Below are 56,328 nucleotides of genomic sequence, written 5' to 3'. Positions count from 1 at the left end.
CTGAGCACAGAGAATCCTCAGAGAACAGCCAGAACCAGAGAGCCAGGAGGCCACCACCCAGACACAGTTTGACCCAGTCTTATGTGCACTGGTCAAAATGCGGACCAGGTAGAGGCTCCAGCAGCGGCTGCAATGGCCCCACTATGGGGACAGCTGCAGTAGCAGCCATCTCTGGCTTTGCAAGCTTAGAACCATGTGTCTCCACGAGGCGATCGAGGGAGTAGAGAGGTTGAGTGCCAGGGAGATGCTACCCAGATTCATGTCATGACTTTGTCACTTACCTGCCATGTGCCTTGGGCAAGTTACTTAACCACTTTGTGCCTCAGTTTCTCCATCAATAAAATGGAGATAGCAAGAATTACCACATGCAGTTGTGAGGATTAAAGGAGTTAATATCTGTAAGATATTCAGACAGGCTCCTGAGACAGAGTATGCTCGCTGATATGTTTGCTGTTGTTGCATTCTTCTATCCTTTAAAAAAAAAAAAACCCTCTCCTGCCCTTTTCTACATATCAGACAGTACAGGCTGTACACATGGCCAACCAAGTAACCGTCCACATAACTGCTAGATGTGATAGGCAGTTCCCTTAATGCCCTTAAATGGAGTTTTTCAGGTTTGGGGCTCTTGCTCTTTATTTCTATCGCTCTGGCTACTAAAACCCTCACAGTAAATCTAGAAACCAAGTCTTGGGGCAGGAAGGCTTAGGTGGACTGATCCCTGCAGATCCTGCTGTCTCCAGCAGAGGGCGGCCAGCACCACCCTTTGTTAGGCATTGAGCATTGTCCGGCCCCACCCAGGCCTGGGAACAATTCTGTTTTCCAGTTCTATTGCCCTGAGGCCTCTGGTGAATCTGTGGGCACTGCTTCCAAGACCCCTGATTTTCCTGGTTCCCATCTGCCCTGCTTCCTGGAGGAGCCTCATGCTACTTGGCCTCAGCTTCCCAGTCTGTAAAATAGGTTGTCATCTTTGCCTCCTTCCCTGAGGTTTCCCACAAGCGAATTCCTAGCAGGAAGGACAGGACTGGCATGGGAGGCTCCAGGCCCAGCCCACAAGCACAGCTAGGGAAAGCCATTTCCTTAAGTAGCAACACCAAACAATGGGAGAGCCGTTCCAAACCAGGAGCAGGCAGCCCTGGGCCAGCTGCCGATCCTCCTGCGCCTCAGTGTACCAAACTGTCCCAAATCTTGGGTGGCTTCCCTTCAATCTTTTCACCAACAAGGGGTTTCCACGCCCAAGTTGAGGTCTTCCCCAGCCCCTGCAGACCCAAGCTGCACAAACGAGAGGCCAGGGGAAAAAAAAATCATGTCTTTATTGTTTGATTAATAAACTGGCTTGAAAAGGCAAGAGTGGAATGGGGGAAACACCCAGCTTTGATTAGTCGGAAACTCCTGTTAACTGTGTACAAAACGAATGTTACAAAAATCACGTAAAAAATGGTCAGCAAAGCAGCAGCCCTGGGGAGGGCTCAAGGCACCCGAGAGGCTGAGAAACTGGCCCAGCCTAGCCTCAGGGGTGAGGCCGAGGGACCCGGGACCTGGGCTGCACCCCTCTGCTCCTTTACCATGGAGCACACAGGCTCTCCTCCCTCCTCGATTACAAATCACTACAAAACTGCACTAAAGGGGCACAAATACCAAGGCCAAGGCACTACTAGAAATGAAACGGGCCCAGAGCCCAGGGCCGAGCTCCCCCTTCCCCAGCGGCCTGAGCCTAGAGAAGGGACGCCGTTCCCCACGCCCAGCAGGGTGGGCAGGCACAGAATCCCGCAGCTGGGAGGGGCCCCACCCCGCAGACAGGAGGTCTGAGCAAACACAGCCAGGGCTTTGGTCAGTGCCGAATGTAGGGAGGAGGGCCACAGTCCTGTCCGGCCCCCACAATGCGGCCTGAGCGGAGCTGTCCTGTCAGTCCTTCTGGAACCGTCGCCCCAGGCCACGGCCCTAAATGGGGTAGCACATGCAGCACCCGGTGCCTGCTGCCTCCACGCTGCCAGGCCCCAGGAGCCCGTCGGTGACAGAAGTGCTCCATGATGATGTCCTCCACCCGGGTGATGTACAGGAATGTCAGCAGCACCCCCAGAAACTGAAGAGAAGGTGACAGCCTGCTGGGGATCTGGGTGGCCAGCTCTGGCAATCCCCAGCCCCCAGCCTGGGCCCTCCTCTGCCCCTCCCAGGAAACCCCACAGACCCTCCCTGTGCCCCATCAGCACAGGCCCCTCCATTCTGGGATTCCCGTCTCTACCCCAGCTAGGTCACTCACTATCTGGGCCATTCACCCTCTGTTTGCAGCCCCCAGCCCTCCCAGGGTGAGCTCAGGCTGCGGGTACACGAGCCCTCTTCACCCCAGCCTTTCTTCCCTTCTCGGCACCCTGTAATCACCAAGCCACACATGACCTAAACCCCCGGCCTGCCCACCCCACCCCCACCTCTAGCGCTCCTCCCTGGTGCGGGGGGACCAGCCCACCTGGGGGAGCAGGATGCCCAGCAGGAGGCCGGCCATGATGGTGTAGTTGTCCATGAACCAGATGAGCACAGCATTGGTGCAGCCCCGCACGTAGATGATATTCTGCACGGTGAGGCGCTGCATGAGGAGAAGGCTGGCTGAGCACTCGCCTGGGAGCCCTGGTCCCAACTCTGCCACTCGCTCCAGGTCCAGGCGAGTCCCTCAACCTCTCTAAGGCCTCAGTTTCTCACATGCACCATGAGATGGTGGCTCTTGACCCCTGGGTCTTAACAGGCAGTACTGTTTCCTAGAGCACTGAGGACATCATGATGGCACTTCTGGTTGTCATAGTGATTGGGTTGGGGCTGATGTCCCCCAGGGCATCTGGATGGGTGAAAACCCATTCATAATTATCTGAGCCCAAAGCCTAACTCCAGGGACATATAAAAACCAAAGTGTTTTCTGCATGATTTTACTTTACACTGAATTCTGCAGAAATACTACTATATAAATTTAGGAATGATTATACTTTATTTTGTTCAGAACTTCAACAAGAACTGTTTACCATTTTTAAAAGCCATGCCAACAGCAAAAATATACCCACGGTATGCAAGTTGCCCACACAACACCCCTCCCAGGTGTCAGCTGCCCCTGGTAGTACAAACACCCCACCACTTCACTGGGTCTTCTGTATTTATCTAGTGCCTGAGTATGTATGTGTTAAAATATGGTATATGGTTATAAATTATTTTATTTCTCCTTTTATCTCAGATCATTAGGTTTTGAAATTAGGTGTGTAAGTAGGTTATATTATCTTAATTTCATTTTGGGATAATAAATAGGGCATTCCCAAGTGTTTATTATAAAAATTGATCATCAGGTCTGATGGCTGGAGAACCACTGCTGGTCTATGGCTCTGCATCTTAAATGTGTGTCAGAATCACCCACTGGCCCCGCCCCAAGAATGTGCATTTCTAACAAGTTCCTGGGGTGGGGCTGCTGTTGCTGCAGGTCCAGGGACCTCACTTTGAGAACCACTACTCAGAGGCATCTCAAGTCACCGTTAGTTTTAGCTCCCTTCTCAGCACCACCCCAGCTTCTCTCCTTGTCCAGGGGACATGCCCAGGAAGCTGACCCAGGAGGGACCCTCCCAAGGCTCTCTCTCACCGGAGACTCCTGGGTCCCAGGCTAAGGGAGCCAGTGTGAGCTGTCTGCAAATTGGCAGCTCTGAGGGCAGAGGTAGGCTGGTGCTGAGAGCGGCCGGGCACATGAACATGCCAGGGACACTGACAAGGGCACAGAGGCCTCACACAGCAGGTGCCTAGCAAACCCCGCAGCCGGCCTCTCCCTGCCTGGGGGGATTCTCGGCTCCCCGAGTCCCTCTGTGTCTGGGTAGGGGTGGAAAACCCTGGTGACCCTGCCTCCTGTTCACAGCGGAGAATGTTGGGAAATAGCAGCAGCCAAAAGCCCCACCCCTGGAAACCCCTCCGATCACCCTGGGGATGGGACAGGAAGAGCAACCTTTCTGGAGGAAAGAGATTTCAAAGACATTACCTCCTTGTCAATAGTTTTGTAGCCACACATGGTGTTCACAACATCTGTCTGAAAGAGAAATGTGTATTAGCTAATACTTACATAGTGCTGACTGTAGAAGACACTTACACCACCCCACCCCCATTTTATGGATGAAAGAACTGAGGCACAGAGTTGCACTGTCCAGTGTGGATGGAGCTGAGATTCCAGCCCAGGCAGCCTGACTCAAGTCTGCATCTTAACCTCCCACCTCCAAGAAATGCCCAGGGAAGAAAGGTGGGAAGGCCAGTCTCACAGCACTTGGGTGGGAGGACCCCTGCTTCACCAGCAGCAGCCTTGGGACTGAGGAAAGGGCACCGCCACAGAGTCCCTGCTGCAACCGCCCGGGAGCCCTGGCTTTGCAGATATGGTTATGCACTGTCTGAAGTCAGGGCTGGGCTGCTCCCCCTCCTCTGGCTCTTATGAAGGAAAACCCAGACCACAGCCAGGCTCCTGGCCAGCTGGGGTTTACCTGAGGGCAAGGCCAGGCCACTTCCCTGCCCCTGCAGACCGCCACCCCACCAGGAAGTTCTGTACAAGCCCCTTCCTGGGAAGAGAGCTGCTCTCAGGAATTCCCAGCTGCTGGCTCACCTAGGTGCAGGGGAAGCTGTGGTAGGCCCTAGACCCATCAAATCTCTTCCCAGCAGACCTAAGTCACAGGGCGGGCAGGGGCACTCCCCATCACTGCCTGAGCCCTTGTGCAGTCTCCTTTTCCTTCTAGAAGGTGAGAGAAAGCTCAATGTCCTGTCCCATCCCTCTACATCTCAGTGAAAGCTGCTGTGGGCTCAGGGTACCACCAGTGCCAGCAGTGATGCAGGAGTGCAGCAGTGGTCATGTCAGTGTGGCCTCTGGTATCACACTGTCTGGTTCAGGTCCTGCTCTGCCACTTAGGAGCTCTGTAGTCAATCTTAGGTGGGCTGCTGAGGGACCAGCACATGGAGGCACTCACTACGGATTTTCTCAGTGAATGAACAGCTTCCTTGGTCTCTTCTATAAAGCAAAGGTGATCCAAGAATGCACCTAGTGGGGCTGTTTTGAACATAAAGTGGGATACACATGTAAAGTGCTTATCCCAGGGTCAGGCACGTGGCAGAACACAGGCACACTGGCTGGAGTGACTTTGGACATGATCCTGGCCCCTGGAAGGCAAGCAGGGCTGTCTACTCTCTTTCCAAAAAAGTGGGCTGAACCTCAGACATCATCCAGATCAGTCTAAATGTCAGGGCCTGGTGTGTGGGCAAAATAATCTCCCTCAGTCTAGACTATCCCCCAGGTGCCCTCAGACCCCAAAACACCCAGCATCCACATCACATCGGTCAGTATTTGTCGTCCCCTTGCCCCAATACGGGACAACCCTGAAGGATCATCCCAGCTCAACCCTGTAGATTCAGCTGAGACCCCACATTGAGACCCAATTCCTTGTTACTCAAGAAAACCAAAGTCCTAACCATTGCCTTCAGGGTACCCATGGCCTCCCTGACTTCTGCCACTATCCTCCCCCACATGCTCACTCCGCTCCAGCCATACAGGTCTCTGCTGTTTCTCAAACTCACCAGGGCAATTCCTACCTCAGGGCTTTTGCACTTGCTGTTCTCTTTGCCAGGAATGCCTGTCCCCAGATACACATGGCTGACTCCCTCACTTCCTTCAGGGTTTTAGAGAACCTACCTTTTCAGTTTCTGAAATTACAATCCTGCATGCCCCTTTATTTTTCTCCTTAGCATTTATCACCTTCTAGCACACTATCTCTTTTACTTTTTGACTTTGTTTGTCAGTTTTCCCCACTAAATGTAAACTCCACATGAGCAGGGAGTGCTGTGTGTTTTCTATATCCCCAGAACCTAGAACCACATCTGGCAGGTCCTCAATAAATATTTTTTTTTTTGAATGAATGAATACAAGTTGGGCTTCCACATCTCAACTTGGACATTCAGGTGCCACTGCCCTGGGTGATGAAGTTCAGGATCACCCCCCACAGGCCCCTCTGAAAACCCTGGGTACGTCCCCAGCACTCCCCCTGCACAGAGAGCTACCCTAAAATGGCAGCTACAATTTCCAAACAAACCTCCCCTCCTGGACCCAGCCTTTTTAGGGCTAGTGCACTTGGCACTGGCTCCCTGGCTCATGGGTGAGGCCCCCACCCCTACCAACAGCTGCTTGGTTTACAGAATCCAGCAGTGGGCACAGAATGGTGGAGGCGTCAGAAGAGAAATTTTCCATGACTCTTCAGGGCATGAGTAATTGCAAAGCTCCCTGCTTCATTCCAATCCAGAAACCAGGCAGTCTGGGGATACATTAGTCAAACATAGAGGATTGACCAAGCTTCTCATTTATAAGCATTGACAGTACAAAAACAGTCTCCCAAGTGGCCAAGGAGGCGACAGAGCTGAGAGGACCAGTTAGGGAGAGGCAGAGGCTGCTGTTTACATCACCAGACCCCTTCCAAGTGCCCTGTGGCTGATGCTCCCCAGGAGGTCAAACCCATGGCCCACCAGTAACGCCCAAAGTGCAGGCCCTGCTCTGGCCCTCCGGCCACAGTCGCCGAGCCAGCCACCCTGCTAAGCAGAGCCAGCCTGGACCCCCTTCTGCTGCTTCCCTGGCTTGCACAGTAGTCCAGGGCACAGCTTTGATGATGGCTGCCTGCATTTCATCCCAGCACCAACAACCTTGGGCAAGACATCTAACCTTTTGGTGCCTCAATTTCCTCATCTGTACCAGGAGTAAAACAACAGTTCCTAACTCACAGGGTTGCTGAAAGGATTAAATGAATTAATACAACTAAAGAACCTAGAACAGGCTGGCACATAGTAAGTGCTCGATAGATGTTAACGACCACTACTAATGAGACAAGCCTTCCCCACCTCCACCCCCAGGTTCACCCCCTTCAGTAGCCCCTGAGGCTCGGGAAGCATTGGCAATGACCACCACCTGCTGCCTACCCCACCAACCCACCCACACCACCCCAGTCCTGAAAGGTGAGAGAAGTATTTGACCAGCTGGGAGGCCCCAGGAGCAGTGGGTACCGTGTTCCTGAAGCAGCAGGTGTAGGGCACCCCGCAGGCCAGGGGTCCTGGGGCGCTGCAGTCGTGGTACTGGTTTTTGCTCCAGTCTCGGTAGTCTTCCCCGCCACAGCACTTAAACTGAGAGAGGAAGCAAGCAAGGAAGGGAGCTGCCATCAGCACCAGGGCCCCCGGGCAGACAGCAGGGAGGGTCCCTGCCAGGAGACAATGTGATTTGTGGTGTGGGTCACCCTGGTCAGGAGAGCTACGGGGAGCACACGAGGCATCCACTGTCAGGTCAGAGCTGTCCAAAAGCAGGTTGGCTGCCCAGGAGGTAGTGAGCACCCTGGTCACTAGAGAGGCATGCAAGCCAAGGCTGGGCAGCCTCTTGGTGGGATTTCAGGGTGGTGACTAAATACTGGAAGAAAAGTCCTTCCTGGACAAGTAGACTCCATCTTCACGTCCCCAGTGCAGGTCCTCAAGCCGAGAAGCTGGCCTTTAATGTCCCACAGATGAGGATTCTAAGGAAGCCCCACAACCCAGTGGCCTCTGAAGCACACGACCTTCTCCTCACGCGCCCCAGCTCTGCCTGCCCTGCCTTAGCAAACCTCACATCCTGGCCTGGGCTCAGGATTGAAGCAATGGCAAGGCTGGCATCGTTTTCCCCTTAGCTTAGCCCCTGCCTGCATCTCCCCCTGCACTGGTGCCAATGCCTGGGAGAAGCAGGTACTATACTGAGGTGCTGGTGTGTGCCGGGCATCGTTCCGTGTGCTGGATAGACAAGGGTGAGCAAAAGCACCATCACCCTGCCCATGTGGGACACATCTGTAGAGGGAGACAGAGAGGAATCACTGCGTGAAGGGCAGTGAGGTAGTGCTGGGCACCAGGGATACAGCAAACAGGGGAAGGAACAGCGGAGGTCGGAAAATGCTGCTCTGAGGAGGCACCATTTAATCTGAAACACGAACAATAGGAAAAAGCCAGTCAGACATGCAAAGACCCCACGGAGAGATGAGCTAGTTCTATTTCAGAGGCACACATGGAGGTGGTGTGTCTAGAGCGGGGAGAGAGAGAGTGGAGGGGATGAGGCCAAACCATGCAAAGCCTTGTCAGCTAGGAATAAGCAGGGAGCTGGGATGGTATTCTGAGTGATAGGAAGTCACTGGCGGGTTTAACCAGGGGAGTGATATGGTCAGAGGTCCTAGTAGAAACACAAAGCAGACCCCCTTCCAGAGTCCCCACAGAGCCTTTGGGGCTATCGGTTTGGGGGCCTGGAAGTGCCTCTGTGGGGTGCAGTGCAAAGGGCATTTGCTTTGCCGTCAGATAGACCAGAGTTCAAATCCTCACACCACCACTCCAGGCTGTGTGACTCTGGGCAAGTCACTCAGCCTCTCTAGGCCTCAGATCCTCATCTATAAAGCAGGATGAACAACACCAGCTTTGCACAGCTGAGCTGAGAATTACAAAGAGAAGCCATGCATGAAGCACTCAGCACAGAGCCTGGCACCAAGCAGGTGCTCAGTGAGCATGAATCACCCTGCCATTCCACCCTGGAAGAAATGAATTCTCCAAGCCAGCTGAAGGCTAGTTCCAATAAAAACATCTTGCTCCACCAGATGACCCGAGCTGGCAGGCACATCCTTGGCAGAGAAGGGCCTCCCAGAGGCTGCACCTGTTATGACTGCAGCAGAGGCCTGAGCCAAGGGAGTGGCCACTACGGGTGGCCCTGGGTGTGGTGAGATGTTGGTCCCCACAGAGGGCTAGCACAGGGGACCAGGCCAGCTGATACCCTGAGGTCATGTCCCAGGAAGCACTGCCAGAGCTGAGTGGGCCCTCGGCCCTCGAACTCTGCTTGTCCTCACCTAGGAGGACATGAGGATGATGATCACCACAGCTGATACTGACTTAAGTCTCATCACGTGCCCAGCACCTCTGAAATAAGTCAAGGCACTCTCAACAATGCCAAGAGGAAGGGCCCATGAGTATCCCCCTAACGCAGCTGAGCCTGAGGCTCAGGACTAAGTGAGATTCATGTGTAGAAGCCCCTGAGGGCAGCGGCTAGCCTTGCAACTGCTATTAGTATCACAGCCACAGACCTGGGTGGACCCTGGGCAAGGTGGACGACATCTCAAAATGACCATCATCACATTCAAAGAAGTGTCGTGGAGGAAGAGACGTCTTGTTCTGTTCCCCAATGGAGGGAGAAATGGGATCGGGGAAGAGCTCTCTCCCCATCAGGGCTGTCCTTGACTTGGCAAGGGACGAAGGCTCCCCGCCATTGAAGGGACTTGACAGAGGGGACTCTGAAGAGGCTTGGAGGTCACTGCCACCTCAAAGAAAGAGGATTTTTGCCCACTGGAGAAGGGCACCCACCCTGAGACACTGTAAGGTGGCTTGCAGCTACACCTGACCGTGTTCTTTTTTTGAGGGAGGGTCTGTGTAACTGGAGAGGGACGGGTAGGACAGGAATATCCTGGGCCAGGCACATGTGCAGAGAACGGGGAGATTTGACAAGGTCAGACCCTGGCACCCCTATTCTTGGCCCACACTTGCCTCCCAACCTGGCCAGCTACCTGCTTTATGAATGGATGAGCCACCTGACTCCTCACCCCACCCTCTTGAGTACAGTCCTAAATGGGGGGCAAAGGGCATGGGAGGCAGATCTCTGACCCAAAGCTCCTGGCTCACCTCCTTCTGAACAAAGTCCATGATGTTTTTGAAGTCCAGATCGTCATAGTAGTTCTCGATTCCTCTCCGAATGTTGTCATTCAGAAAGTCGATGGTCTATTTAGACAAAAATTACAGATGAAGAGGACCACACAACCCTAGAGTCCAACCCAAGATTTCCCGGAAGTCAAGACTGAACCAGAATGAGTGCTCATGTGCCCAGGTAGCCCCGCCCCTACCTGCACGGAGCACTGCCTCCATCCCCATCCACAACCTCCCTGCCTACGCACCCTAGGGCCCATCTGAGGCAGGAATGATTCACCCCATTTCCTTTACAGATTAGACAACCCAGACCCTGAGAGGGTGAGGCCTTGCCTGGGGTTCACTGTCCCAAAGCAGCTAGCCCAGGGCTGGAACTCAGCTGTGCAGGTTCCTGGCCTGGTAGCTCCTTCTACTGCCAAAGACAGACCTGTGCTGGAAGCCTCTTTTTGCCCTCCAGACCTCCTCTCCATCTTCTCTCCTATCCAAGCTGTTGTTTTACAGATAGAGGCCCAGAGAGGGAGCTTGACTCTCCCTGGGTCACTGAGCAGGTGTCAGCTCTGGTTAGGGTTCCAGCCAGAACTGGAAACCAGGTCCCTTGACTTCCTGCTGGGCCTCTCTCCATCACTGCAGTGCCCTTGCCCAGACGACAGGGCCACCTCCCTCTCAGGCTGGGACAATTCCCACCGGGAAGAGCGCTGGCATGCTGCCCTCTCCCAGTCACGCTGGGCCTTCTGGATCAACAGCCCGGCTGTTGTGCTGAGATCCAGGAGCACAAAAGGCCCCACAGGGGGAAGGGATGGGGCGGGAGTGTGGGCAGCCCAGCTCCACGCTCATGGTGACAATCGGGGCTTTCAGAGCAGGGAGGCCCGTGTATCATCAGAGATTGTGCTGGCACAAAGGGTGCATTCTGGGCTCTGGAGCCAGACGATCCCCGGGGGAGGCACCCTCGGGGTACACAGGGACAACGGGGCCCTGGGTTCCAGGCCCCACCCTGCCACTGCAGGCCCCATCACAGCTACTCCCCATCTCTGGGACTCAGTTTCCCACTTGTGAACCAACCCTGTAGGCCTATCTTTAAAAACATCTTCAAGCTCCGAAAATCAAAAACTAGGCTGAGAGAGGCTGTCAAGCCTCATGGTCAAGAACAGTCCCCAATGCCACACGGGCCTCCAGAACTTCACTAAACTTCCAGGCCCCCATTTCCTCCCCTGCAGAATGGGGACAATAATCCTCTGCCTTGGAGGGTTTGAGAGTCAAACAAACTAAAACTACAGAAGTGTTTAGCAAGACGCCAGGCACACAGTAATATCTGGTATCATTCTTACAGATCTTTCTTTCTCCTAGGAGACACATACCTTACAGTACTATTTCATACCTATCATGTCATCAGTGGAAAATGGCTAATCCCAAGGGAAATCAAGGCCCAAGTCTTGACCAAGAGTCAGCTCCAGGCCTGATACCTAGTACAAACACCCTGCAGCCCAAAGAGGTGACGTGACTTGTCCAAGATTACCTCACTGATCACTAGCAGAGAGATGCTGGGACCAAGGTGTCAAACTCCCGGCCTGATACACTCTACAAAGCCAAGATAAGAACCCAAGGTTCAGTGTGGGGTCATCTCCCCAAACCATCTCCAATATCAGGAAGAGAGGAACAAAGGATGGGACAGCCACCTCCTTCCTGACATTAACACACTGCTCAGAGCCAAGGTGATGAGAGACTGGCTCAGGGAAACCTGCCTCTGGGGCCAGAAGGAAAACCCTCTGCTGACAATAATCAGTGCTCCGGAGCAGACCTGGGAGATGAGCACGATCTCACACAGCCTCAGGAGACACCAGGCCAGCCCCCTTCCCATGTGAGACAGCCCTCAGCCCTGCCCGGGTCCAGCACTGGATCCTGGCAACAGGGGCTCAGAGGAAGAGCTGCTTGCTGGCCACATGACCTGGAAGAGCAAGGACCCACCTGGCTTCAGGCCCACCCTTCCCAGAAGTCCCCAGGTCCTGCAGCCTTTCCAGCCTTGGGTGCCTGCGCCTCTGGGTGATCAAGGGCAGGCCGGCCAGGTGAGCATGGTTGGGGTTGTCTCAGAAACAGGACAACAGGTGGATCGGTCTGTCACCCAGGGTAGGGCAAGGGAATGAGCTTACAACATTAAATGGCATGTTGTAAGAGGCCCTTGGCTGAACTGAGGTGCAGAGGGTGAAGACCAAGGTCAGGGCCATGTCTAGGGCCACAGCTGTCGGGGAGGTAACTTCTACGTTCAAGACACGGCAAACAGTCCTGGTCCACCTACCCCAGCCCATTGGCCACCTCCCAGCTCCTCCACTGGGTCAGCCCTCCCAGTGGGTCACATGCTTTTTGGAGAGAGGGTGGGATGAGGGCAGGAGCCACAGGGCAGAGAGGAAGAAACAGGGCAGAAGGGACACTCAGTGGCCCAAAGGGGAAAGGCTCTCCCTCCCTCTTTGGTGAGCAGCCCTGACCTCCCTCCCCAAACCATCTCCGTCTCTGAGCATTTTCCAAAGGCGCTGACTCCAAAAGAGGCCTTTGTGAAAAATCAGGCCTTCATCTGGTTAGCTGAGTGGGGCCCCCGCAGGGAAGGGAGGCCCTGCTGGAGCCCTCTCAGAATGGACAGGAAGAACGGATGGTCCCAGGGTCCAAGGGCGGCAGCTGCCCCCCAGTTCCCATCAGAGATCTCTTTGGGTGGTGCTGGCTCTTGCACTTGTGTGCTGCCATTTTTGGCACTGTGTGTGTGTGTCTGAGTGTGTGTGTGAGTATGTGTGCGAGTGTGCACTCACATACCGGGGAGATATGTACAATGTTTGGGTGGTTCCTGTCAGAGAAGGGTAGGGATTGTACAGTTCATTGATTAACTGTAATTAACCATAAAGTGCTATGCGATATTCCACAATGTTCTTAGGGACTGGGGGAGCCACTCGGCGGACATGCCCTGTGGGAGTGCAGCAGGACCCAGCACCACCCTCACCCTGCTCTAAACCAGGTCACGCTGCAGGGGCAGCTCGAATGAGGACTCGAAAACCACCTTTCACAAATGGCTGGCATGGCCTCGGAGGCCATGCAGCCTGTGCTAAATTAAGCAAAGAGTAAGCAAACATCAAAGGCCACAGGATTTTCAGAGCACATTGTTCACGCCACCAGACTCAAGCTACAAAGAACTGCCCTTTCTAGTTCTTTCTTTAAATCTACTTTGAAAGCTGTCTGAAGCCTGTGCATCACTGCTCTTGGTAGAGGCTTTGGAGTGTTGTCAAATGGATGAGGGACTGGAGGGGGCGGGCGGCATGTGATAGTAGCTCCCCCAGGATGGGAGGCCGAGAAGCAGGAAGGGAGGAGGAGAAAGGTCAGCAGTCGGAGCCTCCCCCGAGGCCTCTGGGGACAAAGCTGTCCCAGTTTCCTGCAAGCTGCCAGCCGGCTTCCTTTGCTTCCATATCAGCTTCTGAGGCCCCCGCCGGGGAGGCCCCATAGCTGGCAGCTCAGCCGGAACCAATGCCAGCTCGGTTCTCATAACGCAGAAGTGGGCGCTCAGCTTAGGACTTCCTTCCTCCCTTAGTGCCCAAGGCTAAGCCAGCATCTCGGGCTCCCTCCGCACCCCCAGAAGGTGGGGGCTTATCCTCGTTGCCTCCAGACCCCAGTCCTGAGATGGACCCTATCAGACAACTAAAGCTTGAGAGGAGCCCAGGGAGTGAGAAAGGAGGTGCGAACACTGCAAGGTTCTCTAGGATATTTGTCAGACTCTTCCTCAGACCAGGCGGGAAGTCACAGGATGAATCCCCATGGTGGGGGAGGGCTATGCTTCAGTTTCTCAGGTATTTGGGGTTCCAGCTCTCGCTCCCAAACAGCTGTCCACAGTGGGGGGCACCAGCCATGGGAGTCTGTCCACATCAGCACAGAACTTTCTCTGCTTTGCTTTAGGTGGGAAGGATATATATGCTCAGGTGCTCAGCCAAGCAGGCCATGCTGTCTCCTTTCTCCCTGCCCTGAGCTCATGGTCATGCCCAGAGCCAGCTAGGGGCAGTGCCAAGGTAAAATAAACAGGCTGGGTGCTGTCTACTGTTCCCTGGCCTGGCACTGGGTATGACCATGGCACTCTCTGGTCAAGGCCAGGAAAGAGGCCGCTCCTCACCTCCACCCTGATGGCAGAGGGAAGGAGGCCGGGGATAGGTACAGACGTACCAGGTACAGCCCAGTGCCCTCTGGGTATCCCTGCTCCATTCTGCCTGGTGAGAACACACCCCAGACACCCTGAAGGGAGGGCCAGAAGAAGCCGGGGTGATGGGAGGTCAAGAGCAATGAGACCCAGACAGCCGTGGAGGCCATTCAGGGTCTCCACCCACTGCTGGGGTCAGGGCACTGCACTTCTGCTTCTAATGCCCAGGCCATCGGGGCCACCAGCTCTGTGCGCAGCTCCCCAGTGCGCGGCCACTTGACCCTGCACAAGCAGAGAAGCCGCTTCAGTCTGACTGCTGGGTCACGCCTCAAGCAGAAACCTTGCCCATGCTCAGCAGTTGATGGAGAATTTCTTCTTTACACCCAGAAGTCTGTTTATCTTTCGCTGCCTGGCAGTGGCCATGGTCTGTGCACCTTCCTGAGAACACTGTATAAAATCACTAGCCTGATGATTTGTCCTCATTTGTCACCACAAGTGGATTCTCAGAGTTAAGAGGCAGCCTGCGGGGCTACAGACTGAACCTGCTAAGTTGTGGCTCAGAGGAATCTGTCTTCTCCTCTTGGTGAGAAAAACTGGAACTAGGGACTCATCTCCTCCTGGAAACTGCCTTTGACTGTGCCTCAGCTTCCTCCACCAGATGCTGCCCCTTCCTGCCACTGTCAACAGCCAGGCTGCTCCTTCCCTGTCCTCACCATGGGCCCATCTCTTGTTTTACAAAATCTCGTGGCATTACAGCTGGCAGGGACATTATTTTCCTTTATATGGTACTTTTCCCTTTGATTATTAAAAAAATAAAAAGAAAATTGGGAGCTAGGGAGAAAATATAAAGGAGAAAATAAATATCACCCTAGTCCCATCCCTCAGAGGAAATGTGACTTAATATGTTAATATTTCTATTTCTTCCACATTTTTCCAGGCCGATTTTTTCCCTTATTATAGAACTCCTATTGCACTTACTGAGTTCTGTATCTCATTTTTAAATTTTTTGAATTATGTATCACAAGTGTATGAGAGCCCAGCCCATCATGAGCCTCCAAAGAGCTGAGAGCCCTGAGGGTGAGGGTCCTTTCTGGGCTGCACACCAAGACCCTTCCCTGACAGGGCCCCATGAGGGGACACCCTATCCAAGGGGAAGGAACACACTTCACTCCGTGGTACCCTTGGGGTTTGGGAATAACTGGGAACTCTCACCCCTGACCTCAGGCTCATGGCATCCTCAGGTGTGATGACTAAGGGTCCCTGGAGGTTTCATCTGGGCTCAGCTCTCTTCCTAGAAAGGAGTGGTATCATGGCCCCTGTTGATCTACCAGGCACTGGAAAATAAGTCATCTTGCCTCTGTGAAAGCACCCTAGACACCAGAACTGCTGTTCATTTAGGAGATTGTTTATTAAAACCACTGATGCTGCTGACCATGGCCTGGACCCCGACTCCAGGCAGGAGAGCACTGACCCACAACTCTGGAAAGCTGTGGGCCGGCCAGGAGTCCTGCTGGCTGCACAGAAAAGCTTCCCCATGGGCAAATGGAATAAACATCTGTGTCCCCTCAAGGCTGCTGAAAAATGAGCCAATATCCTGGATGTGCCAGCTCAGAGCAGATGGTCTGAAAAGTAAAAAACAGGAAAAAGGAGGAACAGGTAGCAAGACTGGATTGGGAAAACAACCAATGGGTCAAAGAAGAAATCAAAGGGAAATTTAAAAATATCTTGAGACAAAAGAAAATGGATACACAACATACCAAAATTTATGAGATGCAGCAAAAGCAGTTCTAAGAGGGAAGTTTATAGCAATAAATACCTACATTAAGGGAAAAAAAAGAAAGATCTCAAATAAACAACCTAACTTTATACCTCAAGGAGCTAGAAAAAGAAGAAGAAACTAAGCCCAAAGTTATTAGAAGGAAGGAAACAACAAAAATCAGAATGGAAATAAATGAAATAGAAAGGTGATAGAAAAGATCAACAAAACTAGGAGTTGGCTTTTTGAATAAGATAAACAAGATTGACAAACCGTTAGCCCGACTAAAAAGAGAAGATTCAAATAAATAAAATCAGAAATGAAAGATGAAACATTACAACTGATATTACAGAATTACAAGGGATCATAAGAGAATACTATGAACAATTATACACCAGAAGACTGGACAACCTAGAAGAAAGGGATAAATTCCTAGAAACATACAACCTACCAGGACTGAAACATGAAGAAATAGACAAACTGAACAGACCAATAACGAGTAAGGAGATTGAATCGGTAGTCAAGTCTCCTAATAAAGAAAAGTCCAAAGCCAGATGGCTTCACTGGTGAATTCGCACAAACATTTAAAGAAGAATTAATGCCAATCCTTCTCAAACTCTTCCAAAAAACTGAAGAGGAGAGAACACTTCCAAACACTTTTATGAGGTCCAAAAAAGGACACTGCAAGAAAAGAAAATTACTGGCTAATGTCCCTCATGAATGTAGATGCAAAAATTCTCAGCGAAATATTAGCAAACCAAATTCAATAGCTCATTAAAAAGATCAGACACTGGGATTACATGGGATTTATCCCTAGGATGCAAGGATGGTTCACTATACACAAAATCAATGTAATACACCACATTAATAAAATGCAGGATAAAAATCATATGATCATCTCAAAAGATGCAGAAAAAGCATTTGACAAAATTCAACAGCCTTTCCTAATAAGAATTCTCAACAAATTAAGTATAGAAAAAATGCACCTCAACATAATAAAGACCATATATGACAAGCCCACAGCTAACATCATACTCAGAGGAAAAGCTTTTAGATCAGGAAGAAACAAGGTGCCCACTCTCACCAATTTATTCAACATAGTACTGAAAGTCCTAGCCAGAGCAATTAGGCTAGAAGAAGAAAGAAAAGGCATCCAAGTCAGAGGAGAAAAAGTAAAATTGTCCATTTGCAGATGATATGATCTCATATATAGGAAATTCTAAAGACTCCAGCAAAAACAAGCAAATGAACAAACAAACAAACCAAACTGTTAAAACTAATAAAGGAATTCAGTAAAGTTACAGGATACAAAAATCAACATTAAAAAATCAGTTGCATATCTATACACTACCAATGAACTATACATAAAAGAAATTAACAGAGCAATCCCATTTACAATAGCATCAAAAAGAATAAAATTCTTAGGGATAAATTTAATCAAGGAAGTGAAAGATCTGTCACTAAAAACTATAAAACACTGATCAAAGAAATTAAAAGATGACACAAATAAATGGAAAAATATCCTTTATTCATGGATTGGAAGATTATTATTAAAATGTCTACACTACCCAAAGCAATCTACAGATTTAATGCAATCTGTATCAAAATTCAAATGGCATCTTTCAGAGAAACAGAAAAATATTCTAAAATTCATATGGAACCACAACAAACCCCAAATAGCCAAAGCAATCTGGAGCAAGAAGCACAAAGCTGGAGGCAGCATGTTTTCTGACTTCGATATGACAAAGCAATAGTTATTAAAACAGCATGGTATTGACATAAAAACAGACACATAGATCATTGGAACAGAATAGAGTGCCTGGAAATAAACTCGCATATATATGGCCAGCTAATTTTCAGCAAAGATACCACGAATATACAATGGGGAAAAAAGATAGTATCTTTAATAAATGGTGTTGAAAAAACTGGAAATCCACATGCAAAAGAATGAAATTGGACACTTATCTTACACGATACACAAAAATCAACTCGAAATGAATGTAAGACTTAATTGTAAGACCTGGCATTGTAAAACTCATGGAAGAAAACATAGGGAAAAACTCCTTGACATTGGTCCTGGCAGTGATTTGTGTAGATCTGACATCAAAGGTACAGGCAACGTTGTCTACAGTAAATAAGTGGAACGACATCAAACTAAAAAGTTTTTGCACAGCAACGAAAATAATCAAAAAAGTAAAAAGGCAAACTATGAAATGGGGGAAAATATTTGTAAACCATAATCTGATAAGAGGTTAATATCCAAAATATATAAGGAATCCTTACAACTCAATAGTAAAAAGACAAATACAGCTGACCCTTGAACAGCAGAGGGGTTGGGGTGCTGATCCCCACACAGTAAAAAATCTGCATACTATTATCTCTTCCTCAAAAACAAAGGAATTGATAAGTAACTCACTCAAGGGCAGGAAGCTGAAACGATTTTGACAGAATTAGGACTCAAACCCTAGTTCTTTTGATTTCATATATTTTGATCTCTAATCCAACATAAACTTTTCCCCATGTCTAGTTAATTTAAAGATCTGTAAAATGTGTGCTGTACACCAGAAATTGACACAACATTGTAAACTGACTATACTTGAATTTAAAAAAAAATCTGTAAAGTGAAAAAGCAGGTAATATATTTATTAGAAAAAATCTGTGTGTAAGTGGGTTCAAACACAAGAATAGTTCAAACCCCTGTTTGTCAAGGGTAAAAAATGGGCAGAGGACTTGAATAGATATTTTTCCAAAGAAGACATACAAATGGCCCACACATGTACGAAAAGATGCTCAGTATCACTAAACATCAGGGAAATGCAAGCCAAAACCACTTCACACCTGTTAGAATGTCTATTAGCAAAAAACAAGAGATTAATATTGGTGAGGAGAAAAAGGGATCTTTGTACATTGTTGGTGGAAATGCATATTGGTACAACCATTATGGAAAACAGTATGATGATTTCTCAAAATATTAAAAATCTAACTACCATATGATCCAGCAATCCCACTTCTGGATATATATCCAAAGGAAATGAAATTGCTAGTCCAAAGAGCTATCTGCCATGAAAAGAATTCCCATGTTCATTGCAGCAATAGCCACAATAGCCAAGATATAGAAACAACCTAAGTGTGTATCAACAGATGACTGGATAAAGAAAATGTGAGATATAGATAAATATATGGTCTCCATTGTGTGTGTGTGTGTGTGTGTGTGTGTGTGTGTGTGTGTGTGAGATGGAATATTATTCAGTCATTAAAAAGCAAGAAAACCTGCCATTTACAACAACATAGATGAAACTCGAGGGTCTTATGCTAAGTGAAATAAGCCAGACAGAGAGAGATAAATACTATACGGTAAGTATCACTTATATGTGGAATCTAAAAAAAAAAAATTCAAACTCATAGAACCAGAGAATAGAAAAATAATTGCCAGGGATTGGGGATGGGAGAAATAAGGAGATATTGGTCAATGGTACAAACTCCCAGCTACAAGATGAATAAGTTCTGATGATCTAATGTACAGCATGCTGACTATAGTTAATAATGCGGTATTATATATTTGAAATTTCCTAAGAGAATAGACCTTAAGCATTCTCACAAAAAAAAAAAAAAAAAAGAAAAGTTAATTCAAGGTGACAGATGTGTTCATGAACTTGGTAATCCTTTCACAATGTATACATATATCAAGTCATCACATTGTACAGTTGAAATATATTGCCATTTTATTTGTCAATTATACCTTAATAAAGCTGGGCATGGGGGAAGGAAAAAAGAACTGAAAAAAAAAAGACTAGGTTGGAAAGCATCCCTGAGCTGCCTCTGTCTTGCTGTGTGCTCTTAGGAAGGCTTCTTAACCTCTCTGCGCCTCAATTACTCCTTTGACATTATGGGAATCTTCCCTACCCTCTCCTGGGGCTCATAAAACAGGAAGAATATCCCTGGATTCCAAGGGTTTAGACAGGCCTGTGGCTAAGGCTCACCCACAGCTGGTCTTCCTACTGTCCACTCTCCACTCAGCAGCAAGTAAAACATGAGTCAGATCACATCACATTTCCCAGCACAAAACCCTCCAGAGGCTTCCTGTTGCCTTTAGAAAACAATTCCAAGGCTGTAGGTGATTTGCCCTGGCCAGACCTTCCAACTTCGCCTTCTCCTCCCTCCCTGTTACTTACCTGCTTCAGCCAAGCAAACTCCACACTGTACAAACCTGCCAAGCTCCCTTCTGCCTCAGTGGTTCCCTCTGCCTGGACATCTGTCCCTCTGAGCCTTAGCTGGTTGGCTCCTTTTCATTAATATCCTCCCCCGCAACCCCCTCTGCTATCAGCCTGTTTTGTTCTCTTGTTCTCTGGTTTATCTGTTCAGTGCCCGCCTCCCCAGCAGAATGGATGCTCTGCAAGGGATTATCTGCCCAGCTCTGTGTCGCACCCCTAGTCTGCAGCCCAGGGTACACACAAGGGGGTGCCCAGCATACACATGGTGGATAAATGCACCACAGGCCCACCTGGTTCCGGAAGATCAAGGCCACCACGCCACCTATGAGCTCGATTATGAGGCAAATTCCAAGGATGTACATAAACTGGAAAACAAAATTCAGAGATTCACCTAGAGGGGGAGTGCCATCTGCTCTGAGGTGAAGCACAAGGAGAATTATCTTTGTCAGAGCTCTTAGGCTCCTAGGCCTTTCAGCCCTTCCTCCTGTGAGGATACAGGATGCGGACCGACATTTCCGGGAAAGTCTGTCGCTGGAGCCAGTGCTCAGGAAAAGTGACTCAGCTGTCTCATCCAGATTGTTACTGAGGTTTGTCCCAGGGGTCCTCAGCAGGATCTAGGTGGAAAAACACAACCCCTCCCCCGACCCCCCACATCAAGGCGCTCTGGCCCTCACTCTGACCGACCCAGAGGGGACAGGCGTGGCTGGATGGAAGGCTGGGGCAGCATTTCCATTTCTGCCACAGGGCCCCTCAGAAATGGCCTCCCAGACCCCCAGAATAGATGAGAGGATGTCTGAGGCTTAGAGGATAACAACCCCCAACCTTTATCATAGAAACGGGCATTGTCCAAACTGATGTCAACAACTTCCAGCCTCAGGCAGCACCAGGACCCTGCTCATAGGGGCTTTCAGGGGCTTCCCGTGTGAGGGGGACAATGAGGTCAAACACACACATGGGTGCCGAATGAATGGATCCCCTACCCGGTACCCCCGACTCTGGGGAGCCATCCCTCACCCAGGCAGTAAGGCAGGGGAGGGGGGCAGGTGGGGTTGACCCCACCCCTGAGCCCAGGACAAATACTTGGCCAAAGCAGGCCCATCAGAGTCCTAGGACTTTGGCCAGAGTTGCCAGGAAAGACTCCCTGGGATCAAGAGTTATAAGGACTGTTGGCCTGAGGCTGCTGACGACCATCACAAAGAGAGCCTGAGGACAGCACCCAGCGTCCAGCTGAGAGGTGGTGAGAGAGAGCCCAAGGGTGCTGTTTGAACCCCTGGACCCAGTGTGGGATTGCTGGTTATATGAGCTAATGACTCACCAGCAACAACTTTTCTTGGTTTTGCTTGCTCTCATTTGAGTGTGGTTTCTCCCACTTCCAACTGACAGTCCAAATCAATGCAGGGTTGAAGTAGGAATAGTATTCAAATCAGCTTTTATATGCAGAAGTGGCGGTGGCCCAGGCACCCTTGGGCCACTGTGGACAGGCAGGCTGATCCAGAAAACCCTCTAGCAGAGCTAGTTTGAGGCAAGGACTGAAAAAGCCCGGCTGCCTCAGGGCCTAGGGCCGTCCTTCCAGATCTCCTGGGGCGTCCAAGTATCACCCCTCCCCATTACCACCAGCTGAGGGGTACCTGGGACCGACTCACCGCCTGGAGAAGGCACAGGTTGTCACGGAGGGAAGCCAGCACGCCGATGAAGGACACGATGAACATGATGACCCCCAGGAGGATGAGGATGATAGCTGGGGCCAGAAAGGCACTTTCCAGGGTTTTGTATTTCTGCCTCTCCACCTCTGCATAGATCCCCACCGACAGGATCAGGCCGCCTATCAGCTGCAGCAAGAAAGCAACGAGTGAGAGAGGAGAAGGACTGGCAGTCGCTTGACTTTTCTACAAAGGGTTCATCTGAGGGCTACGGCGCCTCCAATGAGGGGCTCACCTCAAACGACCAGATGTAAGGGGACCTGTTATGGGATGAATTGTGTTCCCCCCAAATTCACATGGTGAAGTCCTAACCCTCAGTACCTCAGAATGGGACTGTACTTACAGACTGAGCCTTTAAAGAGGTAATTAAATTAAAATAACTAGGCTTTAATCCAATATAAACATTGTCCTTCTAAGAAAGGATTAGGACACAGACACACAGCCAGAAGCCATGTGAAGACACATGGAGAAGATAGCCACCTACAAACCCAACTCTGCCAACACCCTGATCTTGGACTTCCAGCCTCCAGAACCATGAGACAATAAATTCCTGTTTTTAAGCCACCCACCCTGCAGTACTTTGCAGCCCTAGCAAACTGACCCTAGCAAGCCCTAGACCCTGTTTTGAAATGCTGCTTTAGAGAAAGTATTGGTGAGTCAGGGGAAATGCCACTAGTTAGAGGGTCAAAGAACCTGATCTGAGTCCCAGCTCTCCCACTTGCTAACCCTGGGCCTCAAACAGGCACTGGACCACATGAGTCTGTGTTCTCATCTGAAAAATGGGTATAAAGACTGTCATTTCTGCCCTGCTCACCCCACAGGTTTTTGCAAGGCCTTAGTGAGATAAGGAAAGTGGAAACACTATAAACGTGGAAGCCAGGGGCCGCTGGGATATGTATCACACAGGCAGGTCACCGTGGGAAGTTTCAGAACTGCTCAGGGGGGTTGGCATTTCACTCAGCACCATAAACATGGAATTCGTCTTCAGGATGACCATCGGGAGGGCCAAAATTTGGAGCAGGAGGGATTTTGAGGGGTTTTTTTAAGTCGAATTCCTCATCACCAACTCCCCTAGCAGTGGAAAGGTGACCACTGTAAGAGCTCAGCAGGAAAAACCTGGCAAAAAAGCCCTTGGGGGATCCCTTTCTAGTTCTCAGTCTGAAAACTCTCCTACTAAATCTTTGTAGAGCTTTATTAGCAGACACCACCTCTAACCCTCAGACGAGTTTGGGCTACACGGCCACATTGCCCTGGGATCCTACAAAAGTCTTCTAACTGGCCCCCTTCAGCCAGTTCTCCATACCAGAGTGACCAGGCAAAACCTAATCAGAGCAGGCTGGTTCTCTGTGTACTGAGAGTAAAAGCCCCAACCCTAATCACAGCCTACAGGCCTACACAGCCTGTCTGAGCTCACTCCCACTTCTCACTCCCCCTGCTCTTCCTCACTTTGGCTTAGCTGCACTAGCCTCCTCACTGCTGGTTGAACACACTAAATGTGCTACCCCGGGGCCTTTGCACAGGTTATTCCCACTGTCTAGAATTCTGTTCCTCCTGATCTCCACATGGTTCACTACCTTACCTCCTTCCTGCCTTTGCTTAATTGTCACCTGCTCAGTGAGGCCTTCAGGGCAATCTTATTTTTAAAAAGTTCCTCTCCCATTTCCCCATTTTATGTTCTCTCTTTGTACTTGCCAATATTTAACATAACTACTTTTTTCTTTTATTTTTCAATTGTCCCACAAGAACATAAGCTCCATCCCAGGAGAGATTTTTTTGACTGTTTTGGGCATCCCAGCACCCAGAATGGTCCTGACATTTAGGAAACACAGCTGGTATTTACAATCAACGTCTGCTGAACAGATGCAAGCTGCGCTTCCCAATAGACCCCCTTGGGTTTGAGTCCGATGTTGTCTACCCCGCCTCCTGCCTGTCCAAGGACTCTGACTTTCTGGGCCACACATTCCTGAGGGCTGGGACAAATCGTCAGATACACTGGACTTCTCCACAGAGCGGAAGGCAGAGTAGGAGAGTAATTGGAAGCCGTGGTGCTATCAGCGAAGGTCTGAGTATAGGAAATGAGGGATACTACAGACAAGATGTGGGCAAGATATGCCATGAGCAGAGCTACCCAGAGTCAACATCCAGGACACTGAGGAGGCCTCTCCTGCCATTACTCCTGGTCTACCCAGCCTTAAATTGGTTACAATGTGCCTTCCATGTAGATCTAGACTGCCTTCTAAAGAGCGCCCGGACTGTCCTGGGTAAAGGGAAGTGCCTGCTTCCCCTAAGCTTTGACAAGCGGTGGAGATGCCAAAAGTCAAATAGACCAAGCTCACTTAGAAACACGGGATAACAGGGGATTACCGGGAAGCCATCCTCCAGGGGTCCAGTGCTCTGCTGTACTTCACAGCTAAGTGCCATTCCCCTTGGTTTGAAAGGATAATCTGGGATGACTGAGGACCTCTTCCCCAGTCTAAAAGGAATGCCTTCCCAATGCACACAGGCCAAGAGGTGCTAAAGGCACGACAAACTCAGCCACTTAGTAACAAGTTGGCCATATCAGGAAAACTATGAGTGAAATGTCATCAAAATTACCCACTTGGAAAAATGTTTAAATTTATAAGGCAGGACACACACGCACAGAGTCCTCTACAGGAAAATGGTAAACACAGGAAATAAAATATACCTGTGATAGAGAAAAATTAACCAGAACTATTTGGTCAGTTCATGCTCCAAAACCCAGAACATGGTGAATCATTGCTCAAGACCAGCCTGTGCCCTGAGGGTCCTCCAAGAACAGGGGCCAGCAGCTTTAAAGAGCCAGATCTACCACCCCTCTTCTGAATTATTGCATTTACAAGGAATCACTCACTCAACCCTAACCCTGAACTAGATACAGAGCCCAGAGATCCTTCCACCCGCGAGCTGGGGACGGTGATTAAAAAGGAACCCTACAGAGAAGTGACATCTTCACAGCCCAGGCAGGGAGAGCAGTCAATACACAAGGACAAGGTGTACTTGAGGGCAACAGAGGCGGGGTTTTATCTTCTATATCGATGAAAAGTGTAATTCTCATGTTGTCACTGAACCAACAATATTTTCAGATCAATTCTGTATACTTTTGAGAGTTCTATGTTCCTTGTTGTAAAAAAAAAAAAAAAAAAAGTTCTTGGGCAGGACGTATACAGGCCCTGATGTCTTCCCTAGCCCTGACCCCCACCCACCCCCATTCTTGCCTGAGGCTATGCTTCTGGTTTCAGGTACCCTGCTTTGGAAACCATCTCCAAAACACCAGAGCTGTCATTGGCCTCAATTCCAAGCAGAACTGACCCCAGCCCTCTTCATAAAGGCAGTCAGTGGCTTCTTTTATTTTTATAAGTTCCCCAGAGCCCTGGGACCCACTCCAGAACAGCCTTGCTGGCAGGAAACAAAACTTCCTTTGGTCTGATGTCCCTCCCATGACAAAAGATCGCATTTTCCTCACTAGTCAGCCTTGCAATATTCCCAGACCACTAAAGCTAGAGGAAAGCTTCTGCGGCAAATGCAGACCCAAAGCTCCAGACTCCTCCACCACTGTGAACTGAGCCATCACAGGCCTGTTCTTTCTGGTCCAGCTGGAGGCGCTGCGACCCCAGCCTTCCCAGCAGCCAGCAGGCAGCCCCTGAGACAGCTCCCCACACAGGGTCCACTGATCTGGGCTCCTCATTCAAGTGTTTGAGGGGCAGCAGGCATAAGCAGAGGCTGGCGTCCCCTTCTTGGGAACTTCAAGATTTCCAAATGATATTTACATCTCTGATGACATCAGTTTATGTTTCCATGTGAGCATAAAATTAACTGTCAATACTAATGTGCAATCCCATCCACTCTTCTCTGCTAATTATAGCCTCTCATTGGGCAGCCAGCCATTCCAGCTCCAGCGCAGGAAGCAAATGGCCCATTTGTCAAGCAGGACAGCTTCAGCTAAATGTGGCTGGGGGTGGGGAGCACATGGCCATGCCCATTTGGGGCCAAAGAGGGAAAGAACATGCTGCTGGCAGCCCATAGGCCCATGGGCCAGGCCCAGAGCCCCAGGCTTCTGGCATCTTCAACAGGCTGCATGGGAGCCCTGTTGCCCATTGTGAATCAGGGCCGAAGGTCCCCTCTGAGCCCTGCAACCTAGAACTGGCTTCCTCCTTCTCGGGCTGAGACCCAGCTTCATGCAGCTGCTGGGAAGCAGAAGGTCCTGTGAGGCATTCTGGCACCTGCATCTCTGCCTTCGGGAAGCATCTGGTCACAGGTCTGGCTGGCTCACCCCCAGCTGGGACAAGTCTGCACTTACAGGGAACCTGCAAGGGCTATTTTCACCCCCAATGGCACATACCAGGCACCTATTGTGTTTCAGGTCTTGGGGTCACAAAGGGTCACAAGACTAGACATGGGCTAAGTCTGGGCGGGGGAGCAGAGATTGACAGGTTAGAAATGATCTCTATGGCTTGATGGATGGAATTCAGGAGTTTCTAAACTGTGGATGGAGAAAAAAGTCAACCTTTACTTTTGTTAACCTCTAACTGCAATGTTCCTGGCATGAAAAAAGGGAAGAACCTCAGGTCTACAGGAAGCATATGCAACCCCTCCCATGGGGAGGGCTCTGGGAATTTGAACAAAACTGAGGGGGAGAAAGGGAATGTCAGAAAGGCAGCACTGGCTTCCTGGAGGAGCCAGTGTTTCCTGGAAGGCCCCAAGAACTTCCTCAGTCTGGTGCCATCTGATGGGGCACTCAATGCTCCAGGGCTCTGTGTGGCCCAAACAAAGCACTTTCCTGAGTTTCTAGTTTGAAAGAATGTGGGAAATAGCTAAACTCCAAGGCCTGAGAGAGACTTGAAATAAGATGGGGCTAGCAGGGTCCCTGCATGCGGTCAAGAAATCCCTGGACTTCATGCCCATCAGCTTTTCTGCCCCAGGCTGATCCTGTCTAGCCCTGGGCTAACCCCCCCCCCCCCCCCCCGCACTCTGCACCAGCTTCTCTTCAGCACAGACAGGGCTGGAAGGAGCAGCGGACGCAGGATAATAGATGGGAGCTGGCATTCTGTGCCTTCAATTATTAGCTTGGTGCCCTTGGCCATGTCACTTCCCCTCTCTGAGCCTCACTTTTCATAAATAGTAAATAAAGCTCACTGCCATGTATGGAGTGATGATGCTGCACCAGCATCCTGCAAAGCGCTACACTAGCGTCGTCTCCCTTGACCGTCATACTCCCTCACACATCTGAGAAACAGCCACTTGCATTTTACAGACCAGACTCAGTGAGGTTAAGTGACACAGAACATATGAGAGGCAGAGTCAGGATGCATAACCAAAATCTGTCTGGCCTGCCACTGAGGCTACCAGATGGGCCTTCCATTTCGACCTGGGACTGAGAACTGGTCTGAAAGGTCTTTGCAAAATACAAACATGCCAATAGCACAGCAGTGCTGCCAACAGCCGTTCTGTGATGAAGGTAACGTCCAATATGGTAGCCACTAGCCGAGTGTGGCTAGCGAGCTCTTGAAATGTGGCTTGTGTGCTTGGGGACCTGAATTTTTAATTTTACTTCATTTAAATTAGTTTATACTTGACCACGTGTAGCTGATGGCCACCATATTGAACAGCACAGCTCTAAAGCATCTCTCGTTGGATGCTACACCTTACCACGCTCACCTTGCTCCTTTCTGAAGGTAGAGACCACTCTTATTAAAAAGTCATGTGCTCTTGAGAAAACTGTTCAGTATCGCTAATTACCAGAGAAATGCAAATCAAAACTACAATGAGGGATCACCTCACACGAGTCAGAATGGCCATCATTAAAAGATCCACAGATGATAAATGCTGGAGAGAGTGTGGAGAAAAGGGAACCCTCCTACACTGCCGGTTGGAATGTAGTTTGGTGCAGCCATTATGGAAAACAGTATGGAGATTCCTCAAAAAACTAAAAATAGACTTACCATATGACCCACCAATCCTACTCCTAGGCATATACTGGAGGGAACTCTAATTTGAAAAGATACATGCATCCCAATGTTCATATATATAATAGGCAAGACATGGAAACAACCTAAATGTCCTATCAACAGAGGACTGGATAAAGAAGCTGTGGTATATTTATACAATGGAATACTACTCAGCCATAAAAAAGAATAAAATAATGCCATTTGCTGCAACATGGATGGACCTGGAGAATGTCATTCTAAGTGAAGTAAGTCAGAAAGAGAAAGAAAAATACCATATGATATCACTTATATGTGGAATCTAAAAAAAAAAAGACACAAATGAATTTATTTACAAAACAGAAACAGACTCACAGAAAACAAACTATGGTTACCAGTGGGGGAAGTAAGTGGGAAGAGATAAATTGGGAGTAGAGATTTGCAGATGCTAACTACTATACATTAAACAGATAAACAAGTTTCTACTGTATAGCACAGGGAATTATATTCAGTATCTTAAAGTAACCTATAATGAAAAAGAATATGAAAAAAAACATATGTATTTACATATATGACTGAAACATTATGCTGTACACCAGAAATTGACACACTGTAAACTGACTATACTTCAACAACAAAAAAAATCATGTGCCCTTATCATCCTGCCACTAGCTAGAGGAAGTTCAGTTCCTATTCACTGGCTTCATTCAGGAGAAAACAATCCCTTCTCCCACTGTCCCCGAGACAACTCAGTTCCTGTTGTCCCAACCCTCTTGACCCTAAGGAAAGCAGGACAGACGAGATTCAGGGCCCCAACCCAGACTGATACAGGGCTCATTCTGTTTCCAGGGAGCGTGCCAGACCCACCTTCAGGACTACAGGGCAGTATTCTAAGCTCTGGGGCCCTAGACCCTGGTGCCACTGACCTGGCCCTAGCACTAACTCCCCACAGCCCATGCTTCAGGAATTGGGGGGGTTCTTCCCAAACCCAAAGCAAAGACAGCCCTGGAAGAAGCAGCAGGGACTGCCTCCTACTGCCGGCAAAAAAGCTTGTTCTTGGTCCTTGTCACTGATAATTTGCCAGCTCTGCCCTGACCCTGGACTTTCTTTAAAACAAAAACAAACAAATAAACTGGACATGAAGTGCAGATAACAATTGTAATCCTTGGTCCATGACATTCTTTGACACGGCCTGCTTTTGTTTGGACTGTAATAAGCACCATTTATTAACCAGGCCTCCTGTCCCCACTGATCTGCTATGACCCTGCTGTCAAACACTAAGGTTCCACACATGCCAGGTCTGTTTCTGGCTCCCTATCTCTTCCATCTGTCAGTCTGTCCCTAAACAAGCCTTCCCATTGTAGTGACTATAATTCTATAACACATCGTGGCATCTGCTAGGCCACGTCCCTCCTTCTTGTCTTCTTCGAAAGTGTCCTGGTTATCCTCGGACCTGACTCTTGTGTATACATTTTAGAATCATCTTACCAAGTTCCATGAAGAAATCTGCCGAGGTTTGACTGGAAGTGCACTGAATCTGATCCCTTTGGGGAGAACTGACATCTTTATCAGGACTTCCTGCCCATGTGCGTGGTTTATTCCTTCTTTATTTACATCACCTTTACTATGACTTCTCTAATAACAACGTTCTCCACCTCCTTCCAGCATTTCCACAGCTGTCTAGACAAATGTGGGGAGAGACTTCAGGAAGTATTTCCCAAGTTGGCCTTTCAGCTAGGCTCAGGGTGGGAAACATGGCCTTTGGAAAACAAATCTTGCTAAGAAGCAAAGTGGACACACCAGTCTGCTTGCTACCCCTCCTGTCACCAACAGTTACAAAAGCTTGATTTAAAAGGCTCCCACATGTTGCCTGTTCTCTATATTGTGAAGTTTTTACGGGTCTGTCTTGCCACTTTCTCCCTAGATGATCTTCCACATTCCTATGGCTTAAAATTTTTTTTTTCTTTAAAAAAAAAAAAAAAAAAAAGACTCCACATGTACACAGCACATTCCAGGCTGTAAAAGAGCTAAGCTGGGAGGTTTGCAAACCCCAGCTACTCAACCCAGCATAGGCAGAATGGAATTTCTAATCAAGAACCAGCATAAACATACGAAGCACTGGGGCTAAGAGCTGACAGAGCCCAGACTCTCTTTGGGAAGAGGTTTGGGGGAGGAAGAAGGGGAGTAGTGTAACAAACAGCTGGTAAGGATATTCTGAGACAAGAGGCCCAGCAGTCACTGCCTCCTGGGAAATCAGAGAAGGTCCATTGGAGCTGAAGGATGCACAGGAGCTTGACCTCACACCCTGGATGCTCCATCAGCACAGGGACTGGCCAGATAAATCTGCTAGAGGAATGAACCTGAGAAATGATCTTGCTCTAGCTGCCTATAAGCCCAAAGAAGAAACTGATGTTCCTGGTCCAGAATAGAGCCCTTCAAGGCTTAAGGATAAACTGACTTACCTGGTTAATATGAAAACCACAAAAAACGGCCAAGAGGCAAAGGAAAGTCTAGAGTATATCTCCTCCACCCAACACACTCTTCTCCCCGGTTTTCTTTCCTCTTCACTCTTTGGACCCCCTCCTTCTCTCCACCTTCCCTGTGTCTGAACCAAGAGAGTCAGAGCCCACCTCTCAGAGCTGCTGTATTCCCAAGGCATCTGGGTGATTATTTTCCCAGATCTCAGCCCGGGTGGGCCCCAGGCCAGCCCCTAGGCCAGGCTGACTCATTTGCCAGAGGCCAGCCAGAACAGAGGCTCCCAGAACATCTGGCCCTGACAGTAGGGACAGAAGTCCCCCAGCTCAGGCCCTGCAGACAGCACCCTGGGCTTAGGGTTGGAGCTCTAGCTGAGAGGCTAGGAATAGGGAATGGGGACTGGGATTCTGGGTTATGGGCTTGGGGACTCCAGGGATGAAGAGCTATGTGGGGTGGGGTGCTTCCTGCTAGGGTACACTCAGGAATACACTCTGTGCCAAATCACTAGTCTCCCCTCCCTTCTGTCTCTGGCTGGGTTGGCTAAGGCCCCACTGCTCAGAGCTGCAGGCCGCTGGCCGGAGTAAGACGGCCCAGGTCTCCCCCACCCTCAGACCCTTTAGAAGGAGACACATGCTCACAGAGGTGACAAGGGGATTTTGTTTCAGACAACAGCTTCCAGTTCAGGTCCCAGCAGCCTTTCAGAGCCCACACCTGCCCACCAGGAACTGGGCCAGGCATTGCCCATTTTTCCCTAAGACTGCATAAGTCACCCTTGCAGGACCCAAAGTGAGGGCAAGAGGAATTTCAGGGAATGGGGAGGAAGGTGGGGCCTCCCATGATCCCATCTCTCCCTGACCCCTGGGCTGCTAAGAAGAGTGTCAGAGTAAAAGAGGGAGCCGCTTGAAAGGGAGTAGGCAGTAGGGGAGCGGGCATGGGGAGGAGTGGGGAGACAAAGGAAATTTCAGCAGCACGTACAGAAGGCAGTGAGGCCCCACAGCCAGGACTGCCTTTTCCCAGGTGACACCTGGCTGAGCTGGGCAGATATAAATTAAGGGCTGTCTCTACACAATTTTGGCAATGATATGGCTTACTAATTGTTTCATGTTTTTTGCTTCTAATGTCAGATGTAGTTTCACAGATAAGAAAAATGAATCAAATTGCTTTTGTGGCCCTTGGTTCATTCTTTGCACAAAATCCCACATCTGAACAGAGCCCTTTGCCCCTGAACTACGATGGGAAGGCGGAGGAGACAATCAGAGCACAAGTGTCAGTGCCTGGCCTTAAAGAATGTGAACTGCCCCCACTCCATGGGCTCATGACCTCGAAGAGGTCAAAGGGCAAAAGGAAAAAGGAGGCAGCATCACACATTGGAAGGAGCACTGAGGGGGCGTATGGGGGAGGGGAAGGGAGCCTGAACTTTAATGCCAGCTCTGTCACTAACCCCCACGTGACCTTGGGCAAGTCCTTTCCCCTCTCTGGACCTCAATTTCCCTGCTCCAAAGGGAGGTGTTTGGCCACAAGCCCTAGAAACCCTTCACTCCTCCAGGAGTCCTCGGAAACTCACGCCCAGAAAGCCCTTCCTAGGACCCCAGCCATCAGCGGACTGGCTGGTCCAAAGTCTTCTCCTCTACTGAGTCTTCCTCCATGGGCCCACCCCTGCTTTCCCACCTGGCCAGGAGATGTCACATTTCTGCATGAGAAAGGTTTTTACAAGGAGCAAAGATGACTTTCCTACCCAACCCTTATCAAAGTACACACCTCCAAGCACTGCCTCCCACAGCAGCTGTGGAAAGAAGACCAACTGTTTTTTGGAACAAGACCAAAAGGGGCTAATATCCATCCTCCAAAGCTCAGCACAAAGCCCTCCTCCCCTGGGAAGCCTTCCTGGATCACCCCAGCTCTTGAGATCTCTATTTATGATCACCTATGAAATCACCAATGGGGACCCCTCACTGGTAGTGATATTTATAGTATTAACTATGCACACTGAATAGATCATTCCAGGTATTTATTACCAACTGCATGCAGGGCGTGGTGGCAGGACCCAGCAACACACATACCGTCATCCTTGGCCTCAACAATTTCACAGTCTGCACCTATGATGCAGATGCGTTAGTCCCAAAAGTTCACAGGACGCTTGGTGGCCTAGCTCCCAAACCACACTCTCCCCATGGAAGCCATATGGAAAGTGATTAGAGCCCAAGCCAGTTCACAGTGGACTAATGAACTTTGATGCCCCTGAAGCAAGACACCATCCAAAAATTCCTGGCACCCAGCAGGTACTCAATAAATGCTACTTTTCCTTCCCCAGTAAAGATAACCCTGACATTTTAAGATTCAAATCAGATGCCAGAAACCGTTTCCCTTTTAGAGGCACTTTGGTCCAAGGATAAATCAGGGGAAGGGGAGTCCCTATTCTAAATTCCAAGACAACACTTACTGATTTAACATATATTTATTAAGCACTTAGTACATACCAAGCACTGGGAATAAAAAGGTAAGGCCTAGTTTCTGCCTCACGAAGCTCAGTCTGGTAAGACACATCTCCACACCAGCAAATGGAGCAGAGTTGGAGAAACACTGGGGTAGAGGTAATTGAGTGTGTAGAGGGGCTAGAGAAGAGGAGACACGAAATAATGGGCAAGGCTGGCAAGATCAAGGAAAGCTTCCTGGAGGAGGTGATGTTTGAACTGAGTCTATTTGATGCACAAAATGGACAAGCAAGAATTGTTAAAGTGGACAAGGGGTTTCAGATGCCCATGAAGGTGCCATGAGGACAGCAGGTCAGCACAGCTGAAGCCAAGGACAGGCAGAGTGGGGAGAGGAGGAGGCTAGGGAAGCCAGCAGAATCAGACCACCAAGGCAAGGTGTCTCAGGTTCAACCAAGAACTTCATTCATTTATTATCGCTTTACTGAGAGGCTGTGTGGTTCTCAAAGATTTTGGTCTCAGATTCCTTTCCACTCTTAAAAACTTTTGAGGACCATAGAGCTTTTTTTAGGGATCAAATTTCTCAACTATTTACTATATAAGAAACTAAAATAGACATATTTCAAATATTTATTAACTCACTTAGAAATAATAATAATAGATTTACATGTTAACATAAATAGCATAATTTTTTGTTAAAAATGCCACACATGAAAAAAAATTGAGGGGGGAAGAGAGGTATGGACTTTACATTTTTGCAAATGTTAATGTCAGGCTGATGAGAAGAGCTGGATTCTTGAAGCTGCTCCTCCCTCAGTCCGCTGCCACAGCACCATCATGTGTCCTTGAAATTCTCCACTGGACACCCCTGAGAGAATGAGAGCAGGAAAGCAAACTGCATCCCAGAATCATCATGAAGATGGTCAACTTCACAGACTCCTGGAAAGGGTCCCCTCACCAAAGATCCTTGGAGCACACTTGGAGAGCAGCTGTTTCAGGAACGGGGTGAGGGGTGGGGAGTGGGGCTCATCTATAGTGGCAAACCAACCAAACACAAAAGTCTCAGCTTTGGTGGAGCTCATGTTCTAATTGGGGAGAAACAAACAAGAAAAGCATATGGTATATCTTGGTTATAAGTGCTGTGAAGACAGAAACAGGAAAGGAGGCCAGGGAGGCTGAAAGAGGGGGCTGGCATTTTAAATAGCACAGCCAGGGAAAGCGGTTTTGGAGTGAAGACTTGAAGCAGGGGAGGGCTCTCCCCCATCCACGTGGATACACGGACGGACGAATATCCAAGCAGCTACCAAGACCTTGGAATGTGCCCACGTGTTCAAGGGATAACTGCCACAGCGTGATGGAGGTAGGGAAAGGGGGCGAGGAGAGAGGGCAAGGGCGACGGTGGCAGATCAGATGGAAACTTTTAAGCCACTGAGAGGATGCTGACTTTCACTCTGAGTGGGTGGAAGGCACTACAAGTTTGCAGTGGAGTGATCTGATCTGACTTTGATTTTTAAATGAGTTACTCCAACTACTGTGCTGAGAACTGGGGGGAAGGAGGCATGGAGGCAGAAGAGTCAGGAATTTACTGCAGTAACCTAGATGTTGGGTGACGGTGGCCTGGACCAGGGTGGGCATGTGAAGGCTGAAAGAAGCAGGCAGACTATATATATTTTGAAGCTGAAATAGGAAAATCACTGAAATAATTTAAACAGGGAGTCACACGCGCAGATTCGCTTTCAAAAGTTATTTTACCAAACAGAATATTCACACAGTCCCTAGTGTCACCCCACAGCTTACGCACCTGTCATCATGGGGAAATGCACATTACACTGGAGAGGGCGGGTGGTCAAGTGTGGCATGGCCAGCAGCAGGGTGGCCGGGCATCACACGCCTCATAACGTGGTCTCTCGTGCCTCCCACCTCATCCCCTGTGCAGGAAATGTGTGGCCTGAACCTCACTATGAGGAAACCATAAAGCAAATCCAGAACGCTGATGTTCTGTACATCTGCAAAGAAATCAAAAGCAGTGAGGATAGTCGAGGTCAGGGGAGACGACAGGGACACGTAACAGCCAAAACAACACCTGGACCTTGATTGGGTTAAAACATCCACCACAAAGGACATCTGGGGAACAACTGGGGAAATCTGGATATGAACGGCATAGGTGATGTTCTCTTTTACGGTGGTTTGTTTTCAGCTGGACACGGCAGAGTGTGGGAGAATGCCCTTTTTGGAAAGCTGGATGTTGGGGTATGTAAGGGTAAGGTCACAATGGCTGCAGCTCCCTTTCAACCAGGTTGGCAAAAAAAAGAAAAGAAGAGAAAAGAAAAGAAAAGTGTTGTATTTATTGAGAGAGAATGGCTTGGGGGAAGAAAGAGATAAGGGAGAGAGATGTTAAAACAAGATTTGAACAATTGGTAATTCAAAGGCCTGCAGGTGCTCACTGAACTCTTCTTTCAACTTTCCCATGGGTTTCACATTTTTTCAAAAAGCTCATTTCCCATCACAGCTTGATTAGGCACTGCTGACTTAGTGCTCTCCAATCTCACAGGAGAGAAGCGGCCTTTCCCAGCCCCACCCCAACCATACCCAGAGCAGAGCCTAGGAACAAAAAGGCTCCACCCCACACATCCCAGGCACAGTGACTTCCCAAAAGCCTGCATGTTCACAAACAAGAGCATCTATGACCCAGCAACATAGGGACATGTTAAGTGTCCCCAAGCAGACTGCGGGCAGCCGGTCCCAGGTCTCGCAGCTCTTTAGAGCATCTCCCCTCAGCGCCTGGCACAGGACCCATCATGTGCAGTTGATGACTAAGGGTGGGCACTCAGGGAGTTCCGGGTTTGGCTTCCAGCCACGGAGAAGCTCTCCTTCCAATGGGAAGAGGGCTTGTGCAGGGGGGGGCCCACAGCTCCACATGAATAACCAGGCCCAGCAAGCCTCTCCCTCTCCACTTTCTGAATTTCCCTTAACAACGAGGGGACAAGACCCTAGCAGGTCTTGGTGGATCAGGCAAATAACACACAACCGTCTTCCCTAGGACTCCAAAACTTATAATATTCAGGGCCTCAGAGGTCACCCCTCACGTTTCAGATACACTGGGACCTTTTTTGTCAAAATGAGATCCAATGAGGTCCAATGCAATGCATGAACTGTGATGCTGGATCCTGATTTTTTTTTTTTAATGCACTATGAGAAACATCTTAGGGACAAATGGAGAAGTTTTAACATGGACTTGGTATTTTCTTAGGTGTGATAATGGTGTTGGGGTTCTATTCAGTGACTTCTTTTTAAGGAGATACTTCCTGGGACATTTGGGGTGAAATGTCATGATATCTTCTACTTTCTGACATGGCCAAACATTAAAATTAATTGATTCTGGATAGCTCGCTGATCAGTCTTTTACCTTTTTTATGTTTTAATTTTTTAACAATAAAAACATTGGAGAAGCAAGCAAGATCCAACTTCCATTTCTTCCAAGAGGAGATCTGCTCACAGTCTGTCTCCCTTTGGCCTGAGAAGTCTTAGAGGCCACAGCCAGGGGCTGGTTGACCAGAGGCTCAGGGCAGGCAGCCTCCGCTGGCCTGGAATTAATGCCCTAACCAGATGTTTCACTGGCTGCCGACTGGGGCTAAATATAGGCTGTGACGCAAACCCACCTACTATCCATTCAGCGAGCGTACTAGGAAAACAGCACCCTGGGGGCTGCAGGACACGCTTTTCCCTGTGCACAGGGTGAAGTCACTCCTCACTTTCAATCCCATCCTCCTCTGCTTTAAGAAAATTAGGACAAGAGAAGATGCACACAACAAACCAACAATATGATGACAGTTGGTGGGAGACAGTGCCAGCTGTGGGAGGAGGTAACAGCCGTGTGACCGATCGCTCCTGGGGTGACTGGCAAAGAGCATGTGCCAACTGAGGCCCCTGCACTTAGGAGCTGTGTGACCTTGGACAGACCACTTCCCTCTCTGAGTGTCAACTACCTCTGCTGTGAAGCAGGAATGGTAACACCTGCCTAATGATCATTCAAAGGACTCGATGAGATGGGGAAACTCCTTTGTAAACTGTAAGGTGCTGTCACACATGAGAACCCCCATTCTTTCTTTAAAAGTCAGCAGATACAAAGATTGTTAAGCCCCTACACCTGACCAGGAGGTACCATGATTTTTCTTTCAATCGACTGACTTTTCTCACTAAGATAAATACAGTCTTAACCTAACCCAAACAACATCTATGAAATCATAGATCTAGGGCACTAATTATTTTCTTTAACACATATTACACTTAGTGCATACATATTAAACTTTAAAATGTTCCCAGGAACCACCTAAAATCACCTTGTGGACCACCAGAGCCAAGCAGATGGATGCTGTTAAGGCCCTGCCCCGTTATTTTGCAGATGGGAATCTGAGGCCCAGAGAGAAGCTATCACTCCCACAAGGTCACACAGCATATTAGCCTTTGGTCAGCAGCTGTGACCCAGGTCTCCAGCCTCCCAGGCCAGTGCTCACACCACTGCCAGCTGCCCTCCCTCATGAGGAACAAAGAGTTCTCACGCCCTGGCATATCCTCTCATAAAAGAAAAATAAAAAACCTGTTTCTGAAGGACAGTCATGCAGGCTCTATTTCTGCCCTCCTGCAGCTTCAGGGAGCCCGCTGGAGACCCGACCAGGAGCCTCTGACTCTTCAGGTCAGCTCTCGCCTTTCCCACAGAGGGTGGCAGTCAGCACCACGGCCCCCCGGAAAGCTAGTCCCCGCTCCAGGGCCCTTGCTCCTCTAGCAGCATCTCAGGGAGAATGGGAGGGCTCCTGTATGTCTAAGAAATGTTAGAAGAGCGACTAAAGGACCTACCCAATGAACAAACAACCCATCCCCAAACAGCCCACCTCTCTTAAAGGCATCTTTTTCCCAAGGCTGAACACCTGGGACAGGAAGGCACCGAGAAGTCTGTCAGAAGAGAGAGAGTAAGGCTTGGTATTTACTTGCAAGTTCCCTAACCTCTCTGAGCCTCTCTTTACCTCAGTCTAGAATAACATCACTGCCTCTTAGGGTTGCTGCAGAACTAAAGAAGAGAATGTCTAGAAATAGATAAATAGAAAGTTTCTTCTGTGTAGCACAGGGAACTATATTCAATATCTTATAATTATGTATAATGAAAAAGAATATAAAAAGAAATATATGTATGTGTATATATGACTGAAACATTATGCTGTACACCAGAAATTGACAGACTATAAACTGACTATGGTTCAATAAAAAAAGAAAAAGAAAGAAAGAAAAGAAGAGAATATGCAGGAAACAACTCAGCCCAGCACATAGGAAAAGCTCTTCAACTGTTAGCTTTAAAAACAGACAAAAGAGTCCAGTTATAAATAAATTAATGCTAGGGAAGTAATGTACAATATGATAACTAGAATTAACACTGCTGTATGTTATATATGAAAGTTCTTAAGAGAATAAATCCTAAGTTCTCATCACAAGGAAAAATTCTCCATTTCTTTAACTTTGTATCTGTATGAGATGACTGATGTTCACTAAACTTCTTGTGATAATCATTTCATGATGTGGGCGAGTAGAACTATTACACTGTACACCCTAAACCTATACAGTGTAGCATGTCAATTATATTGCAATAAAACTGGAAGAAAAAATTAAAAATTAAAAACAAAAGAGGAGGAAGCAGAAGGCACAACCAGACTAGAGAGAGGGCAGCCTGGGGGGATTTTCTAACTGCAAAGGGGAAAGTTTAATTCTAAGTGAGGCAAGCACTAGAGGAGACCGCAGCAGAGAGGGAAGACAGAAACAAACAGGGCCCACTCCTGCCTCAGGACTGTGGGTCCCTGAACAACTCCTGTCCTTGTCTTGTGCCTGCTCTGATCCTGAGCCCACCCCCCCTTGAAATCAGTCAAGCTGCTGCCCCTGTGGGAGCCCAGAGCCCAGCTCTTCCCTGCTGACTGAGCCTCCTGGGAGCCTCTGGCCTGCCCCACCCTGAGCACAGAACATCTGCAGCTGTCCTGAGCACACTGCTAGGACTCGGTGACTGCCAGCTTCTCAAGGGACAGAGGTGGGGCTGGCTCATCTGTCCCTATAGCCCAGCACAAGGCCAGGCAAACAGTGGTCCCGGTGAGAGGCTAAGCAGAACCAAGCCAGAGGTATGCACCAGGGTTTCTGCTGCCCGAGTTCTTTCTGGCTCTGCAGGGAAGGCCAGGCTGTGATAAGCCGCACATCAGGCCTCTGTACCCAGGTGCAGCAGCAGGCCCGTTTACAGTGGGGACACCCATAATCTGAGCTGGAGAGGATACCACTGGGGTAAAATCACTGAGTAGTGCCCATTGTCCCCTCTAAATGCTGGAGGGTGTCCATTGGCCACAGGGATTCAGAACCAGAGGTACTTGCTGTGTGGTCTGGTCTCAGTTTCCTCCCCTCTGAAAGGAAGGAGTTGCACCACATGCCCTCTATGACCCTCCGAAGTTCTACCCAAAGGTAACCCCCAACCCACATTCTAACTGACCCAAGTGATGGGTGACATACCAGTTCTGAAAGGTTGTAAGAGAATCACAGATGTTTTAAAGCCCCTTGGAAAGCAATTTCAATTTATTTTCAGAATCAAGAAGTCATTCCTGAGAGCTAACTTGTATTCCTTTCCTCTGTTTTAACCACTTTCTATCAGGTTTTCCTCGCAGAAGCCAGCTGTAGAGCACAACCTTTGACCTTTGTGGACAGACAAGGGCTGGGAGGAGGCGGAGCCTCATGGAGCGGGCCGCTTGAAGGGCGGAGCTGCAGGAGGGGCGGGGCCAGCAGGGGGTGGGGCTATGAGCCTGACCTCCGCCAGCCTGGCTCCTCTTCCCTGCCCCATCCTTTGTCCTCAGTGTTCAGCACTACCCATGGAAGGGAAAGGGATTTTTAGGGCCCTGCTCAATTGGGTCCCTCCCTGGTGAGGCAACACGGTGAAGCAGAAGGGGACTGCACTCATTTTCTGGACTGCTGTAACAAATTACCACAAACTGGGTCACTTAAAACAACAGAAATGTATTCTCTCACAATTCTGGAGGCCAGAAATACAAAACAATGGTGTTGTAGGGCCATGCTCCCTCTAGAGACTTTAGGGGGAAATCTTCCCTTGCCTCTTCCAGCTTCCGGGGGCTCCAGGCATTCCTTGGCCCCTTGGCCTCTGCGTTCACAGGACCTTCCCCTCTGTGTGTCTTCTCTTTTGTCTCAAAGCTCCCTCTGCCTTTCTCTTATAAGGATACTTGTCATTCAATTTAAGGCACACTCAGGTGATCCAAGATGATTTCATCTCAAGATTCTGAACCTAATTATATGTGGAAAGACCCTTTTCCCAAATAAGGCCACATTCACAGGTTCTGGGACATGACCATATCTTTCTGTGGTGGGGTGGGAGGTCACAATTCAACCCACTACAGAGCTCACTGGTCAGAGTCAGAAGTCCTCATCCTCCCACTAACTGGGCACTACCTCATCACCGTGGCCCCAGGCAAGTTCATCACACCCATCTGGAACCCTATTTCCCCACTACCTGCTGCACCTCTCCTAAGGGAGTCAGAACTGCAGGTGGCTGATACTCCACAGATCATAACCAGCTTTCCAACATGATGCTGAAACATCAGCATTTCTCAAACTGGAGACACAATTAAAGGTAAAAATGATCACAGTTCACCCACTAAGTGTGTAAATCCCTGACTCAAGAAACTTAAGTCTTGGGGGGTAGGGGTGGGTATAGCTCAGTGGTAGAGCCCACATCTAGCATGCACGAGGTCCTGGATTCAATCCCAGCACCTCCACTAAAAAATAAAAAAGAAACTCAAGTCTGGTTCTATAGAAACTTCTTCAAGTTACAAAGTTAATTATAGAGAAGTGTTGCCTTTAGAGCAGATGAAAGGATGTTATAAAGATAACTAAAAGGAAAACAAAATTCTAGAACCATGGACTCCCCCTCCCTCCTCCCAGATACATCTAGGTCCCCTGTAAAAGCCCAGCCTCCTACTCAGTTGCCCACAATCCCAGGCTGGGGATCTCCACACACCTCTGCCAGCCCTTACTTGCCCAGACTGTGCCCTGCCAACTCCCCCCACTCCACACAGCCCTTCCTCCACCCCCAGTTAGCACTCACTCTTCCTTTCTGGGACTGCTCCCTCAAGGTGAGCCTCTCCCAAATGTGCACCTCATCATCCCTGGCCCACAGAGACTGTCCAGATTGTCAGCGATGAGAAGTTTCAGCAAGACACCTGGGATTCAGCTTGAGAGTTGGCTTGGAAACCCAGCCACTCCCATCAGAATTCCCTCACAGACACCACCATGAGCTGTGGTTTCTACTCCAGCTGTGTGTTAGAATCACCTGGGGAAGCTGAAAAATTATAGGTGCCTGGGCCCCACCCCAGACCAACGGAAATCAACTCTGAAGATGGGGCTTGGACGTGTACTTGTAAAATCCTTGAGACAGGAGGCCTCAGAGGCCCTCTAGCCTAAAAGGGTCTGTCTTTTGACCTCAGGAAGTGACATAGTCTCCAAATTCCATGCCAGCCTTGGAAGCCAGCATCCCACTCGCCTCCTGCCAGGGAATTTGACCCCAATCTTTGACGGGGGAGGCTGGGGGCTAGCCTCCACCCACCACACACTGCATCCATCTCTGGGCCACCAGTGCCCAGCCCACAGTGGGTGCACAGGAACTGACCACCTGACACCAGGCACCTCCGAGGTCCCACCACACTACACCCAGCAGAGCCCATCCTCTGATCGAAACAGGAAACAGCACAAGGAGCTTTGTGACTTATCCAAGGCCACCCGTTGCATCCTGGGAGGGGATCTCCCACAGGAAGGGGGAGGGCTCTGAGCTTTGACCAGGCCAAGGCTGTTTTCCTTCTACCTTCTGGGCAAATATTTACTTCCTTGCAGGCCAAGATGCAAATGCCTCTGCTGGTAAGAAAGTCTCCCTGGGAAAGAATTAAATAAAACAGAGAAGGCACCATTTCTATAGTGAAACAGCTCTGGTCTTGGGGATGGAGGCAAATGGTGGGTTGTGTCAGTCATATCCCCTCTCCAGGCCTCAGTCTCCTCAGCTGTAAAACAGGACAAGTGTCCCAGCTCACACAGTTGTCCTGAGCATCCAGAGAAGTGAAACGAAGTATTGTGAGGCAAGTGCCAGGTAGTGGCTCTTTCTGCGCCCCAGCCCCTCTCACCAACACCCAGCGAGCTCTAGCCTGGTGATGCGCGCCTCCCATGCTACTGCATATCACACAGGACACTCCAACAAGAGCCCTGGAGCATCGCCCCATCCAAGCCTGGTCCCATGTGAGGTACAACGGCTACCCCTTTCTGCAGACAAGGAAACTGACTTATCCTGGCCACCAGTCAATCAGATTTGCTCTTCACCCATCAAACAAGACGTGCTCGTTCTCCTAACCTGCTGCCTGCTAGAACTGGGCAGAAGCCTCTGGCTGCAGTCCTCCCAGAGGGCATTTCTGACCTCAACATCCAGGCCCAACAAACATGCCATTCTGCAGTAACCTACCCTTCTCTCCCAGAGCCCATCTCCAATCCTCCAATTCTCTACCTGGCCTCCGTGCCCTCTAAGCCCTGCTCCCACCTCCTGGAAGCCCTCTCCCAGGGCTCCTCTGCAGTCACGGCCAGGCAGCCAGGCAGGAAATCACCCACCACCTCCAACTGGCCACTGCTGCCTGATTTCAGTTTCCATCTCCCTGTGGGCTGAGCTTTTAGTTTTTCCTGTTTCCCCTCCCCTGGCCTGGGCGGAAAGGCCCAGCCTGGAACTGAACAGCGCACCTGTTGAATGGCTGACATTCCCTGGCAAAGGCAGACCCTGCCCCTGGGCTCCCAAAAGTGCTTCTCCCAGCTCCCCTTCTCCAGGTGCTCTCAGAGCCTTGAGGATACTTCTGGTTTGGCTTGTCTGGCCCCGTGTGCCCATCATGTGGCACATAGCCTCACTGGTGTATCGCTAAAGCCCAAGAGGTAAGAGGTGGGGAGGACCCAGGCCCCAGAAGAAGCCACATGCTGTCTTGAGGGGTCAGACTTTTCTGCCCAAGAGCAAGGCCACAGCTGGATGCTCTAGGCAGGGCACTCCCTGCAGAAAGTAGCTTCCTCTTATAAGACAAATTTCAGGAGTTCTCATCACATCTTGTGTTCCAGCTTCCCCTGAGCTCTGCAAGGCCCCCAGGCAAGTCTCCATCCCTCCATGGACACCGGCCCTACGGTATGCTGGGTGCTGTTGAATCCTCATTCTTGCAGGATCCTCCCCACAGCCCTCTGGTGTATCCATAGAGAAGGCGTCCAGGAGGCTCAGACTTGGATCTTTACCCAGGGTCACAGCAGAACCAGCATTTGATTCATGTCTCCAGGGGGCACTGCCATCAGGTCCTGATGATTAAACTTCCCCTCTTGGTTATTAAGACCCAAAAGTCCTCATACGACCAGACCCCTGTCACCTTCTCCACCCACAGTTCGGCCCTTCTTAGGCCTCCTCATCTGCTCCAGCCATGCTTGCCTACCTCAGGGCCTGTGCACTTAACTTCTCTTCCGTATGAGACGCTCTCTACAGGCCTTTCTTCTGGCTGGCTCCTTCTCACTCTTGGAGCTCCTCATAAAGGTCTTCCACAGCCACCCCATCTAAAGTAGGAACTCCCATCTCTTCCCACTTGCTCTTTGAGTTCTTCCTTAGCACCTATCACAAGCTATGTTTATTTACTAGTGTGCCTGTCTTCCAGAGTTTGGACCAAGCCTGTCTTGTTCATAGTTGTTTCCTGGTGACTATCACAGGGCCTGGCATACAGAGTAGGCATTAAATAACTATTCTATTAACTGAACAAGCAAACAAACAGTCCCCACCCTGGAGAGAATGGCAGGTCAAAATGGGACTCTCCTGCCTTCCACGAAGATGTCAATTCCAACCCACTCACATCAAGAGGTTCCCTCTAGGAAAGGTCTATCTTTTCAATCCCATATCCTAGGATTACCCAGAAGACATCTTTTCCCTGCCTGTCTATGGAGCCAGCTGGTGTAGATATTTCACTATCAGTCCCTAGTCTGGTTTACTCAGAGCCCCACCTGAGGCTGGCACTGAGTCACCCAGACAGAAGAGGCACGCGGCAGGGGGAAGGAGGAAGGCAGGTCGTCACTCCTGCTTCTCAGGAGCAAACAACCAAAGGCAGTGAGCTCCCAATCCAGTCCTGCAACTTAAAATGACCCCCCTCTTACAGGAAAAGGAGAGTTCATGCACAGAAGCCTAGGCTAAGTGCAAAGAAACTTTCTTGGGGCCTTATTTGCTCATCTGGAAAATAAGTGCCTTAGAATGCTTTCCAAACCTCTCCTAGGGCTGCCTGCCTGATTTTCTGGATTTTAAAGTCCCCATGGCCGGGATGGGGGTGGGGAGGGCCTCTCTGTGACCCAGGTCCGAGCCTGGGCCCAGGTCTTCTCTAACAGCCTATGAGGCACAGTGATCACTTCTCCAGTATGGAGCCGCCTCACTTTCTGCTTGAGTTTCACTACTTTCTCTATGAAATGCTTCCCTCGAACAAGAGGGAAATGGACCTGGCCAATGAAGCAAACACAATCTTTTTAAAAAAGTTAAATATGTACATATACATATAAGGAGATGTCCAAATGGGTGTCTACCCCAACAGTGGTTCTCTCCCAGTGGGAGAATCAAAGGTGATTTTTGTCTTCAATGTGCTCACCTGAATTGCTTGGAATTCTTTGTAGCTATGTGCACATATTATTTTCACACCAACAAAGCTCTTTTCCAAAGTTAGAAATTCCTGCTGCGCTTAAGTGGGAGGCCAGGTACCTGGCTCCTTCCATAAGTGCTGTCCTCTACCCCCATCCTGAGCCCTGACACATGAAGGGATCACAGCGGAGGGGTGGGAGGATGGCTGGTAAAGGTCACAGGGACCCCATGAAGAAACTGGAGTCAGGCAACCTGGGTCCTGGTCTGTCACTAACCTGCTGTGGGGTCTCAGCTATTTGCTTCCTCTCTGGGCCTGTTTTTTCCTCAATAAAATGAAAAGGTCACCCTAGAGATGCCTTCAAGGGCCCTTCTAATTCCCAGTCTATGACTCTCAAGCGTCTAGAAGAATAGAGAGGGAGGTAGGAAAAGAATGGCTTTAAGTAACTGGTGTAGTGTTTATCACGCACCAGGCATTGCTCTAAGCTCTTCCTACAATTAATCCATTTAATGTCTCAGCAACTCTCAGGTAGGTCAGGTAGTGGTCGCCCACTTTACAGATAAGGCAACTGAGGCACATGGAAGGTAGTGCCTACATCACTCAACCTGTAAGTGCCAGAATTGGGACTTAAACCCAGATAGCCTGATACACAGTCTGCGCTCAACCATTAAACCTTAGGGAAATATAAAGAATCACAGGCCAAACTATGATAATGGGGCCCATCTTGGAGAAGGCAAGGAAGAGTTAATATTGCCTCTGGCATTTTTAATCTCTACCAGCTATCCACACCCACTTCCTTCCCACTCACTCATCAATACCCCTCAGCCCTGACACCCTTATTCAACTGAAAACTACCTCATTGTCAAGGCAACAGGCATGGTGCTTTCTAGAAAGCCAGTGTCTCCATGATCAGCCCAGCCCACTTTGCAAATTCAAGGCATCAGCAAACCTGACTGCTGCTGGCTACACACGCTGCTTGGCCTCTCACCCAGGTGCCCATATCTTCAATCCTTGCTTCCAAGATACAGGTTGGACTCAATCACCCAAATGCAACAAGCCTCCCCTGAGGACCTACTGCGTGCCCAGCCCTGAGCCCAGAATTTAGAAGAGGATATGAATGAGCTACACCCCTGACCTTCAGGAGCCCACAGTCCAGCGAAGAAAAACAGTCGTGTAAACGGATCTCTTGGACACCCTGTGGTCGGTGCTATAATTAGAGGTGTGTCCCTAGTGGGCTGAGGGCACATGTGTCAGAATGATTCACCCAAGTGGTGGGAAGAGGAGGCTCCAAGTGCCTCTGGGTAAGCTCATTTCTCACGGGGACACCTTCGGCTGCCTACAGAAGGAGCTGGGAGTGAGGGGACCTGGGGGCCTGTGCCAGCTCTGCTGGGTGACCCTGAAACACGCCCCCTCTGAGCCCCGAGGTCGCCTTCTGAAAACAAGAGGGCCCCCAAGCATGGGAAGGGAAATTGTTGTAAATTGTTCGTCATATTCATGTGGACTCCCAGACGGAGACAAGTTTTCATTGCTCATTTCCCTTCTCATCCTCCCAATCACATCAAGGAGCAAATCTCAGCTTCAGTGTCAGTTTGTCTTTATGCCTCTTAAACACTTGTCCACCTACCTTTTGAATGACGAGGGCAAGCCTAATGTTCACAGCCCACAGCACCCACAGTATCTAGCTAGTATTTAATAATGCTGTTTTGTTTTCCCTGTGCTATATTTGCTGTAACTATTACCTACTATTTCTGATAAGGAATATTGGTTTCCCCTTGGCATCAGTGATATAAAAGTAAATTTTAAATAAATAAATTTGAACATAAATACAAAACAGAAACAGACTCATAGACATAGAGTACAAGCTTGTGGTTGCCGGGGGGGCGGGGGGAGGGAAGGGACAGACTGGGATTTTAAAATGCAGAATAAATAAACAAGATTGTACTGTATAGCACAGGGAAATACATGCAGGATCTTGTGGTAGCTCACAGTGAAAAAAAAATGTGACAATGAACATATGTATGTTCAGGTATAGCTGAAAAATTGTGCTCTACACTGGAATTTGACACAACACTGTAAAATGACTATAACTCAATTTTAAAAAGTTAAATAAATAAAAATAAATTTGAGTTTAAAATAAATTTTAAAAATAAATTTGAGTTTAAAAAGTGAATCTGTTTAAAGTAATATATTACATGTAAATAATAATATAATAGTTATAGTCTCTATGTATGACATTTTAACATCTATCAAAATTTTAATTGCATATACAAAAACAGGCAAAGCTGTTCTATGCTATTAGACATTCCAATAGTGATACCGCTGGTGGGAAGGGTAAGTGACTAGAAGTGGACACAAGGGGGGCTTCTGGCTTCTGCTGTCCATTCTGTTGGTTGACCTGGGGGCTGATTATACAGGGGTGTTCACTTTGTAAAAACTCATCAAGTTGTAAACATTTATGGTGAGTCCATTCATGTATGTATGTATATGATATACTCTACCCCAGTAATTCCACTTCCAGACATTACCCTGCAGACATACACATATATTGTGCAAAATGACACATTCAAAGATGCTCACTGCAGCACTGTTTACAGCAACTGGAGATTGGAAACAACCTGAGTTCCCCAGCTGGGGACTGGTTAAATAAATTTTGGCAGAGCCTACAGTGAATTCTATGCAGCCATCAACTAGAGTGAGACAGTCCCTAGCAGGGCTCCAAAGTTTACAAGGATTTAAATTTAAGCAAAAAGGTAAGGGCAGAACTGTGTGTGGTGTGCTACTTTATGCAGAAAAAAAAAAAAAGACATATAATACAGGCACTTGTTTGTGCCTAGGACATCCTATGCCTAAGATATTATCTCAGAAAAGAATAACAAGAAACTGCTAGTAAAGGTACCCTCTGGACAGAGCAGGTCAGGAGAGAGGGGTAGGAGGGAGGCTTATCACTGATGATCATTCTTTTGTACTTTTCAATTTTGTACAATATCCTTGAATTTCCTATTTGATAATAAATTTCAAAGCAAAAAGTGTTACAGAAGGTACACAGCTATGGTAAAATGTATGGCCCCTTAAATACTGAGATCAAAGTGTTCGCACTTTGGGCTTATAAAGCAAGTAACCCTTGGCCCTGCTCCTCCTCCCAAGGAATGGCATGGAGATAATACACTTTTCTGTAATGGTTTCCAATTAATAGCAAACCCAGTCTAGGACAAATTACTTAAACTGGGCCTCCACCCTGCAGTTAATTCTGGCACCTGGAGTTGCCCTGGCAAAGCTGACAGGTGGCTGAGTTCTTGGCATAGGTGAGGAGATTTTTAAGCACAAATACTTCCAGGGATGGGAAGTTAAATACTTGGGAAGGCAATCTCAGGTGCTGGAGAGGAAAGAATCTGAGTTCTGAGTCTCACCCTGCCCTAACAGAAGCAGAGCAAGGGCCACAGACTGGTCTTCTCTCAGGGCTGCAGGGGACAGTGACAAGTCAAGGCTTTGAAAATTCGAGTTCAAGTTTAACTGCATAACTTTCTTTTGCATAGCACTTGGCTTGCCCACATATCACTGTCTCCCCACCTTGCTAATCCTAAAAACAATCCAATGAGGTGTGGGACAGGATATCAGTTATCCATTTTACAGATGGGAAAATGGAGGTACAAAAAGGTTTAACAGACTGGTCAGTAATTACGTATCAAGAGAAGGAGTATAGCCAAAAACATAACCTCAACCTTCCAACTCCTTATTTTCTCACCTCCCTACACAACAACCTTAGCCTTCCCTCTTTCAGCTCTGACCTACAGAGAGAGAAGAGCTTCTGAGGCCAAACAAGGAGCAGGCAGAAAAAACCAAAAAACAAAAAAAAAACCCAGAATCAGAATCAAGGAGCCTATGAGACCATCTAGCCCAGCAGTTTTCAACCCTGAGTACACACTAGAGTTACCTAGGGAGTTTAAATAAATTTAAGTAAATACATAAGCCAGGGCCCAGGCATCTTCAGTGCTTTTAAAATTCTTTAGTTGATTGTGATGCAAATTTGGGAGAGAACCGCTGAATGACAGCTCAAATTATCCCCAACTCAGCTCTACAAACAACCTTCTGCCTCCCTGGAGCCTCCATCCGTGCATCTGTACGACATCCTCTGGCCCCCAGATATTCCATTCATCTCTCTTCCACATTATTACATAGAGTCAGAGAACTAGACTGGGAGCTGGGCAAGTCAATTCACAGCTCTGAGGCCCCAAACAGCAAAGTGACTTGCCTAATATCTCCCAGTGAACCAGTAACCGAACAAGACTAGAATCCTGACCCACCAGGCAAGGTCACATCCACAGGAGGGTCACAAGGAAAGCCAGGACTGATGGCAGATCCAGAAGTTCCTGCCAGCAGAATAGACTTAGCGAGAGCTGAAGAGGAGACCAGGAATGTGTGCGTGTGTTTTGGAGGAGATGGGTGTCAGGTACCTGGGCAAGTCTGCCCTGCGGCACACTGTGGGTGTGGGACTACTCTAGAGTGGCAGGGTGGGCAATGGCCTGCAGAAAGATGTCCTCAGTTTCTAGGAGGGGGCCCAGCTTGGTCTGAAATCTCCATAAAGAAATTCAGTCTATTGGGTCAGCTTACCAAGAGGGCTCAGCTCCCCTGCCCGTAGCAATAATAATGGCTCACACTTCTTGAGTTCTTTGCTGGTCCCTGTGCTAAGTACTGTACTTGGCCTGTTTCATTTAATCTCCACAACCATGCTGAAAGTTTGAGTATAATTACTGTCTCCATTTGCAGATGGGAAACTACAGCCTAGAGAGTTAAAGTAACTTCCCCAAGATCACTCACATAGAAAGTGGTAGTGGCAGGATTCAAAGCCTGGTTAATGTCTAACCATTACCATCCAGCCCCCAATAAGACAGAAGAGAAGGCTAAGCCCAGTGACTTTTTTTAGTTACTGAGCCCTAGAAGCAGCGGGACACCTCCCCAGACACGATCAGGGAATCCTGACCACAACACGGACAAGCCATCCTCCCTCCACCCAAGAGGAAACCGAGGCACAGTGGGAAAGCATCTTGCTCAGAGGCATCGGTAACTAAATAGGGAAAACAGGATCAGGAGTTCAGGTCTCCGGACCCCAGTCCACAAAGCCTGACCACTTCTCCACTGACAGATGGGAAGATGAACTCAGTCATACCCGGCAGGCGGGGTGGGCGCGGCCACGATGGTAACCGCCGCCTACAGCACTAGCGGAAGCGCAGTGGACTCGCAGAACCAAACTGCTATTACGGTGCACACAGGTGAGCCACGTAGAGCTCCTTCATCGTAGACGTGGCCAATGAGCTCTAAAGCTCCCTATCGGGCAGCTGAATTTCCCGGTTCCCAGGTAAATTGGGAAGAAAAACCAGGAGCGCGCCCCCGGAGCCCTCCCTGGAGCAGACAGGTCTGGACCCAGCCCCCGGCGGGGTGGGTGAACAAGGGAGTGCGGGCTCCCGCTCCCATCCCGTGGCCCGACGGGGTCACTCACCCAGAACACTGTGGAGTAGATGATGAGCGAGAACTTGAGCCAGAGGTAGGAGAGGCGCGCGCAGTAGCGCACCTGCTCCGAATCCCCGCGGGGCATCCTGGGCTCCCGGGCCGGGTCCCTTGCTGTGAGCAGCCCCACCTGCGGCTGCCGGCCGGGTTCCCCGCCCCGCCACCGGGTGCTCGCTCAGGGACTGACACCCGCGAGCCTCAATCACAGCCCGGGCCCGCGACCAGTCAGTTCCAGCGGCCAATGAGCGAGAGGCTGAGGCCCAGCCTCTGGGAGGGGGCGGGACGGGGGCGTGGCTGCGGCCCAGGACCCGGAGGAGGCGAAGGGAGGGTCGCGGGCTAGGGTTTTGCAAAAGAGGTTGCGTGCAACTTCGGAAAGGCCTTTGCTAAGGAGCGGAGAGGGTCGTTGTAATGTATACAGCGGCGCTCCAGGGAGAGTGCGAGTGTGCCTCATGCAGGGTACATAGAAATGTCTGCTTTCCACAGTTGTCAAGAGAGAAGACTATGGGAAAAGAGCAAGAATTTACCGCTAAGGTGTTAAAGTGTGCAAATAAGTGTGCAAGGCACGAATGGAATAAGGAAGTGGAATTGTTCAGCCTAAGGGGTCGGGAGGGCTGCATCTAGGAAGGTGAAGCATTCCTGTGTCGGGCTGGGCCCCCACGGGGCTGGGGCCCCCGCAGTTTCCTTTGTAATAGAATCCCTGTTGAAGGCCTTTCCCCAACAAGTCTCTGTGGCCAGGTGAGATCCCAACTCTGCCCCAAGGGCCTCCTCTTCTGAGAAGTCGCTCTGATCCCCAGGCCAAATCAGTGACCCCCCACCCTGGCACACATTCAGCCCAGGCCTGACACAGCCACTCCACACCCAGCCTTTCCTCAGCCTGGGGTCTGTGTCTGTCTTCCTGGCTGTGAGTCTGTCTCCCACGGCCCCTGCTTGACTCACTGCTGTTTCCTTTCTCTGAAAGCCTAGCTCAGTCTGGGGCTTGGGAGCCAGGCAATCCGTGTTTGTGGCATTCAGGAATTAAACATTTGGCTGAGAGGTTGAGAGCTCAAGGCAGGGCTGGGTGGGGTCCCTGGTGGTGACAGCAGGAATGGCATGCTTGTCCAAGTCCCTGGCCTTGGACTCCCAAGCCTCCCAGAGAGAGAGACCGGGCTGGCCCAGCCCCCAGGGCTCTGTCCTAGAAGGAAGAAAGTAAGGTCGGGGGTGTGGAGAGAAGCAATGCCCTGCCCTGGAGGGGAAAGGCAGCCAGTTTCCTGGTACAGAAGGAGCAAGCCCAGCAAGGTTGCCTAGAGACCTGGAACCAGGGGCTGCTGAGGGTCACCTTCAAATGAATAACTGAGGGCATCTACCGCAGGGTTAGAAGCTGTCCTTTCTGTCCTTTAAGGAGGAAGAAACAACTCGTTATCCCTCTTTGTGGGACTAGCTTCCCTCACCCAGCCCCACAGAGCTAGTCTTACATCCACTCTTTAAGACATTTGTCTCCATCCCTAGGGAGGCTAGTTCAGCACGTTGCCCTCGGAGGGCTGGGCTGTCTCCCTCTACCTGGGGGTTAGCCTCCTAGCCTCCTTCCCAACTCGGGTTTTCAGTTGCCCCTGGCTGTAGTTCTGGCCTCTCTAGCTTCACTCTCTCTGGTCTTTCAAATCTTCCCTAGTGACATGCACACACCTGAGTGGTCCCTCTCAGCTCTCCCTGAGCCCCTGTGCTGAGGCCCTGAGGGATGAGGCTGAGACACCCCTGCAGAGGGAGCCTGGAGCTCTTTGGGGCACAGCCCTTCCCAGGCTCCTGAGCAACTTCATTGTCCCTCCTCATCCCCAGCCTGACCCCCAAGGGCCATGGGTTGCTCCTCAGACACATTTGCAAACACAGAAATCTCAGAAATGACAACCCATTTTCAATTTTTCCCTCCTTTTGCCAAGAGCTCTGGGCTAGGGGTCAGCAGGCCTGGTGCCAATCCTGCTTTTGCCAATAACTCTTTGTTAGAATATGTGGCATAAATAGTGCAACATACAGGTGTAAGTGTGACCCTGGCTGCAGTTTAGAACCACCTGGGGAGCTTTACATGTAGTCTGATATCTAAGCCCCACCCCAGTCCAGTTTAGTCAGAATCTCCACCATTAGGGCCCCGGGAATCAGTATTATTGTAAAGGTCCCAGCAAATTTCTAAAGTGCAGCCATGACTGAGCATTACAAGCCTAGAGGTAGTCATGAGGGTGAGGTGGTCAGTCAACATTTTATCAGAAAGGCCACACTCCAGAGAGCACTCAGCTACCCAGTGGTGTGCTGGTCAATGTTTAAAAACTGACTCTCTGGTGGTAGTGGTGGTTGTGAAGAGGCAGGGGGACCCTGTCAGCACTTTCCGCAGTGTAAATACTCCCACCATGTCTGAGATGTGCACAATCGCACAGTCAGCTCAGCACAGCCCTGCGGCTCTCCCTGTCTCAGTACTGATCAGCATAGAGAATGCCATAATGAATGCATCAGTGAGATTCACAGCCTACTAGCCAGCATAACAGGTATTAGAAATAAGCTCTTCTTTGGTGAAATTAGTGCAGGCACACCTCGGAGATATTGCAGGTTGGGGTCCAGACCACTACAACAAAACGAATACCACAATAAAAGTGAGTGACATGAATTTTTGGTTTTCCAGTTCATATAAATGTTATGTTTACACTATTCCATAGTCTATTAAGTGTGCAATAGCATTATGGCTAAAAAAATCAATGTACATACCTTAATTTAAAAATGCGTTATTGCTAAAAAATGCTAATCACCATCTGAGCCTTCGAGGCATAATCTTTCTGCGATAGTAACATCAGAGATCTCTGATCACAGATCACCAGAACAAGTAATGAAAAAGCTTGAAATATTGCAAGAATTACCAAAATGTGACACAGAGATGTGAAGTGAGCAAACGCTGTTGGAAAATTGGCACCGACAGACTTGCTTAGCACGAGGGTTGCCACACACCTTCAGTTTGTAAAAAGCACCGTATCTTCAAAGCGAAATAAAGCAAAGTACAATAAAACAAAGTATGCTTGTAGTACTCAAGATACGTAGGTTGGCTAAAATGATTGAGGGGCACCACCCATTCCTTCCTCAGAGTGAAAAAAAAAAATTCCCTTAAGGATGATGCTCTGGGCTAAATCTGTGAGGGGTGCCGTATCCCAAGGGATTCTGGTTGCCTACTATAACCATCAGTCTAACTGAATCCTGCCTCTAGAATGTTGTATCTTTCTTTGTTTTGGGGGGGTGGGTAATTAGATTTATTTACTTATTTATAGATTTTTTTGATGGAGGTACTGGGGATTGAACCCAGGACCTCATACATGTTGAGCATGTGCTCTACCACTGAGCTATACCCTCCTCCCTGTTGCATCTGTCTTGAGTGGACCCCTCATACAAGGTGACAGAGCACCTAAAAGGACAGAGAGCGGGGCCTTCCCTGACTTTACAGACCAGACTGTATGAACCGGTTTTGTGGCTACTTGCTAGTAAATGCTTGTTTTACAGATATTTGCATGGGTAGCAGAATTTGTTCTGAGATCTGTTTTCATGATAACCTGGCAGGGAGATTGTAGGGGAAAATAACTAACCCTCATCATTAGTGGCTACTAATATTTACAAAAAAGAAACCTATGGATTATGCACGACTGACTGGGCTCACAGAAGTCTGCATCCATGCCTCTGTTCCCCCATCTGTGAAACCATGAGGTTGGACTAGTTCTAACAATCTTAGCTACAGTCCCCACAAGCAAATCAGTCAGCAGATGTACACTGAGCTTTTCATACTCATCAGGCCCTGCCCCAGGCTTTCTGGATATAAGACACACAAGAGCTTCTATTCTCTTCTATTGGGGTGTGGAGGGCTGTAGGACATGCAATATGTATCACGACAAATACATGAAAAGGGTCATTTCAGGTACTGAAATGTACTGAATATCCGGGAGAAGACTTTTCTCCAGTGGGAAGTTCAAGTCCTCTGTGACCCAGCAAACGATGTGCCTTCTCCCTCCACATTCTAGTGTACCAGCTGCATTCCAGCTACAGGAGACTGAAATGAGTTAACTACGTGGTTTAACGAGCAACTCCAAACAATACAGAGAGACTCAAATATTAAGAGTTCAATACTGGTTAGAGTTGGAACTTTACATAGAGTTATTGTGCATTACTGTAAGATGGTAGTACTGTGAGATTTTACAAAACAAGTGTTTTATAAAAAAGGATCTATCAAATTAGTCTGGGAAATGCTGGACTTCTTCATAGCCTTTAATGTGAAGATGTATATTGTGGTCTCTCCAAGAGGAAAAGGAGACGCAGCCTTTCCCAACTACATTTGACTGCACGCTATTTTCCCCAGACACCAGTGTTAACATCTCAAGGAACTAGTATCTCTCAGGATGGACTCAGGGAAATACTGCCCCATGAGACTGATTCCTAATTCTTTTGGAGTTGAAAGTGACCTCTTCAAAGTTATATGTGTTTATTTTTATACGTTGATCAGCAATTGGTAGTTCTATTAACTTTTCTGTTTTTATCCTTTGTACGTTTTTAAATTAAGTAATAGATTCTTTTAAGTGGCAATGACAAGGGCTGACAGGCTGAGAAAATGCCATTCCTGCCTCTTCTCCGCAGAAGAGAGGGGCCCTTCTGGAAGAGACTCCAGGCTGGTCCGACAGAGCTTTGACAGAGGAGGTCGGCCTTGCTGGGGCTCAGCCAGGCATCCGGGAAAGCAACCTGGGAGCGCTGGGCTGATGGGCCAGGCCTGCGTGACTCACTGGGCGTGGCGGGGCGGGCGCTCAGGCATCGTGGCTGCATCAGTAGCTCTACCTGTCACTCGGGAGGGCAGGGCAGCTGCCTCTGGAAGGCTGGGTGCTGCTGGGGGAGGGGAGTCTCAGAGGAGGTGGCGGGGCCCCCGGGGCAGTCAGAAGGTACCAGGAAAGAGGCCTGGGGACACAGAATTGGGGTCTGGACTTGGTCCGGCAGCTATGAAGGGAGGAGTTTAAGGCTTTTACACTCAGAAGACATACATGGATCTGGTCGCCTCTGCCAGGACAGCTGACGGGCCTAAGCATGTTGCCATGTGCTGGTTGTCAGGGGATCCCCAGCAGCCTCTAAGGGCAGACTTCTATCCCCTCCTGGGCTCCCACAGAGATCCAGTCACACAGACATCTGATGAAAAGCCTGTCCTGGGAGGGCTCAGCTCTTCTCCCAGACTGACTCCTTTCTCCCACTTCCTGTATTTTTCCTCAGGCCACTTCAACTTCCTCCTTCCGGTTTGCTGGGCATTCAGCTCAGCCAAAGCACCTGCTTGTCTTACGTACCCAAGGCCCCCTCGGCCCTACTCAGAGGAAACAAAAGGCACAACACCATTTTCTATTGCAAACATGTGTTAACTGAACTGCTGTTTTTGTCTCTTCTGTGGGGCATGAGAACAGTTCTGTGTGGGAAACAAGACAGGAGGCCCAGTCTCAGAGTGTGCGCCCCAGGTCACACAGCCCTTTAGGGTCCGTGCAGGGACGAGAACCCGGGGCTGGTTCCCACCTCCTGCTCAGCCTCCTCAAGCTTCCCTCCAGATCCTGGAGCAGTACTGGCTCCCTCCCTGCCCAAGTAAGTGACCCTGAGCATTTCACGACGACTGTAGAGAAACCAGGCCAGTCTGACTCCTGGAGGGCCGAGTGGCGGGCTGGGGAAAGGCCCACGCAAGGCTACTACACAGAAGCTGGTTCTGGTCTGGCTCCAGTTCCAGAACCAGTGCAGCGCTCTCATGGCTGCCGTAGGGAACCTGTGTTTAAAGTCAGCTAGGGGTGGAGGGGGTCATGAAATTCTTCTAATAGAGGATCTAATTCTCCTCTAATTTTATTCTCTTATGAAGCCAAACCAACTGCCCCCAGAACATCCTCCAATTCAACACTGCTGCTACATTTTTAACAAGACCCAAAAATGTATTTGACATTACAGCTCAATGTACATACAAAAGACACATCTGAGCAAAAGTCGCATGAAACACACTCACCCTTAGCACATGATGCATTCTTGTATGTTCTGTATTATCCTTGTTGTTTTAGCACTAGTCATAAGCCACTGTTTGAAACCACGAATCTAATTCAAACTACTGATGAAACGCCTCCAGAGAAGCCCTACTAGGCCTGTTTTAGCAAACAGGGAAGTCATCAACAACATATGTTTGTACAGAAAGTACTTAGGTATTAGTCAAAAGCAAAACTTTTAAAACGTGGCTCAGGTGAAGCCTGAAATTGCCTTGATCAAGCACTGACTACACATCCCTCCCCCACCAACCGCCCGCCACTCACTCTCTGGGTGACATAACCAGGAAGCCAGGAAGGCGCACTGGGGGCCACTGGGAGCCTCTACACCTCCAAGGGCAGGAGCAGGCTTGGGGCTCCACCCTCCTGAGCTAGAGTTAAAGGACCAGTGGTGGGAGAAGAGGCACAGCCTCCTTTTGGCACCAGTGGAAGGGAATTTCTGGTTCCCAGAGGTGACCCCCCCAACCCCTGCAGTGGAACCCTACCTCTTCTCAGGGAGGGGCTGCTTCTGCCTGCAGGCTATGTGTGGTCCTTGGGGGGCCTGCCCCACCCAGCTGACCACTGTGGACCAGTGGAGAACTGCACTGGTGGGCTGATGAATCCCAGGTGGCCAGTGAGCCCGTGGGGACACCGAGGATAGAGAGCTATGAAGGAGTGACTGTATGCCAGACCCTTCCCTTTGCCGAAGGCCCAGGAGAGC

The 56,328-nt window shown here is 49.3% G+C and overlaps 1 protein-coding gene and 1 non-coding gene across 2 annotated transcripts; both read right to left on the bottom strand.

Annotated features, from left to right (window-relative positions):
* Nucleotides 1–1,291: 1,291 nt before the first annotated feature.
* TSPAN15 (tetraspanin 15) lies at nucleotides 1,292–49,782 on the bottom strand. Its single transcript, XM_006181171.3, is given in 9 exon segments — nucleotides 1,292–2,016; nucleotides 2,018–2,080; nucleotides 2,462–2,578; nucleotides 3,995–4,042; nucleotides 7,036–7,152; nucleotides 9,700–9,795; nucleotides 20,137–20,211; nucleotides 21,490–21,675; nucleotides 49,583–49,782. Coding segments are annotated over 9 exon segments (876 nt in total). The 5' UTR covers nucleotides 49,679–49,782; the 3' UTR covers nucleotides 1,292–1,938.
* Nucleotides 49,783–52,875: 3,093 nt separating this feature from the next.
* Nucleotides 52,876–52,947, bottom strand: TRNAV-AAC. Its single transcript has one exon. It is a non-coding gene; the product is annotated as a tRNA-Val (tRNA).
* Between the last annotated feature and the right edge of the window lie 3,381 nt (nucleotides 52,948–56,328).

The sequence above is a fragment of the Camelus ferus genome, chromosome 11 (genome assembly GCF_009834535.1).
Source record: "Camelus ferus isolate YT-003-E chromosome 11, BCGSAC_Cfer_1.0, whole genome shotgun sequence".
Classification (NCBI taxonomy): Eukaryota; Metazoa; Chordata; class Mammalia; order Artiodactyla; family Camelidae; genus Camelus; species Camelus ferus.
This window is presented reverse-complemented; position numbering and strand designations above follow the sequence as displayed.